The sequence below is a fragment of the Sciurus carolinensis genome, chromosome 9 (assembly GCF_902686445.1).
Source record: "Sciurus carolinensis chromosome 9, mSciCar1.2, whole genome shotgun sequence".
Taxonomy (NCBI): domain Eukaryota; kingdom Metazoa; phylum Chordata; class Mammalia; order Rodentia; family Sciuridae; genus Sciurus; species Sciurus carolinensis.
Window position 1 is genome coordinate 54,716,426 of NC_062221.1, and position 60,948 is coordinate 54,777,373.

At 49.2% G+C, this 60,948-nt stretch overlaps 1 protein-coding gene across 1 annotated transcript; it reads left to right on the forward strand.

The window, feature by feature from the left end:
- The first annotated feature begins 34,963 nt into the window (after positions 1 to 34,963).
- Positions 34,964 to 54,351, forward strand: Ephb3 (EPH receptor B3). The gene is made up of 16 exons (XM_047564940.1): positions 34,964 to 35,559; positions 44,095 to 44,159; positions 45,346 to 46,018; positions 48,345 to 48,500; positions 49,210 to 49,560; positions 49,721 to 49,845; positions 50,068 to 50,227; positions 50,308 to 50,416; positions 50,786 to 50,838; positions 51,831 to 51,953; positions 52,048 to 52,295; positions 52,793 to 53,008; positions 53,120 to 53,269; positions 53,364 to 53,557; positions 53,645 to 53,800; positions 53,905 to 54,351. Exons 1-16 carry the CDS (start codon positions 35,445 to 35,447, stop codon positions 54,011 to 54,013), a joined length of 3,003 nt encoding a protein of 1,000 aa, XP_047420896.1. The 5' UTR covers positions 34,964 to 35,444; the 3' UTR covers positions 54,014 to 54,351.
- Positions 54,352 to 60,948: the final 6,597 nt, after the last annotated feature.

Below are 60,948 nucleotides of genomic sequence, written 5' to 3' on the forward strand. Positions count from 1 at the left end.
TCCCACAAACTGGAAATCATGCGCACACAGGGCAGGGTGCAGGGTGAAAGGCATGGAACACACAGTGGGGTGAGGAGTGTTAATACAGCGCTGCAGGCAGATGGCAGAGTAGGGCGATAGGAGTGAACCAAGCACCACATTATCAATGACAGCAGGAAGAAGTACCCCAGGGGCACACCAAGGACAATGAGAAATGGGGAGAGGTTTAAGGATAAACAGATTGTTTCACAGTCTTAGTTTCTCCCCCCAAATATTTATTAATTTTACTAAGGGAAAAAGTGGTAATTTTACAGCTTGGAAACCCAGCAGACACCACCTTATCCAAGTGATCTCAGGATACTGTTTTATTAAAAGAGATAATCAGATAAATCTCCTGGCACAGTGCCTGGCAAGGAGTAAGTGAAGAACAGTGACAATTATTGTAGTCTTTGAGGAAATGACAAGCTATATCCCCAATGACCTACAGCCCAAAGTGCTCCCTACCCGAAAACCGCCTGACCGCAAGTCTCAGAGGGTTACCGAGTTGTCCTTGGTAAAACGTGCATTTGACAAAAGTCCTCTCAATAATGGAGTGATTTGGGGTGGGGGTTATTCAGGCATGGAGGCAGCACTGGGAAAACGGCTTTGGGGCCTGGTGTAGGGCCTCTGGGGTCTCAATTTATACTGCTGTCTCCCATGAGACGCACTCCTGCCAGCTCTGGGAGGGATCCCTCACGGTTTCCGCAGGTCTGGCCTCCAGACGCTCTAGTGGTGCCTGTGGATATGTGCATGTTGGGGAACAGTCTGGCAACCAAGAGAATTCACTGTCTCTTCCACCCCGGCTAGACAGCAGGGTCTGCGAGCTCCTGGAGGGCAGCCCCAGGCCTCCTTCGCCCGCAGCCCCTTGCGCAGAACCTGTCTGTGAGGACATTAAAATCCAGTTGGCTGAGAGCCCGAACACACACGGGCGAGTCTCCTCTGGGAAGCGCACCAGTGCCCTCTAGCGGGGGAGTTTTGAAGTACCATGAGGTCCCCTCGTTGCATTTGGGCAAAGGGATTAAATCCCCGGTGTCGAAGAGCGTGCGGCTCACCTATGCGGTGTAGAGAGCACCCTGCAGCCGGGATGAGCCAGGTCTGACTCAGCCCCAAGCCCCAGGGGCGCGAAACTCTCCTTCGGCTCCATCATCCTCCCGTGCGTCCTCCACTCCTATCAGGTTAGAAGCGACACCATCCGTTTTTCGTTCTCCTTAAGGGCAAAGAAGAGAGAAGCGAGCGTAAATGAACCAGGCAACTTCGCTTATTCATTCGAAAACATACTTCTAAAATGGATATGGGGCGACCACAAAGATTTAGGGGAAAACTAAGGAAAAATGGGCGCGGGGAGGCGTGGGGGGGAGATGAACAGAAGACTAAAACTTAAAATAAGTCTTAAGATCCTGCAATAAAAGACAAGGAGAAAGGGGAAGCAAAAGAAATAGGCAAGGAAAATCATGGTTAAAAAAAATTAAAAATAAATAAAGTGTGTGTGTGTGTGTGTGTGTGTGTGTGTGTTTGCGAGAGAAGAAAACACATATCTTGGGCTGGGAGTGTAGCTCAGTGGTAGAGTGATTGCCAAGCACACACCAAGCTCTGGACGGAGAGAAGAAAATTAGTGTAGATGGATTAAATATCTCCACTTAAAAAATGATAGTTAAAAAAACCCTACAACAACTTAACCTATTTTCTGTTTGTAAGACACATCACTAAACAAAATACCATTTAAAGTTTGAAAATAAAGAGGTCAGTAAAGAATAGGTAACATCCCCATCTCCATCCCCTTGGGTTCCAACTCCAAAATTCATTTCTTTTCCATCTTATCTTCTCGCTGGTGCAACTCTTTTTTTTTTTTTTTTTTTTTTTAAGTACTGGAGATTGAACCCTGAACCCAGGGCACTCTACTACTGAGCCACATCCCCAGCCCTTTCTATTTTTAATTTTGACACAGGGTCTCACTAAATTGCTGAGGCTGGCTTTGAATTTTCAATCCTTCTGCCTCAGCCTCCTGAATTGCTGGAATCATAGGAGGCACCCCTCCCTTGCCTTCTCTACAAAGCAGACAAAATGCTTTTTTAAAAACATAAATCAAGACCGAGGGGGTAGCTGAGTGGTAAAGCACGTGCTTAGCATGTGCCCTACCCTAAGTTCAACCCCCAGCACTGCAAAAACAAAACATAAATCCTATATTAAGAACATGAGTATGCCTTATGTCCTTCAGTGGCTTCCTCTGGCGCTCAGAATAAAATTCCACCTTCTTACGCCCACAACTCCCACTGCCCCCTCACCCCCTGCCTCCCGCATAATGGCTGCCAATGTGGTCTTCTTACTGTCTCAAACCCACACACGCACATGCTGTTCCCTCTGGCTAAAATGCCATTCCCAGTGTGGCTCTTCTCGTTGTCAGGGTCTTAGGTCTCGATCTCCCCTACTAGACCAGCCTGGCTAGAGTCAGGCATCTGTTTTTTTGTTTGTTTGTTTGTTTTCTGGTATTGGGAATTGAACCCAAGGGTGATCAACCACTGAGTCACATCCCCAGCCCTTTTTATTTTTTATTTGGTGACAAGTTCTCTCTAAGTTGTTGAGGGCCTCGCTAAGTTGCTGAGACTGGCTTTGAACTCAGTGATCCTCCTGCCTCACCCTCACGACCCGCTGGGATTAGTCGAGAGCCACCATGACCAGCCTTTCATACTCTATCACTACTTTTTTTTTTCCAGCAGAGTACTTACCATATTCTGTAAATATCTTGTATATCTATTTACTTTTAAATTTATTTTCTGGTAGAATTCTTTTGCTACAGTCTTTTGGGTTCTTCTCAGTTTATAATTATATCATCTGCAAGTAGAGATTTTTTTTCTGTTGTTAATATAATTGAACATTTAAGAATAATGTTGAATAATAACAATTAAAGTGAGCATCCCTTCCTGTATTTATTTGTTATGTAAATTGTTTGAGAGATCATAGTTATAGTAAGATATTTGTTATTAACTTTTTAAATAATTTTTTTGGTTGTACCTTTATTTTATTTATTTTTATGTGGTGCTGAGGATCGAACCCTGGGCCTCACACATGGTAGACACTGAGCCAAATCCCCAACCCCTTGTTATTGACTTTTGATAAACATTATCATATTTCAGTTTACTTTCCTATATTACTTTTCTAGTATCTTCTGGAATAAACGTCCTTTTTAAACTTTCAAGATTTTTGGTTTCATTCCATGTTTCTAGGAATTCAACAATTTTCTCTAAGTTTTCAAGTTGGTTGTCATAAAATTGTGTGTAACATTGTCTTACAATTATTCTCTTTTGTGTCCAGCATTATATTGCCCTGATCATTTCTAATATTGTTTGAATTTGAGCTCACTTATCCTTAATGGCAGGTATGGGGTATCTATTTATCTTATAAAATATTAGATTTGGCCCAGAACTCCCTCCCATATGACCCAGAAATCCACTCTTAAAGATTTGAAAGAAGGGACTTAAACAGATATTTGTGCACCAATGTTCATAACAGCAGTGTTTACAATAGCCAAAAAGTAGAAACAATTGAAGGGTCCATCAAGAGACAAATGGATCAACAGAATGTGGTATGTACCTCCAATAGACTATTATTCAGTCATTAAAAGAAATCAAATTTTGATATATGCTACAACATGGATATACCTTGAAAACATTATGAAATAAGCTGGACACAGAAGAACAAATATTATATGCTTATGAAGAGTAGACGAAAGGTTACATTACCAGGAGTTGGTAGGGAAGGAAGAGGGAGAGTTACTGTTTAACGGGTAGGGAGTTTTTACTGTGCTGATGAAAAGTTTTGAATACAGATAGTGGTGATGGTTATACAACATTCAACAACTGCATTTTAGGCTTCCATCTGTGTCAAAAAAAAAAAAACAAAACAGATGGGATAGATTTAGAGAAAGCCTAATCACATACATAATTGTGGGAGACTACAGTAATTCTAGAAGGCTCACAAACACCTGTGAGCTGCAGATGTTTGGGAGAAGCCTACCAGGGTGGGAGGAGGTGCCGAGAACCTGACATGGGCAGGTGAGCCGTGAGTTCTACTGCATCCTTTACCCTTGATACTTTTTGATTTTTAATAAATCCACCCCCTGTGCTTTTTCTTTAAAGCTTTAAATGTATTTTTAAAAATTCTCCTGCCTCTGTCCTTTCTCCAAATGCTTTAGCAGTTTTATCCAACCAGAGAAAACTGGCTATAGAGTAGACAATCTTCCCAGACCCCAGTCTGGATGATTTAAATTCTTAAATGCTAAAAGTGATCCACAATTAGCACAATATATGAAGACTTTTTAAAAATTATGAATCCTAGAGACTGCTGAAGTTTTGTAGAGCTATGGTAATAAAGTATCCAGGAACAAATCTAACAAAAGGTGTTATATATATATGGAAACACATGTAAAGATTTATGGAAGGATTTTGAAGAAGGCCCAAATAAATGGAGATTATGTTCCATGCTTATCCGTAGAAAGGTTCAATAATTATAAGGATGCCCACTTTCCAAAATTAATCTATGAAGTGATTGTTGAAATCAAAATCCCAGCAATGATTTTTGTAGATCTGACAAGCTACTTCTAAAATGTATACAAAAATGTGTGTGGGGGGTTTCGCTCAATGGTAAAGCATGGGCTTAGTACATGTGCAGCCCTGGGTTCCATTCCCAGTATGGAAAAAAGAAAAAGAAAAAGAAAAAAGGAAAGATGGTGAAAAATGTGGGAGTATATGCTCATCAGACTGATTATCAAATTGCAGAATTAAGAAAGTACAGGATTGCTCAAGACAGAAAAATGGGAACAGAATAGAGGACACAGAAACAGACCAACACATGTTAAGAAATTTATGCCAAAACCAGCATTGCAGATGACTGGGAAAGAAAGAGCTGAGCCTCAAGGGGCTCAGCAATTATCCATGTGGGAAAGATGATCTCTCCATCATACCTCCACAAAGAATCAAATTCGAGCTGGGCACAGTGGCACATGCCCATAATCTCAGTAGCTGGGGAGGCTGAGGGATGAGAATCTCAAGTTCAAAGTCACCCTCAGCAACTTAGGGAGGCCCTAAGCAACTCAGGGAGACCCTGTCTCGAAATAAAATATAAAAAGGGCTGGAGTGTGGCTCAGTGGTTAAGCATCCCTAGGTTTGATACCCCTACCCCTCCAAAAAGAATCAAATTCAGATGGATGTAAGACCAAATCTAAAATAAAAATTTGAAACTTTTAGAAGAAAATATAGGGAGGAACTGGGAATGTATCTTAGCCATAGAGTGCTTGCTTAGGATATGTAAGGTCCTGGGTTCATCCCCACACGAAAAGAAGAGGGAGGAAGAGGAAAGAAAGAAGGAAAGAAATGTAGAGAGGCTTATGACTGTGGAAGAAGAAAGGTTATTTTAGAGCTGGGGGTGTAACCTACCCCATGAACATACAAACTACAAATAAATAAATAAATTTATTTGACAATATTAACATTTAAATTTTTTGTGCCTCAGAGAAGGCACCATTAAAAAGTTACAAGATAAGTCACAGAGTAAAAGACACTATTTCTAACACATCCATTGACAAAGGATCAGCATCCAATATACATAAAGATATGTTGAAAATCAATAAGAAAATGACAATAATCAATAGAAAACTAGGGAAGGGTTTTGGACAGGAGTTTACAGAATAAAAAATACAAATGACCAACAAATATATGAACAGATGCCCAATCTTTAACCCCTAGGTAATCAGAGAAATGCAAATTGAAACCACAAAGAAATAATACTGCATGTTCATTAAACTGGAAAATAAGTAACAAATCTGAGAACACAAGTGCTCAGGTTGAATGTTGGGAGCAGGATAACTCAACTACTCGATATGATCATTTTGGAGAGCAACACGGCAGTAACTTACAGCACTGAAGCTAGGCAACCTTGCTGTCTGTCTGCTCTAGAGAAACTCATGCACAGGGAGATACAAACTGAAATGTTCTTGGAGGTATTGTTTATAATAAGCACAAAATGGAAACATGACAAAATTCCATCAAGAAGAAAGGATAAATACATTTAATATAACATTACTACAACATTCTACTACTCTGCAGTGAAAATGAATTTTATTTATTATTACTATTATTTTTATTATTTAAAAAATCAACGTGTAGCATCAGATGCCAGATCCTAAGTTCTTCATATTAACTCATTTACTGAATGAACCAGAGCTTGATTTAGCAACATGGATAAATTTCCAAAGCTTCACATTGACCAAAATGAGCAAGTCACAGGAGTATGCATATAACTTTTCCATGTATGTAAAGTTTGAACTCTTTAAAACAGTACTATGTAAGGGTTAGCAATTCATTCATGTATCATAAAAACAGGCTACCTCAGAGAACAAGGGTGGGAAATAAGGAGGGTCCCACAGGGGCTACAGTAGGGAGGGGACTGCATTTCTAGTGCTTATGGATGGGTAAATTTCTGTATAACTTGGTTGTATACCAAAATAGTTCAGAAAACTTTTTAAAGGGGAAAGCTGGGGATACTACTCTCAGTGGTAGAGTTAGTTGCCTAGTATTTGAGATACGCTGGGTTCAATCCCCAGCAACACATACACACACACACACACACACACACACACACAACACAAAGTCTGGTTGCGTTTATTTTCTTCCAGTCTGTGTTCTACACTTATCGTATATACCTGTGAATATCCCATATATACAAATTTATCATCTATTTCTTTCACAATAAAAATGTTTCCACATATAGTCAAATGTTCTTAATGGCAGAATCATATCCCAACTTGTGGATGCACAGTCATATACAGATCCATGCCCAAGTTGATTCCAATTTTGAATAAACTATTCCTTGTTTTTCAGCACAAAGAATATCTGTGTACAAAAAGCTTTGGGGAATATTTAGGATTATTCTTTTTGCTATATTTCTACAAATAGAATTACAGTATCAAATGCTACAAGCATTCAAAGACTCTTATTCTGTATTATCACATTTTGCCACAAGTCCGATCCATTCTCTCCCGGGTCCTCCATATGCATGGGTGACTCCATTTCCAGAGTAGTTTTGTCAACACTATTAAAAAACAAACAAAAACAAAAACAAACAAACAAAAACCTGAACTATGTTCATCCGTGAAGATGGGAGTTTACTTGTGATGTTTAAGGGAGGATTTCCCCCAGTGCATAGCAAAATCTATAGAGGAAGGACTGCTTTACTGCGGAGGGGGAGGCGGGACCCTGTCTGGTCGCAGCTGTGTGACACTGAGCTGGCAGCTCCGGCAGGTGTCCCTCAGGTCTGGCCTTTGATTCTCGGGACTGAACGCCCACCCTGCTCCTCCCACGCGCTCAGATCTGGGGACCCGGCCCCGACCCAAGCACGATGAGGTCACGGGGTCAGAGTTTGCACGTCGGGGGCGACGCTACTTCTCAGGGCAGCCTCACAGGCGTCCTTGCGTGCCTTTTCACCCAGTGACACACTGGCCATTGACGTCCCGCCCACCGAGCGGGCACACAGGCCTCATTCACCCGCTCCGGGCTGGGGGAGCGCGCCCAGCCCGCCTCGGGCCACACACAGCCAGGGCGGGACCAGGGCCGCTTTCACTTTCCCACGGAGAGGACTGGAATTTGGGGGGGAGGTGGGAATTAAGGAAGTTGAAAGGGGAGGAGTAAAGGGTGGGTGAGAAGTGGGAGGCTGTTTCTGGAAGGAAGATGGGGGAGTGAGAAGGGAAGGGGCGAGGGCTGAAGCGAGGTCTCTCCGCCAGAGTCAGGGAGGGCGCAAGGGGACAGGCCGTGGGCAGGTCGGGAGATGGGAAGGACCAGGAGAGCACCAGCGGACGTTGGGTGGACCTGGGGGTCGCAGCAATTAGAGGGAATCCCAGGGAGGAATAGCGGGGTGGAAGGAATGGCGGGATTGCCTCGAGGTTGAGGGGAGCTCGGGGCGTGGGCGCTGCCAGGTCCGCACAGCCGTCTGGGGGCGCTGGCATTTGCCAGAGGGCTCTGAGTGGCGAGGCACCGGAGCTGGGAAGTGCGCAGCGCCAGGCCTGGGTCTGGGTGGAGAAGGGTGAGGACTGACGGAGGTCCGGCTAGGACAGCGCCTGCCCAGCAGCCTGGGTCTCCTGGGGTAGGCCCTGATGGGGCCAAGAGGTCATCTGGGGATTGGGAAAAGGAAAGGGAAGAGCACCCTGCTGGGAGGAGGTCTGCAGAACCACCAGATCCTAGAGTGACAGGCTTCTGGCCACCGGGAAAATCCCACTAGTGAGAAATGAATTAGATAAATGATGGTTTGACCATATTATGGGACACTATCTGGTCATTAAAAACCATGCCATAAAGCAATGTTCCCCAAACTGTATGGGGCATATAAATTCTCTGGAAATGCCGGTCTGAATTCTAGCCTGAGTCCCTGCCTTTCCTCCTAAGGATCAAGCTCAGGAGCCTGGGCTGCCAGCTTAGGACCACGCTTGGAGGAGCAGGAGTGTAAGCAGCCCTGCGTTTCACACAGAAATACTTAGCTTATATGGTCAAGTGGAAAATTAGTATGTGTGGGATGAGCCCCATTTGGATTTTCTTAAAAATCTGATCACACAAACATACTCATACACAAGAAAAGGAAGCAAAAACCACATCAGATGCTTTTCTCTTTAGGCGATAGAACCAAAAGTGATCTTAATTCTCCAGTTTTTATCTCTATTTTCTGAATTTTCTTGTAAAAAATGTGTATACACACACACACACACACCCAGGGGTGCTTTACCACTGTGCTACATCCCCAGTCCTGTTAAATTTTTTACTGAGACAGTCTCACTAAGTTGCCGAGGATCTCACTAAATTCCAGAGGTTAGCCTTGAACTTGCGGTCCTCCTTCTTAGTTACCAGAGAGGCTATATATTCCTATTGTAAGAAAAAAGATTCTCTTGAAACCATAGATATTTGTTGTAGTAAGGGACATCACCAGAAATTTCCAGACGACCCGTAAATTGAGTTAATGCCTGCCCCCCAATCCCTGCTCCCAGACCGTCTGCTTACAGAGTGCCTGTGGGTCTGGATGTGGCTGGTTTCTGGACTCACCTTTGTCTCTGCTAGAGCTTAGCGATGACCTTCAGTAAATGTTGTGCTCAACTGAATGAACTTGTGCATGCAGGACACAGTCCCATCCAGGTAAATCTGGTAAGGCAAACTGTAGGAGTGTGTTTAAATTAAAGTGTGAAGCAAAATTTTCTCTGCGGTTATATGTATAGCATTTGTATTATGTGGGCATCTGTTGCCTAGAGACCTTAGTGTTACACAGAACAGATAATTTGTCATCCTGTAGTTTATGCTTTCTTATTAATTATCTCATTTAATCCTCTGAGGCAAATACTCTCATTATTTCCAGAAGAAACTAAATCTCAGTGAGTTAATGCTTAACTTGAAAACCTAGTTTCTTTTTAATTTTAATTTAATTTTTACTTTCTGAGGTGGTGGGGATTGAACCCAGGGTCTCACATGTGCTCTGCCACTAAGCTACACTCTCAGCCCAAAGAACCTAATTTCTTTTTAGATATACTTGACAGTAGAGTGTATTTTGGCATGTTACACATACATGGAGTATAACTTATAGTAATTAGGACCCCATTCTTATGGTGGAACATGATGTGGAGTTTTACTCATGGCCTATTCATATATGAACATAGGAAAGTTTTGTCCCATTCATTCAGTCTACTGTCTTTCTATTCCTGCCCTGCTCCCTTCCCTTCATTCCCCTCTGTATAATCCAATGAACTTCTGTTCTTCCATCCCCAACCCTTATTGTGTGTTAGCATCCATATGTCAGAGAGAACATTTGGCCTTTGGCTTTTTGGGATTGACTTATTTCATTTAGCATGATAGTCTCTAGTTCCATCCATTTACTGGCAAATGCCGTAATTTCATTCTTCTTTATGGCTGTGTAATATTCCATTGTGTATATGTACCACATTTTCTTTATCCAATATTCGTCTTTTGAAGGGCACCTAGGTTGGTTCCACAACTTAGCTATTGTGAATTGAGCTGCTATAAATATTGATGTGACCGCATCAGTATAGTATGCTCATTTTAAGTCCTTTGGGTATATGCTGAGGCATGAGATAACTGGGTCAAATGGGGTTTCCATTCCAAGTTTAGAACCTAATTTCTTAACCATCCTTACCCGGATGCTAGAGTCGGATTGAGCAGTCCACCCTCCAGTTCAAGTGGAACCACAGCTCTCATGTGTGAACTTCAGTGTTGAAAACTCTACAGTTCAACATAGATTTCCAGGAGGAGAGAGAAGTGTGTTTACTCAGCACAGAGACAGACACATAGAAGAAGCAGTGGTAATGATGAAGGTGATGGTGGTGATGTCATCTTTATTATCTAAGAGAAGGACTGATAATGTGAATAAGAAATCAAACTGGGTACGGCGGTGTACACCTCCCAGCTATTCTGGAGGCTGAGGCAGGAGGATCACAAGTTTGAGGCCAGCCTGGGCAACTTGGTGAGATCCTGTCTCAAAATAAAAATCAGAAAGGGCTGGGAAAAAAAGAAAAAAGAAAGAAAAGAAAAAGAAAGGGCTGGGATGTAGCTCAGTGGTAAAGTGCCCCTGGGTTCAACTCCCAGTACAAAAGAAAAGGAAAAAAATCTAGAACCTGATTGCTGGAAATTACTTTGATGTCCTTGAGGTGGTTTTTCCCCACCCCCACCTTCTCCTCTATAAAATAAGGAACATTTTATTAAACTTTCCTCTGTCTTTCAAAAGATTTAGCCTATCAAATAAATTTCATTTAACTAGTAATTGTTTTCTCATTTTTAATTAATCAAAGTCATTTGTAACTATCAGAGCTTCTAATCAACCTGAAATATAAATATAACTACACTGAGCTGCTGTAATTCTGCAGAAGAAAAGAAACTTGACCTTTTAGTTTAGTTTGCTTCTTTCATAAGAGGTAAATATTTAATCGTTCTTAAGGCTTTTAGAACAGTGAAAACAGGCTGTGGGCCTCTTAAGAATTTATCCTAAAGAAACAGATTAAATTACAGAAGAAAAAAATGTATTTACAACAATGTGTACTGCATTATTTATGATGACTTACATGGTAGATACACCCTAAATATTCATCTGTAAATAAATTAGGGCACATTTGCATTTTTGCACAATGTCTTATTTTGCAGCCATTGAAAGTTATGTTCGGTCTTAGGGTACAGAAAGATTTCCTATGTGGGGCACCAAACCCAGAAGCCATTAAGGAGAAGCTGACAGATTCAACATCATAAATATTTTTAAAAATCCTTGTCCTTGAAAGACACCATAAACAAAGTAAAAATACGAGTGACAAACTGAGATAAAATATGCAAGAGGAACAATATTAAACCCATGTATTTTTATTCCCCCTGTAAATCACCCTTTCTGCCTCTCTAGTTGCCCAGGGAAGGACTGGCAGTTACTGGTACAGAGAGGCCCCCAGAGACTGTTTGAACCCGAACTTCCTTAACCCCTTCAGCAAGATGAGAGTCTCAAAAGTCAGTCATTGTGGGGAGAAGAAAAGAAATTTCATCCTAAGTTCTTCCTCTAATACATCAAGGCTTGTGAACTTGATCAGAAAAACATACAGCAAGATGTACTATCAGGACAAAGTGGAAATAACCCCGCCTGTCCCCAGGGGACCAAGGGCGGAGGAGGGAGGTGGAGGTAGGAGGAGCCCTGGTGAGAGGTGAGTCCAGAGGCCCCAAAGTTCTAGACAGGTAGATTGCAGGAAATCACAAAAGCAGATGCAAGTCTTCTAACCTCATTCTGTCTGGGATTCTGGGAAGAAAAAAGCCTCACCAGCCACCTGCCCTATTTCTGGTATGTTCTTGGGGAGGGGCATGAGGTGGGAGAGTAGATTTCACGACCTATTTCCTCTGGTGCATTTTGGGGACCTAGGAGTTACTTCTGGTGTCGAAACAATCCCTGCTGTTTACAGGCCACATTTGTGGTGTCTTCGATCTTGAAAATTCCTCCAAGAGTCCTTTGGCTTCTAGTCTGTTTCCTGTCAGTACTAGATGCAAGCAACCATAATCACAGTTCTTCTCTAGGGGTAGTTTTCATGCTGGAAAATTCTGTTCTTTAATTCACTGGCTTTGACTCTGCCCCTTTAGTCCTGGCAAACAGATAAATTAGCAGTGGATCTTATTAGTCCTCAGGCTTGGTCTACTTTGGAGTTGTCCTTAGTCATCGGGGATGTTCTGACTCCTAACTCGGCATGGGCAGGAACTCCTACCTGGGTATTCCCATTCAGCACTCAGCCCCACAGCAGACTTCCCCTTGGCCTTGGCCTCATGGTGTCTCGCCTGCACGAGCCCAGCCAAGCTCTCGGCCAAGGGCTGCTGGAGAATCCCAATGCACACTTCAGTTCCTTGTGTTCATTCAGCTTCTCTCTGTTACATTGCCCTGAAAATTCCAGCCAGCTGTGTCTCCCAGCTCTAATTCCTACCTCTTGCACTTTGCAAGAATGCTGTGCTGCATGTAAGCTCCAGTCCTAGGAAGCAAGCCAGGCCCTGTGTGGAACTCAACTCATGTTTCCTCTCTCTCTCAAGGGTCACAGTCCAGTACTGCCTGTTGTTCAATGCCTGAGAACAGTTACCTCATATATTTTGTCTGGTTTTATAGCTGTTTATGGTGATGGTGGTGGGAATCTGGTATCAGTTACTCCATTAGAACTGTAATCAGAAGTCTCTTCCCCTTCTTTCTCTAGTGAGAGAATTTTATATGGATACACAGCTGTCCAGGGTACTGGCTAACAAAATGTGAGCAGAAGCAAAGCAGTGTGCCTCTCTCTCTGTTTTCTGTTCCTCCTGGTTAGAATGTCATGGCTGTAATTGCTAGCTGTCCACAAAAATCTGTTTTCCAGAATTAACATATTTAGAGCAGAGATCTCAAAAAGAAAAGAGAAGATAGAATGGAGCAGGAAAAAAGTATATAGAGAAATAATGATCAATTTTTTCCAAAATTTAGTGAAAACATCAATTTATAAATCCATGATGCTCAGTGAACCCAAGCAAGGTGAATAAAAAGAAAGTCATACCTAACTTTGTCATAGTCAAATGAACAACTATAAAGAGAAAAATCTTTAGGTAGCCCAATAAAAGATATATCATACATAAGCAAAGATAGGAATGATGGCTGACTTCTCATGAAAAACAAGGGAGGCCAGAGACATAGAATGACTTTCTCTCTCTCTCTCACTTTTGTAGTGCTGGGCATCAAGCCTAGGGTCTCATGCATGCTGGGGAAGAGCTATACCCCAGCCCTGCCCTGGAGTAACATCTTTAAGTTGATGAAAGAAGAAAGCAACAATTTAGCTGGACGGAGTGGCATACACCTGTAACCCCAGTGGCTCAGGAGGCTGAGATAAAAACTGAGTTGAAATCCTGTCTCTAAAATAATACCAAATAGGGCTGGGGATGTGGTTCAGTGGTTGAGTGCCCCTGAGTTCAATCCCCCAAAGCAAAAAAAAAAAAAAAAAAAGCAACCACTCATAATTTTATATTCTTTGAAAATATCCCTCAACAATGAGGATAAAATATTTAAAAATTAATAATAACTGAGAGTATAAACAAGACTGAAGTGCAGCACTAATTATAATAGCTAAGATATGGAACACAATGTGTCAATCAATAGATAAATGATAATCAAAATGTGGTACATGCACACCCTGGAATATTATTCAACCATAAAAAACAATGAAATCCCATAATCTGTGACAACATGGATGAGCCTGGAGGATATAGTTAAGTGAAATGTGGATAAATAGAAAAGGCTATCTTTTTTAATACTAATATTTATTTATTTATTTATTTATACATACTAGGAATTGAACCCAAGGGTGCTTTACACTGAGCCACATCCCCAGTCCTTTTTATTTTCTGTTTAGAGACTGGGTCCCACCTCGGTTCTTAGGGCCTCACTAAGTTGCTGAGTCTGGCTTTGAACTCGTGATCCTTCTGCCTCAGCCTCCTGAGTCCCTAGGATTACAGGCATATGCCCTGTGCCCAGCTTTTTTATACTAATTTTTAAAGCAGAATCAGATTGTTTAAAGGAAAAGAATAACATTGAATTGTGGGGATTATCAAATATGTAAAAGTAAAATCCATGACAAGATAGCACGAAGGATATGGAGATAAATAAAATTATATTATTGTAAGTTTCCTATATTTTCCTACATTTCCTACTTTATAGTAGACTGATCACTTATGGATACATATTGTAATCCCCAATAATTATACAAAAATAGAAAAAAAAGGAAAAATTAAAAATTATCTAATTAACCCAAAAGAAGGCAGAAAGAAAAGGAGTAAAGTAACAAAATCCAGAAAACATGTAACAAGAGGGTAAATTTAAACTTTACCATACAAAATATTAAACGTGTAAGACTACATATTTCAATTAAAATACAGAAACTGTTAGTCTTAATATAAAAAATATCAAGAGTCAACTTGTGCTAGTTACAAGGATGAACTTCAAGGAAATAGACAGAGGTTGAATTTAAAAGGAGAGAAAAGATGTATCACATACACCTTAAACATAAAAATCATTTAAAAAAAAACTAGCATGCCTACATTGATATCAAAGTAGCAGTGATTGTGTCATATCATAATCACAATAATAAGGTCAATTTATCAGTAAGACATGGACATAACAAATATGTATGCAGTGAATAACAGAACTCCAAAATACACGAAGCAAAAATTGACAGAACTGAAAGGAAAAATCGACAAATCCATAATTTTAGTTAGAGATTTTAATGTTGTTAGACTAAAAAAAAAAAATCAGGAAGATTATAGATTTGAACAATATTACCAACTTATGTAACCTAATTGGTATTTATAGAATTTGATACCCAGCAACTGCACATGGCTTATCCAAGGATGGGACCGCTTGCTGGAGCCTACATCTCCGCAGCTCAGAAGACTGCTGTTGTATAGAGTATGTTCTCTGAGTACAATAAAATTAAATTAGAAATTGATCATAAGATAGCTAGAAAATCCCCAAATATTTGGGAATAAGCAAGTGATTTCTAAATAAATAATGAATCAAAGAAAAAAATCACAAGAGAAAGTAGAAAATAAGCTGAATAATCAAATAAGCTTAATTTGAGAGACATAAACGTACTGAGGCAGGACTCAGGAAAGTTTATAGGTTCAGATGTTTATATCAGAAAAGAATCTGTAATCTAAGCTTTCACAGAGTCCAGAAAGAATAAAGATAAAGGCTAAGATCAATAAAACAGAAGAAAGTCAAGTCATGAAGAAAATTAACGAAGTTGGTTTTGTGAAAAGATTAACAAAAATAACAAACCTTTTATAAGACTGATCAACTGAAAAAAACAAAGGAGAGAACACAAGTTACTAACCTCAGGAACAAAAGAAGGAAGCCAGTATGAATCCTTGGACCTGGAAGGAATGAAAAAGAACTCTCACAAACAATCCATGCCAATAAATCAACAATTTAGATGAAAGAACAAATTCCAGGAAGAGGACAACTTATCAAACCTGACTCAAGAAGAAATAGAAAATTAAACATCCTATACCCATTAAATAAATTGAATTTGTAATAATAATTAAAAAATTGTTTTACTTGTTCATGAACCTTTATGTTTTATTTCTTTATATGCGGTGCTGAGAATCAAACCCAGTGCCTCACACACGCTAGGCAAGCACTCTGTCACTGAACCCCAACCCCAGCCCCTGCAATAATAATTTTTGAAAATGTCTTACAAAGAACACTCCAGGCCCTGATGGTCTCATCACTAAATTCCATCAAACATTAGGAAAACGAATGGAGTGCCAAAATCACATTGTAGAAGAGCTGGTGGGTAAGAGAGGGTTGCAGCCATATTTGGACTTATTTGAGACAGGGTCTCGCACATTTGCCTCGAACTTACAATCCTCCTACCTCGGGCTCCCAAGAAGCTGGGATTATAGGCATCCCAGCAGCCCAAATATTTTTGACCCGAAGTTGGTTGAATCCACAAATGCTGGAACCCACTGATAACAAGGGCCAACTGTAAATTGTTTCAGTCATATAAACTATCATGTATTGAATGTTTGTGATTCATCTGCAACTGTTCTAATAACTTTACATTTAATCTTCAAAAATTCTTAGAGGTGCCTAACAATTTAATCCCCATTTTATAAGTGGGGAAACTTGGGCATAGAGAAATAAGTTGTCCAAGGCATACTGCTGTTAAGAGGCAGAGACTGAGCTTGAACCCAGGCAACCTAACTCCAGAGCATGGGGTTGTAACAATATTCTATTACAACCATGTAAAGATTACATGATATTCTGATGGTTTGAATGAACCAAATTTTATGTAGTCATTTTCATATTGTCATATTTAGTCAATTTCATATTGAATTATATATTGATTGGGACTCTGCAAATATGCATTCCTGAACATCCTAAATTCCCCCCCTCTTCAGTATTATGGATTGGTTCTTTAGAATTAATTCAGCTAAATGATGCTGAAAAGAGTTTATTTCCTCTCTGAATTATGTATTGCATACAAATGACCTCATTATTGACAAGACATTCATCACTGGGTGTTAAATGTTTTGGTTCAGCTCTCCCAGTTTGCAAATTATTCTCTATAAAATATTAATCTGCTTTTGTTGATATCTGAGCCCTAAAGATACTTGAGTAGTCAACATGAGTTCTTCATCTTATGTAACAGAGAAACAGAATTTTTTATCAGAAAAGGATCTCACAGCTTATCTGATCCAATTCCTTAGCTGATGGAGAAAGATAGTTCTAAAAACAGTTGGACAAAAATAGAAATTTTATAAACTGAATCACTTTTTTTTTTTAACTTAGGAAGCAAGCTTGCTCTCAAAGAGAGCGTATGATAAATGCTTCGGTAAGTGAAAATTTAGCTTCTGAGCAATTAGCGGCCATTAAAGCCAAGATACAGGAAGGGACCAAACTGCAAGCTGACTAATTGGGCCTCGGCTTTTGAAGTGATTTGGCTGTTACAAAATCACAACTCACATTTACTGAGTGCTTACTGCACGTCAAGCACTGTGCTCAGCACTTTACTGACTTCCTGTCATTGAATCCTTGTAGCAAACAGTCGAGGTAGATAGTGTTCATATCCCTATTGTACCATTGAGGAAACAAGCTTGGGGAAGTTAAATAGGATGCATTTCTTCTAACAGCAGAAAACCACACCCAACAAAATAAATCAAAAAATGCCGTTTTTGTCTTCTAGATGCTTTGACAGTGTTGTGAACCATTCACTCAGATAGATGATTCCACAGTCCTAAAATTCTCTTAGTTTCTCAGGTTAAGATAAAAGAACAGCTTAGTGAGTTAACTGGCGTGGTGAGAATCTAGTTTTTCTTGAGAGCTGGAGCTGGGAGGGATGTTTGATTGATTGGTGGATTGATTGATGACCTTTTGAAAAGGGGAGGCCCCCGGAAGTCTATTGTCCAGTTTCCCTGATCTGTCACTTGCTCCTTCTCTATTTAAAAGTCCTCCCACCAGGTGTCCAGGCATCCCTCCCTCCTTCCTTTTCTTCTTTCTCTCCTCCCACAGGCCTCTTCCCAGGCCGGCCTTCCCTGCCTGCCTCATTCTATAGCTGTCATTCATGTCAAAACCCGTGGAACCTTCTTGAACCTCTCAGAAAAGAGAAGCTGACTTTCAACAGGTTCCACCTGTTTAAATGCCCACTTCCTCCCCAGAGCTCATCCCTGACCTGAGGAGCATAGGACCAGTTCATTATGAGAGCAGAGGCATGTCACTAGGCTCTTTGTTCATGTGGTGACACTCCTTCGGTCTTGGGATGCTGAGGCTGAGCTCCCATTTGGAGGGGGCTGAGGGGGAGGCAGCTTCCAGGATTAAGGGGCTGTCATCTTTCTGGTGCTCCTTTGAGCAAGTCATGGAGCTGAGGACAGACCCTGCATGAGACCTTGCTTTCAGGATAATGTCCTGCATTTGGGGCCCTATGGTCTCTGGTATCCCCACCTGGGTAGTGAGTGGTAGCCCACCCAGAGTAAAGAAGGAGATTCCAGGAAAACAGGGTCGGAGCGACTGCAGTGCAGTCCTATAGAAGGGCGCCTTGGTTCCAGCCTCTGGAGCCGTGTGTGCCCATCTCTGAAGAAGGTATGGTGAGGCAAAGCCAGTGCAGCTCAGCTAGCCCACTGGGATGTTAGCTCCTGGGGCCGGCCCAGGCTGGAACACTGGTTGGCCAACAGAAGACATCCCATAGGCTGCCCTCCTTGGGGACATACAGCAACTGAGCATGATGAACTGATGAATTCAGGTGCTGCAGGGACTCTGGACCACACCAGTGCTGCTTGCAACAGAGGGGGGAGGGCATGCCAGGATTTCATGGGCAAAGGTTGAGAGAAGGAGTTACAGGACCTGGAGAGTCAGATCGGTGGGTGCCACTGTCTTGTTGGGTGACGTTAGCCCATTAGTGTCTTGATGTTACCTAACAGGTTTTTAAAAATTATTTTATTTTTTAAATTTTAGAATAAAAAGAGACAATTGTGTGAGTCTGGCATGTAGCAAGTCTATAACATCAGGTGAGTGGCACTTTCTGGGAAGCCTCATGGTCTGCAATAGGGGACTTATCTAACCCAAGATTGCTCCTCTGTTAGAAATGTGTTGCCACCATGGGGAACCAGTAACAGCAGTGGCCGTGCAGGAGACATAATGACTAAAAAGGACCAGGGAGGGAGGGACATTTTAAAAAAAATTGTACACTATATATCTTTTGCCTGTTTCCAAAAAAAGTAAAAGATTTTAGAGGCGCTGGAGGCAAGGGCCACCTTTGCCTGTGTGCAGTGGAGTGCTGTGATTGTTAACAAGGGGCTCTGGTGGGGAGCCTGGTGTGCGCAGCTCAAGGGCACCGCCGGCTGCACTGGTTGGTGTAGCCTGATCAAAGCTTACAAAGATGACAAAGATTACCTCATCGTCCCTCACTTAGATGGAAAGTGAACCACAGAGAAAGCCCATGACTCTTTCTCAGGACCACAAACCCAGCTGTGTGGAGATTGAGTCTGAACCCAAGTCCTTCAACATGGGGAGTCCTGAGTTCAGGTCCAGCCCTTCTGGCTGGCTGTGTGACCTGAGACTAATGATCTGAAGTCTCAGCCCAGCTCTCGATGAGACAAAGGTGGTAATGCACACTTCTCAGGATTGTTTTGGGGCTTGACTACAAAACATTACGCCTGAGGGGTGCTTTGAAAACCTTCATCCCCTCATCAATATAAAGTATTCTAAAACAGGGAAATAACCCTCTACCCACTCAGTTCAGCATTAGCCAAGCTCCTGAGCCTACTCTTGGATGTACAAAGGAACTTCTTCACTCAGCCGTCCTGGGCGGAAGTCGACCTGCTCCATTCCACCCCACCTCTGCAGTTTCTGGAGTTTCCATACCCACCTGCTGTAACTAGGAGACAGAAGGAATCCCTGTCTGCAGTTTCTCCACACTGCTGGGTGGGTGCACCTGTTCAACCTGCGCCTCCTGGTGGTGACTCTTCCAGGCTCTCTAGTTTCACCTACTTCCTTGGCAGGTAGGTCACTGAGGGAAGAAAGTACTACCTGGGTGAACCTAGATGGGACTTGGTGGTGGGTCTGTGTGTAACCTCCATCCGGCACTGCAGCCATGGGACAATCATGCCAGCACTGTGACGTCCAATGACAAAGGCTGGTTGATGTCAGTTGACCAAGCCATTGGTCATTCAGCACCTCTTCCGTAGGACGTTCCTGGTGGGTGTTAACATATGATAGGAAGATTGCACACTTTGACCAACTCTCAAGTATCTAACCACGTCCTCTTCCCCAGGTGCTTCCCTTGAGTTGTATGTAATTTAACTTCAGGACACTTCTTCCACATGAAGGGGATGATTTGTTCCTCTGAAACTATTTATTGAAGAATTTTCTCCTTGGGTTTTCAAGGCCACCCCTGAGCAAGGCTATTGTGTAGCTGCCATCATTTTCAGTTCTCATGTAGATAGGAAGTTGAAGCATCTGCAAGCCACACTCAGGCTGTTTTCTTCCTCCTTCAGCTGACTGGACAGTAACCCAACCAGCCATGCGTGAGTTGAGGCTAGGGCACAGGAAGGCCTGAGCTGGCGGCTATGCAGTTTGCCTTCTGATCCGCTCATGTTCAACTCTGAATGTGCCATTCCCGTTACAGTTTGGTGAGTCCAACAAGGACCAGCTCCCAGTGTGTGATTCTGGCTGCGTGGTCAATTGGTGCTTCCATGGAAGTTTTTAAATTTTATTTTATTTTATTTTATTTATTTTTGGCTCATAGTGGTATGCTGTAGATGGCATGACCTTGCTGGGGGTCTCATTGTGAGTCTGCCACTGGAGCTGGCCACAAACTCCACAGACATCTTTTCCAACCATTGATACCTTCAGCACTGTAATGTTGGCTGGGTCATATGGCTCAGGTGACAGGGATGCTTGCATCTCTGGTGATAAGGGCTACTTGGAGACATGAAGGGAGGACAGCATGAGCAGGACTTCCCCTTCCTTCTTGGGTAAATCTCTTGTGAATGCAAACTGAACATATTAAATTGTAGAAAGAACAACAGAGAAAGAGAGAAGGGAAGGAAGGAGCACAGGAAGGAAGGAAGGAGTACAGGAAGGAAGGAAGGAAAAAGAAAGAAGAAAGAAAATGCAGTTGATAATTGCTGGATCCCATGTGTCATTTTGGATCTTTTATTGATACATCACCCTTACTGTGAGTTCACTCAGGACATGTTCAGAATTCCAGCTCCTCTTCCTAATAGCTATGTGATCCTGGGCAAACCACTTCCCTTCTCTGAGTCTCAGTGTCCTCAAGAAGGGGTGTCTTAGCCCACAGCCCAGTGGCGCTGTGAACCTTGAGAGAGAAAGCACTCAAAGGCACTGGTGAGTATCTGTACATGATCCGCGCGGGTGCTATCATTCTTCTCCCTGTGACCCTCTGACAGACGATCCCCCATCCCGACCTCAGCACTCAGTAAATCTGGGCTATATGTTAGTGAGTATCGATGAGTGCGTGTAATCCTTGAGTAGCATGTGGTTAACATGTGTGCGCTTTAACAGGGCTCTTTTATAGTGACTCTAATGATGTGTGGAGTGTCTGGGGGCCGTGGAGTTGTTCTCTCAAGTTGTAAACTCACCGCTGCTTGGCACCACAATCTCTGCCTACCTCTTCTCTAACCTACCTCCCCTGCAACTGCTATCACTGTCCATGGCCAGCTCCTGCCAGGTGCTGGAAGTCCAGGACTATAGAGTGTGTGGATGTGGCTTGTGTGACAAGTGTACACGTTGTTCCTATGATGGGTGCATGTATGTGTGTTATTTATGTAGTTGTGTGTAAGATATCTATCTATATATCTCTATAATAGGTCTAGAGAGAGAGACATACATATAGTGTGTCCTATAGATATGTCCCCAGAAGCAGAAAAAGTCCCACGTTCACCTTGCCTAGCCTGCCTAGGCACCACCTGTGCAGGTTCTGCGCCCTCCTCCTACTCCACAGTGGACAACACCTGTGTCCTGATCTTTGTACTTCAGCATCTTGTCCAGGGCTTTGGGCTAAACGGTGCTTAACAAGGTAGTACTTCGCTAATTGAATGGGGATAAAAGCCATCAAGAGATGCTCTTTTCAGGGCGGTGCTGCAGTGCCCCCTAGTGGATTTTATTTGAACTTCTCAAGGTTTGCTGTTAGGCTGGTCCTTGGCTAAGGGTCAGACACAAATGGACCAGGCTTGGTCTTCCCTGCAGTTGGTCACCCCTCTGTCTTGCATAGAGTGGGACTCATCAATTGCTGAGACTGTTTTAGACAGGGGGCTCAGTCTGAGATGTTTGGAGAAGAGACCTCTGGCTTTTATCATCCTTCTTTTTCTCTTCTTCTCAGGCAGAAATGCTGCAATAGATGTCCTCATTCTCCATGTAGAAACGGAAGGAAGAAATGAATGTATCTCATATACTTCTGTATGTATTTTCTTTGGAAAGAGAAAGGGAAATAATGTAGGACAAAAGAAACAAAACCTGATTAATCCAGCAAATCAGGAAGAGATAAAAGGGTAATAACTTGCAAAACAACAGGGGTTGGGTGAGGGAGACCTCATCCCTGCTGGTCCCCAGCTGGGCGTCCCCACGGGGCAGGAAGCTCTGAAAACCACCACACACTGTGGCACAGTATCCAGAGATTCCAGAGGAGGGCCAGATCTTGGTATCTCTAAAGATGCCCAGGTGGTTGGTTTTAAGGTGACTAAGGTCATGAACCCCTGGTTTAGTTTAAAAGTGTGTCATCTCTTTGTGTGTATGTGTGATACTGAGGATGGAACCCAGGACCTTGCACATAACTAGGCAGGTGCTCTACCACTGAGCCATATCCCAACCCTTTCATTTATTATTTTGAGAGAGTCTTGCTAAGTTACCAAGGCAGGCCTGGAATTTAGGGTCCTCCTGTCTCAGCCTCTCCAAGGCAGGATTACAGGCTGCCATCGCACCCAGGTGGGAAGTGTGTCAGTGCTGAAACCCCTTTTTTTAGAATCCCAGTTTTGCTACTTGACAGCTGTATGACCACAGTATCTGTCTGTCTTATCCTGTGAATGAGCAGGAGAAACAGGAGAAGAAAAAGGAGAGGGAAGGAGAGAAGGAGAGAAATCTTGAGCGGTGTACCTGGCCAGAGAACACCGGGGGTGGGGGAGCTGTTGTTACCACATCCCACCGTCCACCCTGGGTCACCAGGGCAGTCACGGACCCCTTCCCTGCACCACCTCTGCCCCCATCCTGTTTTCATTTCTGAAGCACCTGCTAGCAGAGTTTCTTGCAGAAGGATCCAAGATCACACTGTGTGGGAATGAAATAAACCCTTACCAAAGATTACAGAGTTTCACAACCACTCTAGGAGGTGGGCACTATGAGAATGCCCTTGATGGAGAAGAAGATGGTCAAGTGGTGTGTCAAGGGCGAGCTGAGGCTAAGCACTATATTGGTGTTGGAATGCAAAAGTTCTCTCATGCAAAAGCCTAGTGTGAGTTTTGTGTCCCCACTCCTCCGCTTAGAAATGAAATATTAGAGGCAGTTGAACTCTCTGTATTCCTCTTGTTGATCTTCCTGATTCACCTGTCTCCCCTCCAACCACTGCCCTGAGTCAGGTGCTTATCATTTCATGCATGCTTATATGTCTCTGTCATATCCTATTACGTATTTTGAACTTTTATGGACAGCATCATCTCAAAGAAATCCTCCTCCTGCAACTTGTTCTTCTCTCTGAAAGTTGCTTTTGATGTTATCCAAGTTGGTACATAGATCTCTAATTCATATTGTCACCACTTCTTAAAAGTCACAATTCTCTAGATGGACCTTCCGATTGCTCCCAGTTTTTCATTGGTTGTGTTGTTTTATTTTTGTTTGTTTGGTATTTGGGATTGAACCCAGGAGTTTAGTTTTACCACTGAGTTACATCCCCAACTCTTCCTAATTTTTATTTTGAAAGGGATCTTGCTAAGTTGCTGAGGCTGGCCTCCAACTTGCAATCCTCCTGCCTCAGCCTCCCAAGTTGCTGGGATTACAGACATGGATCACCATACCTGGCTGCTCCCAGTTTTTTTTTACTGTTACAGTTAATGTGGCTACAAACAGTTTTGTTCTTGTATCCCTTCTACACCTGCGTGAGTTCCATGAGGGTATACACTTAGGAGCGACATTACTGGGCTGCAGGCATTGTGCTGTTCATGTCTGTTGTGAGTTTGCCCCATGCCAGCAGCATGCCAGAGTTTCTGCAGCTCCGTGCCCTCACCGGCACTTGACATTGCCGGATTTGATGTGTATAAGCCCATATTCTTTATGCTGTGCATAATAGACATCTGTGGTAAAACAAAACGAAGAATGCAAGAATAACAACAACAAAAGAAGGAAGACTAGTCGCACAGGGAGCCACATATAGACCATGTTCTGGGCAATTAAGTCTTCAGCAAAGTCTGGATGGAGGTTGCTGAGGCAAGCTGTGCCGTTATTAATTCAGAGCATCCTGCCATGAAACAGGGCATGAAAGACGTGAAGCAAAAGAAGAATTTGGAAAGGCTTGTTGGCCATCCCCATGAACAATCTGCTTCAAGGCTTCATCCTTTTTCCTGACCTTTTGGGGAAATAAGTAGGGAGCCCAAACTCCTCAGTCTGCCTGGGGCGATCGCAGGTCGCCCAGTGACCCCGTGTTGTTATTAGCGCCACCTCTACTCCTCAGAGCAGTTCGGGCTTGAAAGGTAAGATATATGGCCATCCATGAGAAGAGGAGTACATCCAACGTTCAAGACGGAAGCAGGAGCTCTCGGAACCTTTCAGAGAAGGAGCTGACCACAGCCAGGAGCCCCTTCCCTGAGAGGAAGCCCCATCACCCTGGAGTCCCTGCCATGCTTCTTGGTCACTGCACCTGGGACAGCCAGCTTCAGGGACAGGTGATGCCAGGCCACCGAGGGAGGGGGTGTGCCTCCCCCGCAGCTTCCTCTAGCTTAGAATCCGTTCCAGGCCACCAGACAGAGCTCCCTGCCAGTGCTTTCAGGAGAACAGTTCCTGGATGTGCTTCATGAGTTGTGGCCAAGCTCTTGTGACACCTCCTCGAATAACAAAGGGATCCTTTGTGGGCCACCGGCTCCAGCCAACCTTGTGTGGTGGCTGGACTCCCTCTGGCACGTTCCTTTCTAGACAGCCCCCCCTTTCCTTCCCATCCATTCAGTTCAGGGCAGTCTGGGCTTCTACATTTGATCAATTGGGCTATTTGATCAACCTGAAGAGGCAGGTCAGGGCGGCCTTCCAACATCAAAACTTCCGGAGGAAATGACAAGACATAATGGGAGACCTGTGGGGAAGATGACTCAGGCATCAGCATTTAGAGGTTCCCTTTCAGCATTGTGCCTCCCTGTGCCAGCCTTCAGGGGCATGTGTATGTGACAAAGGCTTATCCTTAGGAATAAATCCACATTTCCAGCTAAGCAACCTTGGAAACTAAGGCTTTTACTTTGAAGGGCAGATCCATTGAGGATTACTCCTGCCAGGGGAGTTTCGAGACTCCTCTGGGGGTCACCACCTCCAGGAAGTCTGTGATGAGCTGTCCCCTCCCTGATGTTGTCTGGGATGATTGTGGCACCTCCTCCTTTTGTGCCTCCTGCATTAACCACTATGAGAGAGAGAGAGAGATTTGTCAGAGCATAATTATTCCCCGAGGGACAGTGACCTTACTATTTTCCATATTCCCCCTTCATGTTCTAGGAGTTCAATAAAAGTTGTTAAATGAAGGAATAAATCAACTCTTCAGCTAGAGGGGGTTAGTCCCAGAAGCTGACTAAGCAGAGGAACTCCAATGGTACCATCAAGTCCTTGTCCCTTTGGCATCTCAACTCTGGAAATGAAGACAGCAACATGGACTCTCCCTGGTCCCTGAATGAAACAAAAGATTCTGACTGGTTTAGCTTGGGACCTGTGCCCACCAGCCTTCCCCCAACCCTGGGGATTGGGGATCAGATTATCATTGGCAACCACACTCTTTGGAGTTGAGGAAGGGCAGGTCACGCAGAGGAAGGGTGAGAGGAGGGAAGTCTACTGGGGACAGATAAAAACTGTAGCCCATGCTACCTATTAGCTAATAGCACTCGGTGCTATTATTAGCTCCATTTTCCAGGCGAGGAAACCCAGCCTTAGAGAGGCAGCGTGACTTATTCAAGATCACGTGATAGTGACACAACATAAGCCTGACCTGTGTGATTGCAAAGACCACTTTCTTAATCACTGTATTTGTTGCTTCCCCAACCTGGGGGAGCTGGCTGGTAGTGACACCTCACTCAATCACAAATAGTCATTTGACAGAATAACACAGTGGCTAAAAGTTTGGGGACCGGGCTGGGGAGATAGCTCAGCTGGTACAGTGCTTGCCTCACAAGCACAAGGCCCTGAGTTCAATCCCCGGTACCACAAAAAAAAAAAAAAAAAAAAAAAGTTTGGGGACCATTTTGAGGGGAACTGCAGTCCAAAAGGAAAGAGAGGAAGGACTGACCTGTACCAAGGCAGTGGCTAGGATGGCAAGGACATGCTGCAATGCAGAACCAGGAGGAGAGGGTGGGGTGCAGGTGGCTGGAGATGCGTGTAATTCGGACGTGCTGGGTTTGAGGTGACTGAAGCATACCCAGATGGAGAGGCCCAGGCTCAGTGGATATACAGTGTCTGCAGGTCTGCCCTGGGTGCAGCTGGTGTCCTCCCAGGGCACTGTGTAGTCTGAGACTTGATCCCCTGTGGACCAAGCCTGGGGATCCCAGCATTCAGGAGCAGGTGAGATCAGAACACTTTCTGGCCTTAGCAATTTTGTGAGAAGACATCAGGGACTGTGAGTCAAAACTGCTCAAAAGTGCGCATCAGCGTGACTGTTTTCCTGCCCAGTCCACCCTCCCCATCTCACCTTGCCTGTGGAAGTCCTTCCAGCTATTTCAGTGTCCAGGGCACTTCAGCATAGCCTTACCTGGCCTCCCACAGGTAGGATAACATCCCATGGTTTTTCTGCACAGCACTTCTTACATTCTAATATCTTGATCCTGCCAGTAATTACTTTCCTGCTAGATTGTAAGCTCCAGGAAGGTGGGGACCATGCCTACCTTGCTTATTGTGTCCCTGTAGGAGGTTGAGAACCTCCCTATCCCAGTCCCTGCCTTTGCCCCACCTTTTCTAGGGCTGCTGATTTACTTGGTCAGTTTCCAAGGCGCAGACAGGCACAGAGGCACAGTGTCCAAAATCTCACCCACATTGCGAGGGCCCTTCTTTAGTTTCCTTCATCAGTACCACTGAGTCAGAAGACAACCTGGGCTCTCTTGCTGGCTGGCATCTTCTCTCTCCTGCCTTGTCAGAGTTCCAGGGCACTTGGCAGGGCTCCTAATTTGGGCCTGCTGTCCTAGTGAGGCCTGGGTCTGGGTTGGGAGGCTGAAGTAGGTGCCCACCCAGCTCCCACAGCAGCCTACCCTGGGGACCTGTGACTCACCCAAGCTCATAACAAGTGGCACTTTTGTTTCGTACTTATTTTTACCTTCATGATTTTGGGAATTTCTGGAAAGAGGAATGACTGAAAACCAAGATTTGCCCATTCCTGGATCCTTGGGTCACATTCCATCTAACAGACCCTTTGCCACATGTAACTCCTTCTCAGAGAATTAAGGAAAGGAGGAGGAGGAAATGCACCACCAGAGCTGGCTTCTACCCCACAGTCATGCCCATTGAAGAGGATTTGTCCCTGGAAGGATTTTGTCTTAGTTCAAATTCAGTGTAAATCCAGGGCTTTGCTCCTGGGTATATAGATCACATGCTGCATGCAAATGATGGGCCACCTTTCAACAGCTCCTAGACTTCATCCTGATGCAGTTTGAAAGACTCTTCTGTCAATCTGCCAGCCAAGTAGTGGTGCTGACCTTTGTTACCTGCACAGGCAGAAGTCAGAAGGTCTGATGAGCTGTTAGATATTCAGCATTTTCTTGAGCCATAAGTAGCTTCCAGATCCAATAAAACATCTCTCAAAATGCCTACATGCTGGTCCTCATGGCATCCTTACAAGCTGTGTACACATCTTCTCCAGATTTTACAAAAGGGGCCACTAAATCCAAAAGAAAGACTGTAATTTGGTGCCTAACACAAGTAATAATAATTAACGCTAATCAATAATAGTAAATGGCACTACCATTTATTGAAGACTTACAACATGCCGGGCACTCTCTCAGTCCCCCCCCCCCACCTCTGGAGCTTCTCCTCCCCTCCCACACCACCATTCTTCTGCTGCTGGTAGCTGAAGTGTGGCGCTTATTTAGTGAGGAGCCACAGGAATCAGACAGGCCCAGCAAGATGCATGCTGAGAAGGAAAAAGCTGTGTGGTCTGGCTCCAGAATAGTAGTTTCAGAAAACAGGGAGAAGAAATGGCTGCCGTGCTGGCAGGTGGGGCAGATCCTGTGCCATTCCTGGCTATCATGGAAAAGAAGCCCAGGATGAAAGTAACCAGATCAGAACCTGGGTAGGTGTTGGCAAGTGGGGACAAGAGGGGAGAAGGGCCGTGCTCGTTCACTATAGATGACCACTCCCCACCTGAGGCCGGTCCAGAGGGTCTGCACTGCCCAGAGACATGGGGTGCCTGCAGCTCTGCAGAAAAATAGAGAAACTGGGCCAGGAGGCCTTGAAGGTTGCGTTGACCTTGGTGGTCCTGAGAGAACCTCTGTAGGGATCCTTCTATAGCAACAGCAAGGGCAGTGAGGGAGAGGAAATATGGACTAAGATATTCCTACAAGGCATTGTCTTAAAAATCGATGAGACTGGCTGACAACTCATCAGGGACTCCTGATCTCCCTTTTACTGAACTCCAGGACTCCTTACCACACAAGGTAAAGCCCTCTACAGGGTGACCACCACCAGCCCTCTATTGCTGACTCCACCAGTTCCTCTTGGACTGCCCCCTGCTATACCCAACACATATTTAATAATCTAGTGATTCTCCTTTCTTCCTGTCCCTTCCCTCCACACCAGAACCACCTGGGAGTTTTTTAAATGCACCAGACTGCCCCAGACCAGAATCTCTGGGGGAGGGCATCCTTCCTTTTAAAATCTCCCTAGGAGGTCAGTGCAGTGGCTCTGGCCTGTAATCCCAGCGGCTTCAGGAGGCTGAGGCAGGAGGGTCATGTGTTCAAAGCCAGCCTCAGCGAGGCAGTAAGCAACCCAGTGAGACTCTGTCTCTAAGTAAAATACAAAATAGGGCTGGGGATGTGACTCAGGGGCCTAGTGCCCCTGAGTTCAATCCCTGGTACCCAACCCCCCAAATAAAATAACATAAAATAAAACCTCCCTAGGTGATTCCAGTGTTTCTGGAGTAGAGATCCCTGCTACTTGCCCCTCCCCTCTGTCATTCTTTCCTGGCCAACTCCTCTTATTCTCCAGGTTTCAGTACAGTGCCTACTTCCTGGGGAGGCTTCCCAGGGCCCTTCTCCTGGAGCTGTCTTTGACTGTTGGGTAGAGTACCCTGTCCTTGTCCTGTAATGCTTAACACTCTCCTGGGACTGTGATCTCCCTGAGGATAAGGGCCTTGTCTACTGGTTCACAGATGTGCTTCTGCATAGTTATACCTGACATATGATAACTGTTCAATAAATGGGTTGAAATGTTAAAAGTCAAGTTAAATCTGTCCTTCTAAAAATTTCCCCTGGCCCCTTTTATTCCCTCCTTCCTAATTAAACATGAAAGCCCAATTCTTTTCTGTTTCTTAACTTTCCCCAAATGGCTATGGGTATTGGTCCTTAATTAGCACTTTTGGATCCCTCTGGGTCTTCCCTGTCCTCCTGAGCAGGGCGCTGGCTCTCTGTTCCTGCAAACATTAGTGTTTCCTCAAATAGCTACTAGAAAAAGAAGTCAGGCTCCTCTACAAGAAGAGACAGTCTGCAAACAAGAGCTGTGCCCAGGCAGGCTCAAAGGGAACTGAAGCGTTCCCCTCTCTGGGAGCAGTTTAAAGCAGCTCCATCTAAGATCACAGAGGGGTTTAGTCAATACCCATCCATTTCCTCCTCTACCCCTCCTCAAGGGAAGCCCAAACTGAGCTCTTGTCAGAAAGGGTACCAGCTGCAGAATAGCTTCAAGAGAGTGGAGGGGATGATCCACATTTAATAGAAAGTAGAAAAAGGTGAGAAGCTGCCAACAGGGCATTAATTGGCTTTGGAACAGCTAAGAGTCTCACTCTGGCCCAAATGACCCGGGGCAATTCTGAAAGCAACTGTGGAGGAAGAGGCCCATACCTTTCTCACCACCTTTGAATGGACGGCTTGAAGTGGGAGAAAGAGCCAGGAATCCACGGCATCCTTCTCTCGTCAAATGCCCAGGGCCTGGATGGAAGCCAAGCTACTTGCCTCCTGGGGTTTGGGAATATGCCTGGGTGTAAGGACACTGCACAGTCTTCCCATCATTGTGCCCTACAGTGCTGGGGAGAGGGATGGCGGCTGCCGAGTTAGCGTTGGGTGTGAGTCTTCTTTGGGTTTCTGGATCCGTTGACTTTCCTTCTCTGAAGTCAGTTTCCTCATCTGAAAATGAGGAGATATTCTGGACCAGATATCAAGTGTCCCTTCAAGCCTTTCCTTCTGGGACTGGCAATAAAACAGGAAAACGGGAGAGAAAAGTCCAGGAGTGGTCGTGACTCAAAAGAAAAATGGGAACTGACCCCCTGTATGGGAGATCGTGCACATCTGCACAGTGGCTTCTGGGTCCTAGACTGGGGACCAGACACTCTTACAGATGGGTGAAATGACCACTCCTACATCTTGTGTGAGACATCAGATGAAGAATCTAAAGTCCCAAGAGCTTTAAAAAGATTCACACAAGGTTACACAGTTAGCAAGCAGAGGAGCTTTATCCACTCCACTACAGGGATGACAAGTGAATTTACCTTCATGTGCCACCTCTAATAGATTGACAAGGGCTTTGTGGAGCATCACTTGAAGGAAAGAGTCCTTGATTGATCAACGACATCTGCCACAGGTTTGGGAATAAGAAGTAGCTGCATACATCATATATTTGCCAGTTATTGGTTTGTTGAGTAAGTTTTTATTGAGATGCTACTTCATACAAGGCACTGGTCCTTATGTTGGGGGTTCAGTGGTAAATAAGACAAGCCCCTGCCCTCAGAAAGTTTGTATTCTAGAAGGGGAGATAAATAATATACATGTAATCAAATGGCTAAACAACATAATCTCAGCTATTAACAAGTAGTATAAGGATAATTAAATAGTACAATGCCAGAGAGTGTTGGTGTGGGGAGGAGGGAGATGATCAAGGTGGTCAGGGAGATGACATTTAAGCTGATACTTAAGCACCAAGAAGGAAGCATCCTTAGGAAGAGTTGGAGGAAGAGCATCCAGGGAGAGGGAACAGGAAGTGCAAAACTCTAAGGTAGGACAAACAAGGGTCAGAAGAGCAGAGCTGAGGCTGATTAGGAGAGCTGGGGATGGGGGTGGTCAGTGGAGGAGGTGGGAGTGGCCAGGAAGCCAGCTGTTCACCCAATGTGCCTATCTGAATGTCTGACAGGCTTCCCAAACTAGTGCAGAACAAAACCCTCCATCTCCATCCACATCACCTTGTCACCCCTACCCCTCTGCCCACAACTAAATCTGTACCTCCCCAAGTCTTTCCCTTCCCTTCTCCATAAATGAGGCTGCACCCACCCTATTGCTCAGACCACTATGTTACAACCCCAGCCATGTCACCATCGCCTCTTGCCTGGAACTCTTCACTGACCTCTTTGCCTTCACCCTGGTCCTCAATAGAAGCCCCCAAAGCATTCATCAAATCAATCCCACCATCTTTTTCTGATCCCAAACTCTCTTCCTCCATGTTTGTTCTTTTTGCAACCATCCCAACTCATAAACGATTTAATTCTCTTTTTAAAAGAATCTGGAGTTGGTCACAGTCACAGGGGCATGAAGCCCTAATTCAATTCATACACATTCCTCTAGTTGTCCCCAAACTGACAGTGCTGGCAGAGTGGATCTGGGAACTGGGTATTAATTATCATAGGGATTCTTTATTAGGCCCCTGCTGTACTCCTGGCTCCAGTGCCAGAGCACTACAGTAGCCCTGCCAGGGAGGTATGATTATCATCCCGCTTTTGTTCATGGGTATACTTGGGCCCAGAAAGTTCAACCTCTTATTATAGGTCCCACAGCTAATGAGTGGCTGAGCCTGATTTGGACTCAGGTCCCTCTGATGCCAAGGCCTAAGCTCTTGATCCTGTATCAAGAGTCCTCCTAGACTCAAATGAGCAAAAGATGAAACTCAGAGGCTTAGAGAGAGAAAGACACCTTGACCTCAGCCTGAATGTTTCTCCTTCAATATCAATTCCAAGGTCAGAGCCTTCGGTCTGGGTTCCTAGGAAACTTCTCAGCCCAGAAAGGTAAGAGGGTTAGGTCCTTTTGCCCACCTAGTCCCAAAGAAATGGAACAGCCCCAGCCTTCCATTTTTGCCCTGGATTTCAGGCCCTGTCCTTCTATCTGTTCCCCTCCCATGTCCCCCTTGTTGCCAGGTGGTCACCTTTTTACACCAGGCTGTTGTAACCAGCACCCTAGTGCTCTCCAGCCTGTCGGCCTCTTGATCAGGAAGCATTCCCGTGGGAACCATGGTGCCAACATCCGGTGGGGACAGGCCCTCCGTTACCTGCAGGCCCTACTGCTTCTGCTATCAGGCCCAAGAACAAAGGAGCTTGGTGCCTGCCGCCTGGCTGGCTGTGTTTGTCCAGGGTGAGGCCTAGCCTGGCACAGATGCTGAGCAAACAGGAGTGCCGGCCTTACAGATCCGCCTTGCAACCAGTAAGGCTTGAGCCGAGAGGTGTTGCTGCCAGGCCACCTGCTGAAATATCACCCTGCTCAACCCCAACCGGCACTCCAGGGCAGAGGGGATGATAGGGCAAGGGGCCTCAGGATTAACAGCTTTATAATTGAGAGTTGAACAAGATGATCTCCAAGATCCCTTCTGTGGTCTCGAGCCATGGATGATGTTTTTGGAAGCCTCTAGGGCTTAAGAACAGGTCTGTGAGGTAGAAAATGCCTGGGCTGTGGAGGTGGAATCAGGGCCTCTGAATTATGGCACTCTTCCACCCCCGTCCCCAGCACCTACCATGCCTCTGTCTCTGGCCAAGAGAACTGACCTCTCTCAGAGCAGTGCCTTTGCGCACTGGATTCATGACCTCATCCACCTACTCATCCACTCCTACTGGAGCTTTTCAAGACTGGAGTCCGAGGGTACTTCATGGTCAGAGGACTAAGTGTGCCCATCTGACTTCCACAGGCCACCTAGAATCTGTCAGGACCCAGTAACTTAGGGAAGATGCTGAGGGATGATGGGGATGTTTCTTCAGTTAGGACAGTGAAAGGCTGTATGGTGATAGTGACTCCAGAATTTAGTGTGCGTCAGAATCAACTGCTTATTAAATAGAAGAACTCTGGACCCAGAGTTCTGAGTTCCAGCATCTGAGGTGGGGTAGGGTAGGTCAGGGTTCTGAGTTTTTAACAAGAACCTAGGTGCTCCTTAAGGTCTCTGATAAAATGAAATGCATGTGTCTAAAAGCTATACAGTTCTGATGCCAGGCATGGTGGCACACACCTGTAATCCCAGTGACTCGGGAGGCTAAAACAGGAGGATGGTGAGTTCAAAGCCAGCCTCAGCAGCTTAGGAAGGGCCTAAGCAACTCAGTGAGACCCTGTCTCTAAATAAAATATTTAAAAGGGCTGGAGATGTGGCTCAGTGGTTAAGTGCTCCTGGGTTCAATCCCTGGTACCAAAGAAAAGAAAAGCTATACAGTCCTGGGTTGAAATCCCACCTCTGCCTCTTTTTAGCTTGGTGACTTGGGGCAAGCCACCAAGCCTTTCTAGATGTCAGTTTTTCTGTAAAAAAAGGCTATGATAACACCTACCTCTGAAGAAGTGTGAGCTATTGTTTCAGAGTGTTTATTACACTTTGTAAATGTTTGTGGAATGAACTGGGTAAAAGTCCATTTAAGCAAACCAGAAAGGTGCGTATTCTCTTTGATGTCTCCATCTATTCGTCTACCTCATGACTCTCTACCACCCAATCACAAACTACTGCAAACTATATTCTCCATACCTTTTTTGGGGGGTGGGCAGGTACTGTGGATGGAACGCAGGGGTGCTTTACCATTGAGCTACATCCCCAGCCCTTTTTATTTTTATTTTTTGTGATAGGGTCTTGCTAAGTTGCTGAGGCTGTCCTCAGACTTGTGATTCTCCTGCCTCAGCCTCCCTGAATAGCTGGGATTACAGGCACAACTCCTAAATACATCTTAAACCTGCTCTTTTATCCCTCCTCACATCACCACTCTAGTCCAAGCCACTGTCTTCCTCTACTGGCCTCTGTATAGCCTCCCTACTGGCCTCTGAGATTCTGCCTTTGCCTCTGCCCATTCAAACTCCCCAGAGCAGACATGTCATCTGATAAGGTAATCCCTCTGCTTCAAATCCTAGCACTCAGGAAGGTCTTATGTATCCAAAAACAGCTTCTCAGCCCCCACCACCTGGTTTCCAGACTCGTTTCAGTCTTAGCTCTATACCCAAGCTATTCTTAATTTCTTTCTGATTTGTCCAGTTTCTCTTGCCTCTAGGTCATCACACAAAGTGCATTTTCTCTGCCTGGAACAGCATCCCTCCACCTCAACACACATCCTTCACTTACTACTTGTCTTCCATATTTCCACTTAAATGTCATTTCCTCAGGACTGGACATTAGTCTTGTCTCTTACTTGTGCTCCAGGAAACTTCTTCCTTTACAGTAATGCTGGTTAAGCTCTACTGTGACGACTTAATTTCTGCCTCCACCACTTAGCTGGCTCTAGGATAACACAAACCTGTTACACATTGAGGTAGCGCCATCAGTGATCAGTCTTTGACACATTGTGAATGCTCAAAAGTATTTTTGAATGAAAGATTAAATGCACGACTGAATGAATGAATGAACCATCTAGGAGACCCTGGTCACAGGATCTGCCACTGTGCACAACCCCCTCCTGGTGGCTAAGCTGAATCTGGGGTCTAGACTTGCCTGGTAGAAAAGACGGCCATGTGCAGGCCACAGGGGGGCGCCCTCGGCTCATTCTATCTGGTCCGCACCTCTTCGGACTCAAGTTGGTTACTAATGGCCAATGGGCGACAGAGGGCGGGGTTCTTCCTCTGATGGACAGCATCGCTCCGCCCTATCTAATTCATCTTTTCCTTGGCTCCGCCCACGCCAGGCCTCCGAGACCCCCGAGGGTGGGCCTGATGGAGGTGCCGCCAACTGAACTCCAGCTGAGTGCTCCGAGGCCGAACCAGCGGGCCGGGCGGTCTGTGAGTGGGCGGCCGGTCTCTGGGGGAGGGGCTGCGGCGTTGACGGGCAGGCGGGCCGTCCCGCCCCTCTCGCCCAGAGCGGCCGCGCCAGAGCTGGGGACAGCAGAAGTGAGTACGTGAGCGGCGCAGCAAGAGCCCAGCTCGGACCCCGGACGGAGCGCGCACCCGGAGCCCCGGATCTGAGTCGGGCCCCCGGCGGACTGCCGGATTACTGTGCACCTCGAACCACGACCACCTGCACCCTCCAGCCTCCCGGAGTCCTCCTACATCGAGCCACCCAGCGCCCCGGATCCTCCTGGACCGGTCGGTCCGGATTCCCGCGGGACCGACCTGCCCGCATCCCTCAGGATCTCGGGGCTCGGGGCACCGCCTCGGTCCCAGAGCCGCCCGCCTGGATTGCACCCCTCCTTACCCCGGTCTCCTGGGACCGTAAGCCAGCCTACCCACGAACCTGCCAAGCGGACCCTCTCTCGGGTGCACGCAGCCCCGCCGGCACGGCCCGGCCCGGCGCGGCCCGGCTCGGCTCCCGGAGTCGCCCCGGCCATGGCCCGAGCCCGCCCGCCGCCGCAGCCGTCGCCGCCGGGGCTCCTGCCGCTGCTCCCTCTGCTGCTGCTGCCGCCGCTGCTGCTGCTACCCGCCGGCTGCCGCGCTCTGGAAGGTGAGCGGCGTCGGGGGGCGCGCCTGGGGTAAGGTGCCGGGGGTCGCCGGAGCGCTGGACCGATAGGTCGGGCGGTGTGAGTCCACACGGGCTGAGCGCACGTCGGAGGAGGCGTCGCCGCCTGCGCCCGCACGGGGACTGAAGAATGGGTGGGGAGGACGCCCCCGGAGCCGCTTCGGAGGCTGGAGCCGACTCTGTCGACGACTGTCCGCGGGTTGGGGGATTGGGAGCAGCGGAACTCGGGATGAGTGTCCCCTAAAGTGATGGCCTCGCCGTGAGCTTTTGTGGGAGTAGCCCTCACTCGCCACAGAGAAACGGGGCCCAAGCACCTCCCGGCGGTGAGGAAGTGTGGGCGACCCATCAGACGAGGCGGGGGCTGCGGGGCTGTGGCGGGTGGGGGTGAAGCGGGGCTCCCCAGGTGGGGGGGGGGGCGGTGGCACTGGTTAGGAACCCGCTGGAGTTAACTGAGAGTGAGTGCGAGTGCACCCCGCTTTGTCAGGGGATGGCTGCGGGGGTGGAGAGGCGGGGGCCTGTTATTGTTTATGGTTTACCGAGCTCCAACTACGTACGAGGTGCTGTGTGCGCGGGCGTTGCATCCTTCTCCAAGGCTATCCCTCTGCCTTCTAGCAGGACCCTTCGAGAGCTTGCTTTGATTTCCATTGAACCTACGAAGCAGCGGGGCTTGCCCCGGTAGCATCGAAGCTGGGTGCGCTACTCATTAGCGGGTGGGAAAAGGCCGGGCTTCTCCATGGGTTTTGTGAAATCTGCCAAGACTGCCGCTGAGGGGGTAGCTCCAACTTCCAAATAATTGTACTTGGATGAACAGCCCGAGTGTAGTTGGCCGTGGCAGGCGAGCTCACACACATGCCACTTGACACCAGCCTCCCAGGGCCAGAGGCACCAATGCAGATCACAGACAATAGGGATGCACACACATAGACCCTCTTTTCCAAAATAACGCGTAGTTATAAAATGAAGGGGGGAGCCTTCCTTAATGTAGAGGGAGAGACACCCTCAGAAATTTGGAGGAAATTAGAATAGAGGCAATAGTGTTTGGAATTTTTATCTAGTTACTTTCTTAGTTGAGGAACAAAAAACATGAATTCCCTGTAACTTGGTTCTTTTCTGTGTTCACAATAGGTAAACTTAAAGGTTGGAAGGAAGAATCTTTAACAGTTCAGAAGAAGGCATCTGCTTCTGGTGCTTTCGAATTTCTCCAGGGGAAAAATGTTCCTATGATCTCCCACCCCCTTTTATCTCTATCTGAGCCCACTGTGCTGACAGATCGATTCACACGGGTGGACACATGCAAATTCAGACATGCACACTGAGGTCTCGCCCACACTGGCGCACACTCACCCACACGTGTGTGATAGGATCGCAGGCGTGAGAAACCAGTGTGGGGCTTTGTTGTTGATTGCCTTAAGGGTGTGAGCCAGGGAGCCTGCTTGAGTTCCCAGGTCTGTGTCTGTCTTAGTCCAGAAGAGGCGACATTGACATACTTGCACACAGACATGCACTTATGGGACTGCTTGTCACCTGTGTGTGTCAGGCCCTTGTGGGGTGTGGTGGGTGCTAGTGTGGAGTGGGGGTGTGGTTTGGGTCAGGTGAGCATGGGCTACCTGGGAGGGCTCACTCCTTCTTCTCTTCCTCCATCCCTCTTTCCTTACCTTTCCATTTCTCATAATCTCCCAGACTCCTCCTTGCAGGCAGGCCCTAGCCAGAAGCTGGTGTCCAAGCCTCCTAGGCCAAGGAGCTGGTGGACTAAACTAGAGACGTCAGCTGTAACAGCCCAGGAAGAGAGGGTATTAGGATCATTTACTCCCTAACCCCTTCTTCTTCCTTAAGCAGTGAAGTGGGAGTCAGGGTTAGCCCCAGGCTGAGACAGATTAGCGAGGGTGCCCCCAGAAAGTAGCAGTATCTACAGTGTGGCTTTCACCATGGCCTTCACTTTTGAACACCTCAGACCCTGTGGTCTTCAGTTCGTGTTTGGGAATGTAAGAAAAAGTGGTGAAGTGTGTTGACCCCTGCAGCCAGGATCAGACCTTGTACCTACCCACACTTAGGTAGTCCCTCACTGTGAGATGATAATGGTACATCCTCACAGAGTTGTGGGAATTGAATGGTTACTATGTGTAAAGCACTTAGCACATTGTCTTTGTTATTCAAGGATTAGCTGTTGTTATTATTATTGTTGCTATTATTACCCTGGGGAGGTTGGGAAGGGAACCTGCTGGAGGGGGTTGGAGAAATGACAGAGGGAAGGTTGGTCTGGAGGGATGGGGGAGCTTATCTTCCTGCACCTCCAAGAAGGGAAGGGATGGGAAAAGAGCTGGCTCAGTGGGCTCCTGTCTGTACCCCACCCCACTTCTGGGACATGGAGAGTGGAATGGGTAGACTTCTAGGTCCTGGCTCTGTCCAGTGGGCAGGGCTGTGTAGGTCCCTTAGCACTAAAGATCTCTTAAGCTCCCCACCCTCAAACTTTACAGGAGGATCCATTCAGTGTTCCATTTGGCTTTGTCAGGATTTGGTTTGCCCTTGGCCTTTTAGTTCTCTGCAACTTGGATCATTATATTTAGGCCTGGGGTTCCCTGAGCTGCAGATGCTACCCCTTAGTCAGATGTTGTCTGACACCTGATTTCTCTGCCTCCCCTGCACACTTGGGGTTCACTAAGACTCTGCATCCAAGGATATCATCAGTTTTCCATGTAGATGGGGCTGAGGTTTTTGCTTGTCCTCCCTAGTTTAAAGGTCGCCGCTCCCCTAGCCCACTGATTGATTGCCCCTCCCCCACACACAAATTGCCCTGGGGTTTACCTACAGACACAGGGACACAAGGCCACCTTGTTGCTCAGTCTCCTTTTGAGTAATGATCCCTGGTTCCCAAACCAATATCATTCTCCCCTTTGGAACCATGAACCGGTAGGCCAAGAATGGGGCCTGGGTGGAGGAATGGTGTCTGAGCCACAGGGCCCTTACACCTGAGAAGGCATGTTTAGGTCCCAGCTGGGAACATGCCCTTTTGTGAAAAGAGAAACAGTTACCAGATTGTGAGAGGTGGGGCCAGCACCTTCCTCTCCAACCAAGCCTTGCTAGCAGAGTAGTCACTGCAGTGGAACCTGTCCCCAAGGAGAAAAGGCACCGTGCTAGTCTGCCTCTCTCATTCTTGCTGGAGTGACCACTGAGAACGAGAAACTGAAGGGGACAACGGCGCAGCATTTTTGTGATTTGGTTTCTTTTTTTGGTCACCTTTGGTGCCCCCCACCACCCTGTTAAAATTTGTCAGGATCTGGCGCCTCAGAGCTAGGTGGAGGGACAGCAGCAGGTTTTGGGGGAAACAGTTTGCTTGTCACTGCCCTCCCTTTAGCCAGGGCTGCTGCTCCCGTCGCCAGTGTGGCCTCGGTGGCTGTGAGCTGAAGCCGAGGCTGCCGTGGGCAAGGCCTCCGCCACGGGCCTTCCACTAATTAAACAGCACGAAGAGGCTGAATCACCAGGCCTGCATAGTTTGAAAATTGTAGCCCTGCCTGTTGTGCTGAGTCAAACTGGTTTGTCGGGATTGGGCAGTGGGGGGCGGGCAGGTACAGCTGGGCACCTGACGGGGCGGGAGAGGCCCCCTGGCCCAAGGGCTACCCTGGAGCCAGGTTCCCCTGGCCTTCAGCCCCCAGCCCCTGACCAGGCCCACTGTGACCAGCATCCCAGTGAGGACTGAGAGACCTCGTGTGAGGACTAGCCGTCCATCTATTTCTGACCGGCAGGGCCAGCCAACTATGGGGTGGGGGCCTGGATGAGCACTGAGGCATTGGGCTTCCTTCCTTGGGCTGCTTCTTCCCTCTCCTCCCTCTCAGGTTTATTTAATTATAATTCCCCATGATCTGAGGGGAAGAATGAAAGACAAAATGTGTTGTCCTGTGATGCTCGCTTCCCCACTGTCCCAGACATGGGGGCCAAGGGACTGTGGCAGAAGAAGGGGAGGTGGCTCTGGGTGAATTAGACTCCCTCACAACATATATATGCTTCAGGTCGTATAGCGGGGTCCTCCCAAGACCCTTTTCCTCTCGGGCTATCCACCCTGAGTGTCCAGGCTCCTACAAGCATATACACACAGTGACATGGGAGGAGTGGGGGACATGGTAGAAAACCAGGAACCAGAGCCCTCTGCTTGGTGGCTGAGGTGGGAACTCCATGTGGTGGTGGTGGGATAGGGAGGCACTCAGGGGTGGCATGGAGTTTTCTCTTTCTCTTCACTGGTGGGGCTCCTGGGTGCTCCTTCTTGCCTAGACTTTGCCCCTCTACCCTGTCCCCGCACACTCCACTGGCCCAGTCCTGGAACATGACCTTTTCTGCTACCTCAGAATCCCTGGTCTGGAGTTTAGGCTGGAGGCTTCTTGCTTCTGTCCATTTTTTCCTTTGTTTCCTGGGTCTCAGTGGCAGGGTGAGGTGCTCTGAGTGACTTGGGGCCTGGAGGCACAGGGGGGTCTGGCAGCTCCATAAAGCTGTGTGAACCTGGCCCTCACATGGCAGGCTCTCAGTTGTTGCCCTTGCACCAAGGTGGCCTAACAAGGTCCTCAGAAGCAGGCCTGGGTGCCTCCAATGTCCTCCTTATTCCAGGTCCTTGACTTGTATGTGCAAGAGTGTTGCCCAAAGCGTCTCAGGCAAAATCTCTTCATGGTGCTACCCCCTCCTCCAGGGCTCAGGAACCCTTGAGAGTGCCATTGTGCTGGCAGAGAAGTAGCCTACTGCTTGGGCAGAGGCTATACTTGGGGAGGCCGCACCCAGCCACACCCAAAATCATCTTCATGCCCCTGCCCCACCCCCAGCCCCATGACCTGACTGACAGCTCCTGACTGAGCCAGGACAACAGGAAGCAGGGCCAGGGCTTGCTCCTTGCCAGTGCCAGTGGCCAAGGCTGCCCCAGTACCTCTGCACTGCAAGAGTGGCCCATGTGGCAACCCTACCTGAGCAAGAGGTATCACAGAGTTGGGACCTGGATGAGGGGCACTGCCCTCTCCCAACTCTTCCTCCACCCCTCTGCAGACATTCCGGATAAAGGGCATGCTTGCAGTGTATGTGTGTGGCAGGGAGGGTTTGTGTATGGAGATGCACCTCAGGCCTTACACCAACTCGAGCTACTGATACTTGAACCCGTGTCTCCATGTCCCCTTGGGGAGCTGTGGCATGTTCCAGTGCTCCTGACATCTAATTGTAGTTTTCAAGTAACTGTGTAAGAGCATGTCACCAAGTCTTTATGGGAAACTGGCATTTGTGTTTGCACTTTACCCAGGACTGCATACCTCGTGGCTGGTGATCGTGTGTACAACTGGGTGTGTGAGGAAGATGCACTGTTGGGTTGGGTATGTGAGCCCCTAGAAAGGTTGTGAGAACCTGCCTGCCTCAGGCAAGCCAGGTCTCTGTGTGAGAAAGCTTCTCTGTACAACTGTCTAAGGAAGACTAATCTGTTTGTACCATATGCATCTGTGTGACTGAAAAAGACAGACTGTGGAGCTGTGTGTGTGTTTGCGGGTGGCTGTGGCTTTGTGTGTTTTTGTCCACCATATGTGTTGACTTGTCACTTTTTGACCCCAATGGTGAGGAACAAGCCCAGCCACTGCAAACTGTGTGCTGTGTGTGCAACTGTGTGCACAGGTGAGGGCCACACAGCTGCTGCCACGTGGCTGCTCTTCATGGCTCTGTGGAAACCGGAAAGGTTTGCTCCTGAGCATCAAAGCCCCAGTTTTAGAAAGACCCCGGTGCCCACTTCCCTGGTGACTTTTTGGGGTAGTGTGAGCCTTGTGTCTGGACTGGCCTTCCTCTCCCATCTCCCTTTGCAGCCACCTGGTGGGTGCTACAGAAGCTGGGAGAGTTTGAAGGTTACTCACTTATTCCTCATTTGTCCTTTGCCCCTGTGCCTCATAGCCTCTGTCCCAGCACGGTACACACCACACATGCAGCAGAAAAGAGGCCTCTGCCTCCCAATGTCACAGCCAGATGGGTTCTGTGACATCCCCACACCTTCCCCTCACACCCTTTGGAGGCTGTGACACAGGCAGGGTCTGTGAGGTCCTTGCCTTCCCTCCTGATCTTGGTCAGGTTGGAGAGAGCAAGCCCTCCCCTCCCCCCCAAAGTGGGGAAACAGAGAGCAGCCCACCCTCTCCCCACCAGGGTGACCGGAGCCCTTCCTCAGGCACACAGGACTCGAAATCCAAGTCCTCTCCTCATTAATGGGAAAAATGTGCCGAGATTGAGCGATGGCCAAGGCTGCGCGATGGCCAAGGGCCGATCCCCTCCCTCCCTCCCTCCCTCGCTCCCCAGAAATTAAACAGAAATGAAGAGCCTCTCGCCCCCTCCCTCCCGCCGCCTCCCCACGTCCTCCCTCCCCTGCCTCCTCCCAGAGCCAGCGCAGGGCTTGTTTTAAACTGTGGAGGAATCTGGCTGGAGGGGGAGGGGGCTGAATATTTGGGTTTAAACAGTTCCAGATGGGTTTGGCACAGGCTGAGCAGAAGGAAGTGAGGGAGAGGGAGGGAGGCAGCGCGAGGGAGCGGTGGGAGCCCTTGCCTGCTCGGGCGGGCGGGCGGGCGGCAGCGGCGGCGGGCAGACAAGCAGGCGGACTGGCTGGCTGGCTGACTTGGGGGAGGGGGTGCGCTTGGCTCGGCTGCTCCCAGGGACAGGAATACTCCGGGCTGCCGGTTGGGGAAGAGGCCACTTGGCAACCTCCCTCTCTGTCTCTGTCTCCTTGCGCCTCCTTGTCTCTCCATCTCGCTGTCTTTTGTAGTCCGCCGCCGGCCATCCCGCAGACAGCCGGCTCTGCACATCGCTCCAGCTCGGGCTGCCCACCCTGCGTCTCAGCTAGGCCCCTGCTCAGCCTGCCTGCGTCGGAGCCCCTACTTCTGCCCATCACTGCTTCTTTAGAGGGCTCCCCTGCTGAATGTCTGTGTCTGTCTGTCTGTCTGCCAGAGGGGCCTGTCAGGCCACCTACAGGGAGGCTGGGATAGCTCACTGTGCAGCCCAGCCCTCCAGGGACAGGAGGGGGAGCCTCACTCCTTGCAGCGAATAACTGCTGCCCATAGAGAACCCTTGGCCTCACCCAGCGGGCGAGGGCCACAGATGCCGTCCACCACTGGGTCCCCCACCACCCTCAGTGAGACCCTGTGAGGTTTAAGTCTTTCCTTTCGTGGTCCTCAGGTGTCCTGCTGTGGGTGTAGCAGCCTCCATAAGTTCTAGGGGCCCTGCCCCATTCCAGCCCAGAGCTGAGGGGAGAACTACCAGCTGCCCTGTCTCCCAGGCTCCCAGAAAGGAGTTGACACCTCTTTCCTCCCTTTTCAGTTCCTAGGTCTGATCTTGGGGTCACACTGTCTTTCAGAGACTCAAGGGTTTTTGTTTGTTTGTTTGTTTGTTTGGGTTTTTTTTTTTTTATCCTTTTCATTCATTCATTCTTTATTTCTTTTTTTTTTTTTCATTGTTTTGGTGCTGGGGATTGAACCCAGGGACACTTTACCATTGAGCTACATCACAAGTTCAAGACCAGCGTTAGCTACTTAACGAGGCTCTAAACAACTTAGAGTTTTCTAGCCAAGAGCCCAAAGCCAGCTTCCTAGGGGAGCACGTTTATGTCAGAGACATTAATGGGCTCTTTCTATGACTGAGCAAGGGGACACAGACTAAAATCCACAGCTCAGAACACAGGACAGGTGCTACAGCCAAACCCTTGGTCCTGATACGAAGGAGGGCGTCTGACACTGATGCAGAGGTCAAGGAGAGCTTCCTGGAGGAGGTAACAGCTCAGTTGGCATGCATAGTACTCCTCCAGGCTTCTTCTTGTCCCTTCTCCACAGAGGGGCATATTGCAGTCTGAACACAAGAGGTCAGTTATAGAGTCAGCTACATCTAAATCTGAACCACCTTCAGCCCCTTGCACCAAGCCCTAGCAGTTTACTATAAGTGATACATTTGTTTTAAAACAGTCATCTGTTTTCTTTAAAAGGGACACAGCAGAATGCCTTCTGCCAAGGACTGTAGGAGCACTCATGAAGAGCTGGTTTGGGCCTTGGTGGTCCCCACCCACCCTGGAAGAGGGTTCTTGCCCCATCCCCATAGGTGGCTGGATGGAAGCTGGCTCTGGCCTGCCCCTGCCCTCCTCTTCCCCTGTCAGTGTGTGGGGCTGGGCCTTTGTGCTGGGAATGGAGTCAGGGGAGGCCGGGGCCCAGGGTCTGAAGCACACAGCCTTTTGTTCCAGGATAAAGGCCCTGTCGGCCCCTTTGTGTGGAGATTAGCGGAGCCTGTAGGTGTGTGAACGGCCTCTGCTCCTGCCTCATTAACCCGGGCCTGGGGTCAGCTGCAGACAGCCACCCCCAGCCTGCCAGACCTGACATCTTTGGGGCTGTGACATTTCATGGCAGGGTCTCTTCTAGAGTCAGGGAGCTGGGAACTTGGGGGAGTGGTACCGGTGGGGATTGGTGTCCTATGTCACAGCTGTTTCTGGATGACTTCCTCCCCATCCTGAGATCAGGCCCTGACCTTTTTCTTCTATTGTTTCCCCAGAGACCCTCATGGACACAAAATGGGTGACGTCTGAGTTGGCATGGACATCTCATCCAGAAAGTGGGGTAGGACTTCCTCATTTTTCCTGAGTATTTGTTGTCATTAGGCCACCACCCTCCCCCCAGCATCCATGCCCCCTTCCAGGACCTGGAGAGGGGCTGCCTCTGCCCTCACCTGCCCCCTCACCTCCTGTGGCCTCCGCATCCTCCTCATTTGTCACCTTCTGGGCCTGGTGGTCCTCCTCCGTGGGTATTTGTGACTCTCCTCTTCTGCCTGCCTGTGCCTTCCCCCGGACACTGTCTTTGTCACGTTACCCCTCAGCCTGTCTTCAGCCTGTTCCTTATGCCTTCCCCTCCCCCACCTGGCAGTCCTTCTGTTTGTCCATCCTGCTCATTTCCCTCCTTCCTGGGTCCCTGGAAAGAATGATGGTTTAGGGATCAGGAGACCTTGGTTTCTGATCTCTAACTTGTTGTGTGACTCCTGAGCAAGGCAGTTTACTTTTCTGGGCCTCTGTTTCTTCACTGTTAAATTCCTGTAGTCCAGTATGTCTAAAATATCCTAATTAACTTCCCTCAATGGCCTTCATGGCTGGGCTAAGCCCTGGACCCCTGGGGTATGATGGCACTGCAGGAGTCACTAATCACTAGTCACTAGTCACTGGAGTCACTAGTCCACCTGTGACTTGAGTATATCTCTCTGTCCTGTGAGCCTTGACTCCCTTGTCTGTGTAGTGGGGACAACAGATGCCCCTCCCCTCATGAAGTTCTTGCGAAGATTAAATGTGTTGGTGTGGCCAGAGCCAGTATTTCTCGCGTTGAATGCTTCCTCTTTGTCAGGCACTGTTAACAAGCCCATTACATGTCTTAGCTGGTTTAATTCCTCATAGCCTCATTTAATTCCAATCAACCCCATTTACAGATAATGAAACTGAGTCCTAAAGATAATAAATATTATAACTAATATTCATAGAGTACTTACCAAGTTCCCAGCCTTGTTCTAGGTGCTCGATTCAGTTAAAAACATTTATTCCATACACATTTTTATTGTCCCCATGTTGCAGATGGGAAAAATGAGGCACAGGGAGATGAAGAGACTTAGTCACATAGCAAGTTAAAAGATGGGATTTGAACTCATAGTCTGTGCTCAGCCACTTACATGGAAGCATCTTTGTGAAGTCAAGATAGCAGATTTGGGTACATGGGAAGCACTTGGCAGATGTAGGTGCTCACTCTGTCTTTTTCACTTGTGCAGTGGGAGGAGGTAAGTGGCTACGACGAGGCCATGAACCCCATCCGCACATATCAGGTGTGCAATGTGCGAGAGTCGAGCCAGAACAACTGGCTTCGCACGGGATTCATCTGGAGGCGAGATGTGCAGCGGGTCTATGTGGAGCTCAAGTTCACTGTTCGCGACTGCAACAGCATCCCCAACATCCCTGGCTCCTGCAAGGAGACCTTCAACCTCTTCTACTATGAGGCTGACAGCGATGTGGCTTCGGCCTCCTCCCCCTTCTGGATGGAGAACCCCTATGTGAAAGTGGACACCATTGCACCCGATGAGAGCTTTTCACGGCTTGATGCTGGGCGGGTCAACACCAAGGTGCGCAGCTTCGGGCCGCTTTCCAAGGCTGGCTTCTACTTGGCCTTCCAGGACCAGGGTGCCTGCATGTCACTCATCTCTGTGCGCGCCTTCTACAAGAAGTGTGCATCCACCACTGCAGGCTTCGCGCTCTTCCCTGAGACTCTCACTGGGGCTGAGCCCACCTCGCTGGTCATTGCTCCTGGCACCTGCATCGCTAATGCTGTGGAGGTGTCGGTGCCCCTCAAGCTCTACTGCAATGGCGACGGGGAGTGGATGGTGCCTGTGGGCGCCTGCACCTGTGCCACTGGCCATGAGCCAGCTGCCAAGGAGTCCCAGTGCCGCCGTGAGTGGGGGCTGGACGGGGGGGGGGGGGCGGGAGGGGCAGGGAGTGCTTGGCCACAGCCACGCTTCCTAGCCAGGCTTCCTCTTTGACTAGAAGGTCGGGCCTCTGGCATGCGGTGGAGAGAGGAAAGAAAAGAGTGGGTGTCAGGTGCAGAGAATGTGGGGCAAGGAGGGAGACAGGAGAGAGAATGAGAAGACATGCAAAGATGAGACAAGAAAAAATGAGGGCCAGGGCTGTAGCTCAGTGGCAGAGTACTTACCTAGCATGCACGAGGCCTGAGAGGGAAAAAGGGAGAGAGAGAATGAAATTAGAAAGGGAGGCACAGAGAATCCTTGACAAGCAGGCAGAGACTTAGGAGACTGGCAGAGGTGCCTGCTTTGTCCTGACCGCAGTGTGTGATTCACCCTGGAAATTCTAGATGAGCTTCAGTGCTGAGAGGAGAAGGGCTGTGGGCATCTCATGCTTGGCCCTCTTTCCTTAGGGCTCATCTCCTTGAGATGTGGTGCATATGGCACAATATTCAGGGGCTCAGCCCCTCAAATCCTGATTTCTGACTGTCATTTTCCACCTATGTGACCTGGGGCAAGGTACTTCACTCTTTGAACCTTGGTTTCCTTGTGCAAAACCGGGGCATGAAGACTCCTTAGCCCTGAGGATTCCTGGGGTTGCGGTGAGGTGTGAGTGAGAGATCCTGCCCAGCTGCTGGCCTGTGGGAAGCACACACACCATCCCACTGGCCTTTGGGAGCACAGGGATGCCTGGAGGACAGGGATTGTTCCCTCCTTATTTTATGCACCAGGAAGTTAGGAGGCTAACCTAGGCTTCCCAGTTATAAAACTCATTCACGTGGGGCTCTCATTTATCCTCACCACAGCCTCGTAAGGTGGAGTCCCATTATCTCCCTATTTCACCAATAAGGGAATCAAGTCTCAAAGCAGTTCTGTACACAAGGCCTCACAGCCAGGTAATGTGGGTGCTGGTCCTGACAACCCTTCCAGGACTGTGGAATGCAGGACAAGGTGCCCAAGGGCCTTGTCTTCCAGTCCCTCTGCCCGTCCTCTTCCCTAGGGCTTGCAGTCATTGCTTGGAGGCGTGGGAGATGGCTCTTGGCACAGCCCTGGGTGTGAGAGGACTGTGCGTGTGGACCTGGTTGTGAGGCCGGGGTTGGGCTACCCTACCCGGCCCCTCTCCACAACTGTATGGGAACCTGCCTGAGACTTCCTCTTCCAAAGTGGAGAAAGCGGGTGGGGGTGATGAGCCTGACAGCCTGAAGAGGGGTTAACACTCTGCAGGTCCCTGGCAGGAAATGCACGCTTGTTCCCATAGCAACCAGGCTGGCCTGGCCTCTGCCCCCTCCCCCACTGGCTCAAAGAGCTGGGATGGAATATCACCTTTGTGAGGGGAGATTAAGCCCCAGAGGAGGGCACAGCCCTGCTCCTGGCATTATGTCCCCTGCCAGAGGTCATCCTGTGGATAGGTTTGATGGTACACCTCAGTGTGTCCATTTAGCTTGGATTATGCCCATTACATTCACACAATCATTCCTAGTGCCCCCTCACAGAATATTCCAATTTGAATAATAACTCATGACCATCCCAGATATCAGAAATCTCTAGTGCCCATGTCCAGGGGACCAAGTGTAGATGGCAGGAGAAGAGACGGGGAGTAGGGATGTTCAGGCACTGGGCTGTGGGTTCACTTTGGGACAAGTCCCCTTGCGGAGGCCTCTGAACTCCAGGTGACCCCAGCCTTCCTGCCTGCTTTCTTTCCCTCCTTTCCTCACCCCTCCTCAGCCCCCACCCCTCCCCAGGGGCAGAAAGGAGCTGCTCCTCTGCCCCTGGAGGATGGGGCAGAGGTCAGATTGTGCAGCCTGTGCACAGGAGGCCCTACTGCTTGGCTGTGGAAGAGTGGCCTTGAGGGTCCTCAGGAGTGATTTTCCAGAGCTTGGGTTAGGGGAGCATCTCAGCAGAGTACAGGGTGACAGAGTCTGCTAGTGGTCTCTTCCCTATCCACCTCCTCTTCCTCCTCTCTCTCTGCCTTGCCTCGACAAGCCCAGGCTGTCCAGGTGATGGGGCTGACGTCTTCGTCCATGAGGCCCTGAGGAGGGGATGAGGGGGGCAGGGGCGGGGAGGAATCCGCTGATGTGGGGTTTCCATGGGCCAAAGGGCCTTTTGTGGCTGCAGCCGGAACTAGGCAATCCCAGCATCACCCCCACAGCCTAGGAGGTGGAGGGGCCAAGACCTAGGCTGGGCAGGGGCCAGGTTCTCAGGCAGGTGTGGAGGCTTGGTGTCTTCAAGCAAGGGAGATGACCATCTTTCACCCACAGCCTGTCCCCCTGGGAGCTACAAGGCAAAGCAGGGAGAGGGGCCCTGCCTCCCCTGCCCCCCCAACAGCCGCACCACCTCACCGGCCGCCAGCATCTGCACCTGCCACAATAACTTCTACCGCGCTGACTCGGACTCCGCAGACAGTGCCTGTACCAGTGAGTGAACGCATGCCCCGCTGACTCTTTGCAGGCCTTCCATCCAGGGTCCCACCTTGGAGGGCTGAGCAGTCACTGCGAAGAGCCCCATCTTCCAGATGAGAAAACCAAGGCTCAGAGGCTAGATGATGCAAGAAGGCATAGCTAGGAGGTCACCTGGCTCATCCCTGCCACTATTTCACAAGCACCCCCAGCTGCTAGCCAGGCTGGATCCTATGAGTTTATCACTCCTTCCGGTCTTAGGACTGCTGCTCTCTCAGCCCAACTCTAACCAAGGAGGCAGCCCCACACTCGAGGGCAGCCTGTTATACAGCTTTCTCCCTGCTCTGACTTTGAGTGTGCTGATCATTGTGCTGGGTACAGGGGTTGTGGGAGAATAAATGAACTCGTGAAGGAACTCACAACTGGGTGGGAGAAACAGATGTGAAAACAGGTAATGACCATATGTGCAAGAGCTGGGCTAGAAGATGGCCCAGGAGTTGTGTTATGGGAGTGCAGAGGATGGGAAGTAGATGAATCAAGGAAGGCTTCCAGGAGGAGGTGACATTGCATGTGAAGTCTTGAAAGATGAACAGGAATCTGCCTAGGGAAGAATTGTGTAGGAAGAATATTCTAATTATAAGGCAGAGGCAGGACAAGTGTCTAGGGACTCTGGGCTGAAGAGGTGCTCCTGGGTCCCCTGCTTACTACTTTCTCTACGTCCCTCTAGCGGTGCCATCTCCACCCAGGGGTGTGATCTCCAATGTGAACGAGACCTCATTGATCCTTGAGTGGAGTGAGCCCCGGGACCTTGGTGGCCGGGATGACCTCTTGTATAATGTCATCTGCAAAAAGTGCCGTGGGGGTCCTGGGGTCGGGGGACCCTCAACCTGCTCACGCTGTGATGACAACGTGGAGTTTGTGCCTCGGCAGCTGGGCCTGACAGAGCGCCGGGTCCACATCAGCCATCTGCTGGCTCACACACGCTATACCTTTGAGGTGCAGGCGGTCAACGGTGTCTCTGGCAAGAGCCCTCTGCCACCCCGGTTCGCAGCTGTGAATATCACCACCAACCAGGCTGGTGAGGAGGGGACACAGGAGGGGGGCCTGGGTTAACTTCCCTTGAATAGAACTGTGATTGCCCAGGATCTGTCAAGGGGTCCCCAGGGGTCCCAGGGGAACTGGATCCTGAAGAATGTCAGGACCCCAGGAACCCCTGGTGAGCACCTGCTATTCCTTAGCCCCATCGGAAGTGCCTACGCTACGCCTGCACAGCAGCTCAGGGAGCAGCCTGACCCTGTCTTGGGCCCCTCCGGAGCGGCCCAATGGAGTCATCCTGGACTACGAGATGAAGTACTTTGAGAAGGTCAGGGCCTCCACGGGCAGGAGATGAAGTACTTTGAGAAGGTCAGGGCCTCCATGGGCAGGAGGAGGCCTTGGGCCGAGAAGAGTACCCCCAGAGAGTGCAGGGGCCCTTGGGAGCAAAACCTCAAGTACTGAGGGGACCATAGGGTAACCTGGGTGAGGACAGGACCAGTTGGCCTCAGGACCCCCCCCCTGAGGATGCCTTGATTCTTCTGCATTGCAGAGCGAAGGCATCGCCTCCACAGTGACCAGCCAGAAAAACTCGGTGCAGCTAGACGGGCTGCGGCCTGACGCGCGCTACGTGGTCCAGGTCCGTGCCCGCACCGTAGCTGGCTATGGGCAGTACAGCCGCCCGGCTGAGTTTGAGACCACGAGTGAAAGAGGTACATTGCCCCCTGGGCCTGTCCCTGCTTTGGCCTGGCTTTTCCTGCCCTCCACTCACCAGCCCCTCCTCGGTCTCCAGGCTCTGGTGCCCAGCAGCTCCAGGAGCAGCTTCCCCTCATTGTGGGCTCTGCCACCGCCGGACTTGTCTTCGTGGTGGCTGTCGTGGTCATCGCTATTGTGTGTCTCAGGTACTCTCAGACCTGTATTTGCTCCCACAGGTTGACTGGAGCTTCCCTTTAGCCCTCTAGAGCCCTCCTGCCACATAGAACAACCATGGCCTCCCTGTAGACCAGAGCCACAGCCTTCCCGGCTCAGGTTCTCTGCCAGAAAGACCTGCCCCAGTCCATCCCATGTCTTTCTCCTGTCCTATTCCCTCACCTCCAGGGACTGAGCTCTGAGTTCCCTGTGCACACACCCAGAGGGGGCTGTGACTACCAACTGTGGGAGCAGGCACAGGACCCTCTCCTGTGCACTCTGCCCTGTCAGGGAGCCCGAGAGTCCCCTGAACAAAGTCCCTTGGGACTTGTCTCAGGCCTGCCTCTACCCTGTCCCTCCAGGAAGCAGCGACACAGCTCTGATTCTGAATACACTGAGAAGCTACAGCAATACAGTGAGTACCTCCCCCCTACCTCCTGAGCTCTCCTGGCCCGCAGGGGCTTGCTCTTCCCTGCTTATGACTTCATTGCTTATAATTGGGTGCCATTTCCTGATCCCTACCTCATTTCCAGGTACACTGAGTATCCCCCTCACTCCTGCTAGTCCCAGGATTGAGAGATATCTGACCCCAATCCTAAAGGCAGTTTGTTCTATGGGAAAGAGGAGATGTTGTGTGTGCACACATGCGCACAGAGGAAACAATTAGAGAACAATTAAGTGTTAAGTTGGTTGTTCCTGTGGTCAAGGGCAGTTAAGAGTTCAGAGAAGAGGAAGGCTTCCTGGAGGAGGTGGTGGGATGAACAGGGTTGGAAAGGTGGGGAGAACATTCCTAGCTGGAGGAGCCTCTGGAAGGAAGTGGGAGGGTGTGGGGAGACTACTTGGGAGCAGTGAGATGACTGCTTGACAGCTGCTGGAAAGCCAGGCCAGCCCTTGGAGGGTCGTGAAAGGTGGGCAGAGTTTGGGCTTGACTCCACTGCAGGTAATTGGGAAGGCTCTTAAGCTGTGGAGGAAGACAATGGATGTATTGTTTCAGGAATATGCCAAGTAGTTGGTGGGAAAAGTCCAGAGGCAGAGAGCCCAACTGGGAGGCTATTGCAATAGTCTGAGTGTTGAAGGCTAGACAAGGTCAGGGCAGTGGGAACCAGGGGAGGGCTGCATCTGAGAGAGGTTTGGACGTGATGAGAGATGAGGGAGGAGGAGACTAGAAGAATCCTGGGTGTGCTGCTCTTGAGGTCCCTAGGTGTTCGCATGTCTGGATGAGGGCAGGGGTCAGGGCATCAGCTTGGAACAGGGAGTGAGCTCACTAGGGAAGCTGTGATGCATGCTCCCTCGAGGCTGATGTCTGGGCAGGGTCTCTGGACCTGAGGTCGAGGATTCAGCAGTTCCCCTCCCCGTGCCTGACCTGAAGCTCTGTCACTCTCTTACACCCACATCTTCTCCCTCCAGTTGCTCCTGGAATGAAGGTTTATATTGACCCTTTTACCTACGAAGACCCCAATGAGGCTGTGCGGGAGTTTGCCAAGGAGATCGATGTGTCCTGTGTCAAGATTGAGGAGGTGATTGGAGCAGGTGAGTCTTCTGGGGCACAGTGTAGATGAGAGACTGAAGAGGCTGGGTCATTCCACGGTGATTCCAGAAATAGCTTATGAGTTGTGTCTTGCAGGGGAGTTTGGGGAAGTGTGCCGGGGTCGGCTGAAACAGCCTGGCCGTCGGGAGGTGTTTGTGGCCATCAAGACGCTGAAGGTGGGCTACACTGAGAGGCAGCGGCGGGACTTCCTGAGTGAGGCATCAATCATGGGCCAGTTCGACCACCCCAACATAATCCGATTGGAGGGTGTGGTCACCAAAAGTCGACCTGTCATGATCCTCACTGAGTTTATGGAGAACTGTGCACTGGACTCCTTCCTCCGGGTAAGAGCCAGCCCCGGCCTCTTTCCGACCCTAGCCCCAAGAGAACTGGATCAGGCCAATCACTGCCTCCTGCAAGTCAGAGAGACCCTATTCAAAGTCTACAAAAGTTTATTGAGGTGGCCCGGTGTAGGGAAATAAGTAGGCCTTCAGAGCCAGAAGAATCAGAGGTCATATCCTGACTCTGCCCTTTACTGCTTGTGTGACCTGAGACAAGTTACTCAACCTTTCTGAGTCTCAGTTGCCTTGGTTATGAAATGGGAAGGGTAAAAGCTACTGGGTCCTCATGGGGATACATATTAAATATTTAATATTGTATCCAAAGTGCTCGATACATAATAGGCAGGTTAATACTATGTATAGTCAGTACCTTCTGGACATGACTGCAGGTTAGATGAGGTATGATCTCTGTGGATTTGGAGAGGGCAGATGGGCAGGCAGGCAGACCATGGGCCAGGAGGGAACCCACAGGCCCACCTGAGCCTGCTCGTTGTCCCCAGCTCAACGATGGGCAGTTCACGGTCATCCAGCTGGTAGGCATGCTGCGGGGCATTGCTGCTGGCATGAAGTACCTATCTGAGATGAACTACGTGCACCGAGACCTGGCTGCCCGCAACATCCTTGTGAACAGCAACCTGGTCTGCAAAGTCTCAGACTTCGGCCTCTCCCGCTTCCTGGAAGATGACCCCTCCGATCCCACCTACACCAGCTCCCTGGTACAGGAAGCAGCTGGGAGGGAATCGGGGGGTGGTGTCAATCAGGCAAGGGCTCAGGGCTGGGGGGCAGCCTCGAGTCATAGGGTGAAGGGCATGTGCCCCCCTCACCAGGGCGGGAAGATCCCCATTCGCTGGACTGCCCCCGAGGCAATAGCCTATCGGAAGTTCACCTCTGCTAGTGATGTCTGGAGCTACGGAATTGTCATGTGGGAGGTCATGAGCTATGGAGAACGACCCTACTGGGACATGAGCAACCAGGATGTGAGTGGGGGACAAGCCAGAGTGGTCGGGTAGGTGGGAGCTGACTGGGGAGTGGAGTGGTGGCTCACTCCCAGTTTCCTTGCCCTTGGCCCAGGTCATCAATGCCGTGGAGCAGGATTATCGGCTGCCACCACCCATGGACTGCCCCACAGCACTGCACCAGCTTATGCTGGACTGCTGGGTGCGGGACCGAAACCTCAGGCCCAAATTCTCCCAGATCGTCAACACCCTGGACAAACTCATTCGCAATGCTGCCAGCCTCAAGGTTATCGCCAGTGCCCAGTCTGGGTCAGTACCTTTACTTCCATCAAGCCAAGTGCATTATCCTTGCATCCCCTGTCCTCAGGACTCACCGGTCACTCTCTTCTCTCACAGCATGTCACAGCCCCTTCTGGACCGCACAGTTCCAGATTACACAACCTTCACAACAGTGGGTGACTGGCTGGATGCCATCAAGATGGGGCGCTACAAGGAGAGCTTCGTCAGTGCGGGGTTTGCATCCTTTGACCTGGTGGCCCAGATGACTGCAGAGTAAGTGCAGCTCTGATTTGGAGGGAAGGGCAGAGGGCTCTGGGTTGGGCCCAGGGTGGCAGGCAAGAGGAAAGGGACTAACCCTGCCCTTACTCCATCTGCAGAGATCTGCTCCGGATTGGGGTCACCCTAGCTGGCCACCAAAAGAAGATCCTCAGCAGTATTCAGGACATGCGGCTGCAGATGAACCAGACGCTGCCTGTGCAGGTCTGACACCCAGCTCCTACTGGGGGTGCTTCCCCCTAAGGACTGCGCAGGGACTCCAACCAGCCGGCTGGACTTTTGGACTTTTGGATGCCTGGCCTTAGGCTGTGGCCCAGAAGATGGAAGTTTGGGGAAGGCCCAAGCTAGGACTTCTCCAGGCCTGTGCTCCCTCCCCAGGAAGTGTGCCCCAAACCTCTTCATATTGAAGATGGATTAGGAGAGGGGGTGATGACCCCTCCTCAGATGCCTCGGGGCCCAGGCCTTCCTGCTCTCCAGTGGGTGATCCCCACAACCTCAGACTTGGCTGTTCTTCAGGCCGGAGGTCCTGGCAGGGTCAGGTGGGAGGGTAAGCCTGGATTCCACAGGGCCCAGCCCTGGCAGGGTCTGGCCCCCCAGGTAGGCAGAGAGTAGTCCCTCCCTCAGGAACTGGAGGAAGGGACTCCAGGAATGGGGAAATGTGACACCCCATCCTAAAGCCAGCTGGCACCTCCAGTTTGCACAGGGACTTGTTCTGGGGGCTGAGGGCCCTGCCCCCACCCCCGCCCTTGGTGCTGTCATAAAAGGGCAGGCAGGGGCAGGCTGAGGATCAGCCCCTTGCTCCCCAGAGACTGACTCTCAGAGCCAGAGATAGGATGTGTGTGAGTATGTGTGTGTATGTGTGTGTGTGTGTGTGTGTGTGTGCACGCACTGGCCTGCACAGAGAACATGGGTGAGTGTGCAAAAGCTTGGTCCTGTGCCCTGCAGTGGGGCCAACGGGGTCAACTGCGGAATAAAGGCAATAAGATGATTCTCTTGCCCCTTCTCATTCCTTCTCCCAAAGCAGGAGTCCTTGATTCCCTCCAGTTCGAAATCCCTGGCTTCTAATCCTGTCACCATCCCTTCCCCCTCTCCACCCCAGTCTTTGAGAGACCAGACCCAGGCCTTTCCAGGCCCAATTTCTTTTGCCTCACTGTTTTGATCATCTTGCTGACTTCTCAGAAGTGGTTCAGACGCCTGAAGGGCAAACTACTCCAGAGCTGCACCCTCTAAGGCTGAGGCCTTCCTAGGGTGGGGCAGACACCTAAGTCTGGATGGTGTTTTACAGATTCCTCTCACACCCATTGTGGCTGAAGGAGTGGCCAGGAGGGGTGTGTGTTGATCAATTCCCAGGGTCAATGGCCAAGAACAAAGGGGAGAGAGCCACTGACATTCACAGGTGGAAACCGGGAAGCCTGGCTACTCTTCATGGAGCACTGATTATGCCCAGGCACAGGGCTAAATGCCCCAATTATACCCGGATCTTATTTAATCTCACAACGATCCAGCCTGGGAAGGAAGTATTTTTGTCTCGTTTTTTACAGAAGAGGAAAAGGAGAGGTTAAGTAACTTGTCAGAAGTCCTGAGCCAGTAAGTGTGGCGGGGGCTGGGATTCCCACCGAGGATGCTTGCTCACTTGAAAGGTTCAGGGATAAATAACAGAAACCAGGAAGAGGGTTAGGAAAACAGTCTCTGGAAGCCAAAAGGAGAAAGCCTGGGGGCGGCCACCGGCCCCTTGGACCAACTAACAAAAGAAGGGGAGCGCAGCGCAGCTGCAGTCATCTCAGTGACAGGAGGAGCCCTTGGGCAGTAAGCCTCGGTGGGCATGGAACAGGTTTCGAGGTACCTGCATATCCTAAATCAGAGGGTCGCTGGGCAGTACCTGGTGGGCACAGAGGTATGGACACATGCTGCGCCACGGAGGCCGGAGGTCCTCGTGTGGCGGCCCCGCCCATCTCCCCAGTCGCTTCCAGACAGGGCTTCCTGGGGAGATTCTTATTAGGGCTGGGGAGCCGGAGACCTGGAAACACACGGTGGCTTTTTGGGGTATAGGAGACCAGGCCAGTGAGGCCGCGTGGCGTTGGGAGGTTGCGGGTTTAGGCCGGCGCTCGGAGACGAGTTCGCTGGCGACCGGTGGCGCGGGCTCGCGCGCCGCCCCCGCCCCTCCGCCACCCCGCCGCGCGCTCGCGCTGGGGCTGCTCCCGCGGCGCCCGCCGGCTCCTTAGCATTCCCCCCACGGAACCCAGCGCCGCGAGGCAGTGGCCGGCCGGGGGAGGGGCGCCCTGCAAGGCCACGGCGCTCGGCGTCCCCCGGGCTCCGGGGAGGGGGATGGGCAGGATCCCCTCGGCGGAGGCCTCCTCCTTCTCCCAGTTGGGGACAGAGTCGGGGGCACGCGGGGCTGGAGGTCGCCCTTGGGCCGAGGCGCCGGAGTTGTCAACAGCGCGAGGTGTTGCGGGCTGCCGGGGGAGGGGACGAGGAGCTGAGTGGAGTCTGGCACACCCCGCGGTGCATTTCCAGCTAAGGGCTCAGATAAAGGGGAGGGGGCGCTCCCAGCTCCTGCTCTTGTCCACTTCCTACTCCTGAGACTCAGAGATAAGTGAGGGATCTGTGGCCCATTCTCCTAGGGTGACCCCTTACCGTCCTATCTCATCACTCTGACCATACAGCGAGAATCTGGGTGCAGAGCGCGGAAACGCTGGGGCGGGGGTCTCTATCCGCAGAAGTGTGACATCGCCCCCTACTGGGTCCGCAGGGAGGGCGGGATCGTGGTCTCAGCTCCATCGGAGGAGAGGGCCCAAGAGGGCGAGGCCTGGTTCGTGTGCTCCTCGAATATCTCGAGGGACTTATTGAGTCCGGAACCGCGGGGTGCATAGGTGTTCTGCGGCTTGTGCCTGTGCGCACGCCATGTATTTTCCTCGTGTGTGCAGTCGTCTGACCTGCATGCGCACCCCTCCCCTGCCACTTACCCACTACATCAGCAGCCAGGGGCACATACACTTGATCAACGATCATCCCATAAGCTCCAGACCTTTTCTCTTACTCAGGTTCATTGTCCTCAGTCACTCGACCACTCGCTCTGTCCCAACTCCCAACTCATGACTAAGAATGGATGGGAGAAGGGCAAAGAAGGAAGGAGAAAACCATCTCCTTCCTGAAAGCCGTCCCCTTGGTGTATTCCCACTTGAGTGCCTAACTGAACTAACCCTATGTCTCCTCCCAGAGGGCTGGGTTGAGTTCAGACCCCTGAGCAAAGTTTCATGGAAGGGTGGCGTCATAGAGCAGAGGAAGAAAGAGAGCACCCCAGAAGGTTCTGGCTTTCCTGCCAGCATATGAGGAGTGAAAGGGCACGGGGGTTTTTGTCTGTCTAGTCTTGGTTAATTACATGCTCTGGAGGAAGAAAATTAAATCTCCCAAGTTAGTGCTTAAAAAGGGAAGCCGGTGGGTGAGAGGAGGGTGTTAAGACTGGGGGAGGAGCAGCTCCCCCTCTGTTCCCTCATTCCACCTGAGATCCAAGCCCGGGTGGCCAGACCCTGGATTAGAACCAGCGAGATCTGGGGCAGCTGGGGTAATGCTGTAGGAAGGATTGCAGATTTAGAGCATAGACAGACCTGGGTTCAAAGCCCAGCTCTATTCTTTCTAATCTATGACCTTGCAGGTTGACCCCTCTGTCTCAGTGCCTTCATCTATAAAAAGGAATAGTAATCATTTCTATCTTATGTCACTGTTACCAGTGTTAAATCAGTTAATACATGTAAAGCATATGCCCAGATGGTAGTCAGTACTTAAAAACGTTAGCTATTTTTTTTATTAGCATGAACTTTAAACAAAATATAGAAACAGATAGGAAAATGCTGAAGTGCTTGGCATGTATTAAGGACCAAATAAACCAAGGCACTCAGAGGAATCTACCAACCCCATTCAGGCCTCTGAAAGGGAGAGGTCAGGGGCTCCCTCTGAAAGGGAAGAGGGTGAGGAAACTAAAAGAGCAAAGAAATAGATCCCACCTATGGGGATGCTGGACATTTTGATGCAGGCTTAGCCCAGGTTCTGGCCCAGTTCCTAGGATAGGGTTGCTGGGGCCTGGGTGGTTTGAAGGCAATGAGAGTTTTGACACCATTAAGGGCAAGTTGCTGAAGGAATATTTACTCATTCATTCTTCAGACATTTACCAGACATCTACTATGTGCCCGAGACTGTCCTGGGCACTAGGAATACTGTGATGAACAAGATGAGCTGATGCTTACAAGAGCTTCGAGTCTAACAGAGGACGGGAATGTGATTCAAATAATCATACAATGAACTAAATATAATTATAAGTCAAAGTGAATGATACAGAAGAAAAGTTGAGTATTGTGGGACATGAACCAGTTTTGAACAGGGCTGGGGGCTCTGTAACCAGTTATCTGATGCCCAGCAGAGGGAGCTGGGGCTCCCATTACCATCAAGGCCCCTTTTGGTCTCGGACCCTGAGCAAATCTTCCTTCACTCCCTCACTCATTCATTTATTCAACACATCTTCACTGGGCCCTTCTGAAAACCAGCTCCAGTGTAAGGAGTGGAGGACATGGGGATGAGCCGTCTACAGTCTCATACCCACAGCTCAGATGGGACATGGATATAAAAACTAATAAAGGTGCTGTAAGGCAGGGACCTAGGTTGGGAATACTGTCAATTGAAGCTGCCTGAGAAGGTGACTCTTGGATTAAGCCTTGGAGTTTATGTTACAGTTAGCAAGAGAGGAGCAAGACTAATATGCACAGGAAAGCAGGGAAGGCTAGGTGCCCACATACCATAAGGATGAGGAAGGAATCTGACCCTTCCCCGTAATTCATCCCCAGCATTTCTTACATCCCTGAGCACCAGTCTTGGGCATCTAGTTCCAGCAGTTCTTCAATTCCAGAGAGTTCCTTGGACAACCTCTGTGTTGTTACTTTTATAGCACCAGCTCTACTTCATCCCTGCTGCATGGCACGTTTATCCATAAGGGTTTCTGAGTACATGATGCTTTGAATTCCCCTTCCTGCAGAAGCACTCAGAGGTTCAATGGCTTGCTAAGGTCAAAGAGGCAGGCTCTGGCAAAGCTCAAATCCAAATTCAGCCTTCCCTAGTCACAATTCTTTAATCTTCCCGCTATATCAGGATAACCTGGAATGGGGGTCAGGGGAACCCAGAAATGCTACACCTGAATGGCACACCCAGACCCTTCCTTCCTGGGCCACTTCAGAGGGATGCCCACCTGCAGGAGTGGGCTCTACACACGTTCAAGGGCTGCCTCAGCTTTCCTCTTTCAGAAAGGGCAGAGAGAGAGAGAGAGAGAGAGAGAGAGAAAAGAAAAGAAAAGAAAAGAGAAGAGAAGAGAAGAGGAGGGAAGAGGGAGGGGAGCTGAGAAGGCAGGTGCTAAAGGCACTTGTCAGGAGCGTAGCTCAGGAACAGCACAGAATTCGAGCTTGGGAGTGGGCGCCTAGGGCAGACAGGCTCTCACCCTCCTCTTCCCCTCCTGCCCTTCTCTGTTTCTCATTAATTATTCCCATCTCATGAAGCAGGAATGAAAACAGACTCAGGATCTGGCTGGAAGCATGCTGTGACATCAGTTCAGAGGTGCCTGCCCTACCCTTGACTGCCAGGGGCTGGGGAAGACCCCCTTCCCTACTTTGTCCTGGCCTGACAGAAAAAGAGAGGCAGGAGACAGCTCTCCTTGTACCCTTCTCCATTTTGGGGGGCACTGAATTTGGGGGCATACAATAGAGGTGGCACTTGACCAAAGGAACCAGGAAAGGGCAAGTCAGCAGGAATGTGGGGGTACTGGAGCTGGCTTTCCCCACACACCACCACCTCCCACACACCCTGCCACTCCTTCCCCAACAGCCACCCCAGCACACTCCTGGCCTCTGCTCTCCAAACTTCCCCTCCATTTACCTTTTTTGGGGGAGGGTACTGGGGGTAAACCCAGGGGTGCTTCACCACTGAGCTATATCCCCAGCCCTTTTTATTTCATTTTTAAAAATTTTGAAAATGTCTTGCTAAGTTGCTGAGGGTCTCAGCAACTAAATTGCTGAATCTGACCTTGAACTTGAGATCTTCCTGCCTCAGCCTCCTGAGTTGCTTGGATTACAGGTGTGCACCACCATGCCTGGACCCTCCACTTATTTTGAAGCCACCTCTACTATTGAAGTTTTCCCATGATTACCTCCTTATCTTTTCTGAACCTGAGGTCACAGAAGGACTTTTTCAGGGATTTGGTACCTGGACAGCCAGGTTCTTCTTGGCTCTTGGCTCTTGGCTTTCATACCCAGATGTTGACCTCTTACATCCAGTGACCTTCTCAATTCCCAGTTGGCCTCCTGACAGCACACTGGGCTACACTTGGATCCTGGCCATCACTTAGTCATCTCTTCCAGGATTGCAAGTTTGATAACCCAGGCTCCTATTAGTTCCTCCTTTGGTCCTGTTTCAAGAATCTGTGGTCCCCCAAAACAAAACCCTTCTTCTTCCCACCTGGGGACCTTCTGGGGTGCACTTTTCTACCTGCCTAACCCTGGATTGAGCAAACATTCCCACCACAATCTCTCTGAGCAATTCTTTCCTTGTTTTGCTGATTTCCAGTAACATTCCCCCACAGCAGCTGCTGCAGATCTTTCTGTACTACCTAAGCCCTGATTACACCTTCTTCCATTCTCAGCAGAGATTTTCACCTTCTACTTTATTAAAATAATGCATCCTCTCAACAAACTCTCACTGAGGTCTCTTCGCCAGGCACAGAACCTCAGGCAGTGGAGTTAAGTCAACCACCTTCAAGGAGCCCAGTAGGGGAAAAGGACAAATGATAGGGTGGTGTAGAATATTCCAGGTGTCACTGATGGATTTTGAGGAGCGTGGCATCCTGAGAACAGTGTTTTGGGAGTGGAATCTCTACACTGGCAGATGTAGAGATGGGGCAGGAAGGCAGAGGAAGAGGCCAGAGCCTTGGTGAAGGGTAATAAGGTCCTGGTGGGAGGTGGGGTGAGGAGGAGGTGCTTCAGGGGTGACACGTGTGACACTTGCAAAGGTAAGTTGCAACTCCTGCTGAGTGACAGGAGTGTAGGAAGAGAGAGATCATAGATGTCTAAGACTGTGCGGTTTGGGGGACTGGCATTTGGGTGTATTTTGAC

Excerpts from the sequence above, each read along its gene's own strand:
- Ephb3 (XM_047564940.1), top strand. The coding sequence starts at position 35,445 with ATGGCCCGAGCCCGCCCGCCGCCGCAGCCGTCGCCGCCGGGGCTCCTG. Across the intron at positions 48,501-49,209 it reads CGCAGACAGTGCCTGTACCA|CGGTGCCATCTCCACCCAGG; the intron begins GTGAGTGAACGC and ends ACGTCCCTCTAG. Across the intron at positions 50,417-50,785 it reads ATCGCTATTGTGTGTCTCAG|GAAGCAGCGACACAGCTCTG; the intron begins GTACTCTCAGAC and ends CTGTCCCTCCAG.